This window comes from Physella acuta, unplaced genomic scaffold, assembly GCF_028476545.2.
Source record: "Physella acuta isolate Inbredline_101_S28 unplaced genomic scaffold, ASM2847654v3 ptg001055l, whole genome shotgun sequence".
In the NCBI taxonomy this organism is placed as follows: Eukaryota; Metazoa; Mollusca; class Gastropoda; family Physidae; genus Physella; species Physella acuta.
Genome location: NW_026732572.1, coordinates 325,685 through 397,773, shown reverse-complemented (window position 1 = coordinate 397,773; position 72,089 = coordinate 325,685). Strand labels below are relative to the sequence as shown.

At 37.4% G+C, this 72,089-nt stretch overlaps 5 protein-coding genes across 5 annotated transcripts; 4 read left to right on the top strand and 1 right to left on the bottom strand.

Moving 5' to 3' along the window:
• The first annotated feature begins 378 nt into the window (after positions 1–378).
• Positions 379–760, top strand: LOC131955121 (uncharacterized). Its single transcript, XM_059319096.1, has one exon. It carries the CDS (start codon positions 414–416, stop codon positions 747–749), a length of 336 nt encoding a protein of 111 aa, XP_059175079.1. The 5' UTR covers positions 379–413; the 3' UTR covers positions 750–760.
• An 18,551-nt stretch (positions 761–19,311) lies between these two features.
• LOC131955105 (uncharacterized) lies at positions 19,312–20,382 on the top strand. The gene has a single exon (XM_059319080.1). It carries the CDS (start codon positions 19,312–19,314, stop codon positions 20,380–20,382), a length of 1,071 nt encoding a protein of 356 aa, XP_059175063.1.
• A 17,693-nt stretch (positions 20,383–38,075) lies between these two features.
• On the top strand, positions 38,076–39,146 carry LOC131955104 (uncharacterized). The gene has a single exon (XM_059319079.1). The coding sequence runs from the start codon at positions 38,076–38,078 to the stop codon at positions 39,144–39,146; it is 1,071 nt and encodes a 356-aa protein (XP_059175062.1).
• A 1,355-nt stretch (positions 39,147–40,501) lies between these two features.
• On the bottom strand, positions 40,502–46,128 carry LOC131955103 (protein yellow-like). The gene is made up of 2 exons (XM_059319077.1): positions 45,904–46,128; positions 40,502–41,668 (listed from the first exon to the last, which is right to left on the bottom strand). The coding sequence occupies exons 1-2, from the start codon at positions 46,111–46,113 to the stop codon at positions 40,502–40,504; spliced, it is 1,377 nt and encodes a 458-aa protein (XP_059175060.1). The 5' UTR covers positions 46,114–46,128.
• A 5,331-nt stretch (positions 46,129–51,459) lies between these two features.
• LOC131955102 (uncharacterized) lies at positions 51,460–52,632 on the top strand. The gene has a single exon (XM_059319076.1). The coding sequence runs from the start codon at positions 51,460–51,462 to the stop codon at positions 52,630–52,632; it is 1,173 nt and encodes a 390-aa protein (XP_059175059.1).
• Positions 52,633–72,089: the final 19,457 nt, after the last annotated feature.

Here is a 72,089-nt window from a genome sequence, read left to right as displayed (position 1 = left end):
ATAAATATTTATACTTCATTTTTTTCCATACTAAAAAATCTTCAAAAAACATTCCGAAATTTAATATTTTGTATGGGAGGTAATCAATTATAAAATGTACTTTACTAATTTAAATAAAAAATATACTGATGTTAACGTAACAAAATGGATTGATTTGTAATTATAATGTACTGCAACATTAACTATCATTTCACTAATTTAGAAATATACTAAATTTTGCTATTATTAAAAACACTATAGCTAAAAAACTAAAAATAGAAACCTATATGTTTTTCTAATCCTAATATGTTTTTGTAATCCTAATAATTTCAACCAGCACTTTTTCTAACATGTAATGCTTTTGAAACTCTCGTTCTTTGTGAAGGAACAACAGCGTTTCTGTCGTCGTCCGCTGAAAACCACACAATTTCACAATGCCTGGAACAAAGGATGATGTTGCTGTTGAGTCAGAAACAAAAGAGACCACAGAGCCAATTGTAGCAAAGACAGTTGAAGATGTGAAAGGCAAAGCTGATGAGGCTGATGCTGAAGCAGAAGAACAAACAGAAGAAAACACAAAAACAGAAGATTCAGAAGAAAATACAAATGAAAATGCTAGCTCAGAAGAGACAGAATCAAAAACAGAAGAAACAACAGCAGAAAAGCGATCTGTAGATGAAAAAGAAAGTGAAGATGCAGAAGATGAAAGTCCGAAGAAAAAGGCAAATGAATCATCGAATGGCACCACAGAAACAACTGAATCTGCTTAGTTCTATTATATATATAATTTTTTTTTCCTTTTCATTCTGAACTCAATCACAAACTTGTAAAAATGTGTTTATCATCATGTTCAGGAGAAAACTGAGATATTTATAGTCAGGTTGTACACTTCATCATGGTTCTCATCATGTGTACTGTTCTTGTAATAAGCATCTTTATGTAAAACAAAAAGTATTGTTCTACTTAATTTTCCGGTAACATATAGTGCTGGGGTCGGCAACCTGCGGCTCGCGAGCCGCATGCGTCTCTTTTCGATGCCAAGATGCGGCTCTTCAGTTCCATGCGCAAATATTAATAATTATATTATTTTATTTTCAAAACTCATAAAAAATAGTATGCTGTAAATCAGGGGTCTCCAAACTACGGCCCGCGGGCCGGATGCGGCCCTCGAAGTCCTCTCATCCGGCCCGCGGTGATCTTTTTGTCCAAGGAAAAATCGTTTGTTGGTGATGGCTGAGGAACTTTGCCCAGTAAAATCAAAGACATGCCTGGAAGAAACTGGCCCCCGAACTGAAATTTGATAGTTAATGCGGCCCTCGGGCTGAAAAGTTTGGAGACCCCTGCTGTAAACAGTAAAACTGTAAAAAGTTAACTTAAACAGAATAAAAACACTCATCATTGAACAAAGTGAGTAGGTGAGTTGTAAAATATACGGACAGCTGATAGCCGTTGGGCACCAGGCCCAGCCCCACAGCCGTGTTGTAGGCAGCCCCATGACAACTATTCCATGTTTGCCACAGCACAAGAGCCAACTTTTTAAAATATCGTTAAATGGGGAATGTTATTTAATACACAATGCATTCATCTACAGTTCAGTATGCATTTATTTGATCTGAGTGACGTAGTATTGCAGTTATTAGCATCCTACGGTTGAGCCAGGTACTGGACGGTGGGGCACGAGTAGGGTGGAAGGTAAGTCAGGTGTGAACCGAAGGGCAGAAGTGACCGATAGGGTAATCAAACCGATATCCAAGCCAGTTAGTCGGAGTTGGTCGTGTTGAGGCCTGCTTGGTTATGGGAGAAACATTCCAGAGAAAGTAAAAAAAGTTATTGGCCTCTAAAGTGGATTGGGATTGTCCTATAGTTATATTATTTGATTGCTAACTTAATCATACCAGAGCTAGCTAAAACACTTTTTGTGCGAAACATCTCTGTTTATATATGTATGAATCAATATTACTTCATATTTAACGCTATTTATTTCAAATAAAAAATCTATTTTATTTATCTAATCGTTATCAAATACCAAAATATTGGAAAAATAATGCTAGTGGCTCTTAAAAAATTGGGAAATGTTGTAGATTGTAACTTTTGGCTCTTCCGTGTCAAAAAGTTGCCGACCCCTGATATAGTGAGAGGGTGGGGTTAGTCATTCCTAAGATTTCGTTCAGCTTGAAAAATCAATACATTTGTAAAAAAAATCCAAAAAAAAAGAAGAAAATTGAATGTAGATAAACTTAGTCCAATAAAGATAAACTTCTAGTGGAGCATTGCCGGGATGTTGAGCAAATGGTCAACAAATAGCAATGATAACCTAAGATCACCGTGGGGTTGTGCCCCCACATCTACTACCCTCAGTTCTAACTATTGAGAAGAGCAGCGGCTACTACACTAGTGGTAGCAGCAGCTACAATGGTGGAACTAGTCCAAGCCACAGCCCCCGTCTAAGGAGAGATGTCCAGCACTCATCATAAGCAACACCATGCAAATCAATATCGACAGCAAAATGCACCTTACACCCAGTGTTTTTTCCAGACTTTTTTCTCCGGGTGAGCATTTGAAATTTTACGGGGGGGGGGGGGGGGGATAGCGGACACTGTTAAAAGTATATATTTTCAATATAAATTTCATTACGTTCGGGGGGGGGGGTAGACTTTCTTCGAAGAGATGCCTGGAAGAAACTCTGCTTACACCTTTGGGGGACGTATATAGGCTAATCACCAATCGACAAGCCCACACTAGTTCTCGGTAGAGGAAAAAACTGGTACTAATGCTTGATGCTTGATGCATTTGACGTCATCGAACTTTACAACACCATCAAGGTCACATCATCATCATCCCCCCCCCCCAAGACACACGTGGCAGATGAAGTAGAGTTAATCTGTTTCGGATAAACTCGCCATTTGAAGAGATAGTGAGGTCAGAACTATGTCCTAAGTCAGGGGTTCCCAACCTTTTTTTACTCTAGAACTCATTCTAAAATATCGGTAGGGTGGCGGGCACCACCTATGTTAAATCGACAAACTCCTTTCATAACTTGTCATTTTCCCTAAATTTATTTTCTTATTTTTTTATTTTCTTATAGTCATAATGTATTCATAAATAATTAAAAATTTTTTTTCCAAATAATAAAATTATTTGGCATTTTTTTTCAAATTGCATACATACAGAGATATGTATTTACAAAAAGTAAAAGAAGTAAATAAAACACATAAATACAAAGAAAACATTTAATTAAAAAATATAATACAGTCAATGTGATCTTTGGCATTACATTTCATTGGCCAGAGCTTCATTATTAGGAGCGTATTAAAAATTAAAACTGTAACAAATGAATAAAAATAAATCATATTTTAAAATAATGTTTATGAAAAAAAAATTCTGTCTCAGTCGAATAGTGAGAGGCGGGCACATAAGAATCGTTCAGCGGGCGCCATGGCGCCCGCGGGCACAGGGTTGGGAACCCCTGTCCTAAGGTAAGTTAGGTACCCATCAGGGACGTTCCATTGAAATGAACCCGGATTCAAACTCGAGACTCTCAGGTTAGCAGTCTAGCTCTCTACCACCGTCCCATATCAAGGCCAAATGCTTATCCTTAATTTTCAGTTTAACCCTATTCTTTGTTATATCCTATCATTTCCTTTACCGTTGTCGTTACCTTTACCCTAAGTAAGGGGTCGGCAACCTTGACGGAAGAGCCTAAAGTTACAATTTACAAAATGTAATAGCTTTTAAAGAGCCACTAACATTTTTATTTCAACATTTTGTATTTGATTAGGATTAGGTAAATAAATTTGATTTGTTAATTAAAATAAATAGCTTTTAAATATGAAATAATATTAATTCATATAAAAACATACACATATTTCGCTAGAATAATAAAATTATTAATCAAATAATATACTATCCCAATCTACTTTAGAAGCTGTTAATTCTTTTTCTTTTTTTTTTGTACGGATAACACGGGCTCAGGAGTTCTCTCCCATTAGCCAGGTGGGCATCAGCACGGCAAACTTATATAACTGACTTGGATGTTGGTTTGGCTATCGCGTATCGGTCGCTTCTGTCATTTGGTTCTCACCCTACTGAACACAGGGTAAACTTTTATCCACCGCCCAGTGAAAATGAAATTGTATAATTATTAATAATTGTTCATGGAGCTGGAGAGCCGCATATTGACATCAAGGGAGCCGTAGGATGCCGACTCCTGACTTCGATTATTGCAATTGTATCTTGTCCCGGAACGGGGATCCAAAATTTAAAAAATAGTGTCATCCTCCACATATAAATTCTAAGAGCATGCGATCTTTTTTATACCAAAAAAATAATACGTATTCTTAATGTTGTTTGGTTTATAATAGAGATTTTTTAAAAAATATTAAAATTTGATAAATAATACATTTTTGTCAATATGTAAACTAAATAATATTGTTAGTTTTAAATAATTAATTTCTATTTTAAATGTATTTAAAGCTCTAATTAAACAATGTGTTTGCACAGTTTGTGTATGTTTTAATTTAAATTTTAAGTTATTTCCCTTTCCATGTGCTTTTTACTTTCTAGTTACTATTATAACGAAGTAGGCCTACAGAGGAAGTATTGTAATCGTGCAATAAATAAACAGGGAGTGATCTTCCCTAAACGTTCTCGAATTTATTTATATAAAACAACAGGGAACGGTAAATAGACATTTTAAATCCATTTTTAATTACTTAAACTTTTAAAAATAGAATAGAATCTCGGAGAAAAAAAAAAATTACGCACCAAGTGAACGCCAAACGATATGTATATAATATGCGAAATATTATTTGTACTTCATAAATTCATATTAGTTTTTTGAGAAATCAGTAATAGCGTAAACTACTACTTCCGGTCAACGGAAAATAACTAAAAATTCGAGAGAAGACAGACAATTAGATCTTTTACTTACATGTGAAATTCCATTTATCTATCACAAACAGTGGTCCAGTTAAATGCTTTTGAATAATTGAAGTAGAATAAGTTCCACTTCCGGTTTCCGGAAATCGATCAAAAGTTTATACAGAACTACAAAATTGATATTATGCTTATGTATGAAATTTCATCAAAATGCTGTAACGGTACTCAGGTTATCTTAACCACAGATACGCACGCGCAAACATACACACACACACACAACAAAAACACGGACAAAATTGCAAAACTATCTTTATCCTACTCAGTGAATCTCGATTTTTTTTTGCACATTTACAATGCTTCCTTTATAGTTCGTATACTAGAAAGTAAAAACAAGTTTTGTAACTCTGTATTTTGCTACACGAATGAGAGTGGTAGTCTATAGAAATGAGATATGAGAGTGGTAGTCTATAGAAATGAGATATGAGAGTGGTAGTCTATAGAAATGAGATATGAGAGTGGTAGTCTATAGAAATGTGATATGAGAGTGGTAGTCTATAGAAATGAGATTTGAGAGTGGTAGTCTATAGAAATGAGATTTGAGAGTGGTAGTCTATAGAAATGAGATTTGAGAGTGGTAGTCTATAGAAATGTGATATGAGAGTGGTAGTCTATAGAAATGTGATATGAGAGTGGTAGTCTATAGAAATGAGATTTGAGAGTGGTAGTCTATAGAAATGAGATTTGAGAGTGGTAGTCTATAGAAATGTGAGATAACAGTGGTAGTCTATAGAAATGTGATATGAGAGTGGTAGTCTATAGAAATGAGATTTGAGAGTGGTAGTCTATAGAAATGTGATATAAGAGTGGTAGTCTATAGAAATGAGATATGAGAGTGGTAGTCTATAGAAATGTGATATAAGAGGGGTAGTCTATAGAAATGTGATATGAGAGTGGTAGTCTATAGAAATGTGATATGAGAGTGGTAGTCTAGAGAAATTCGATGTGGTGACAGTGGCGTAGCCAGGATCGTCTCAAGGGGGGGGGGGGGGTATCCAATGTTTACCCGGGTACAAACTTTCGATTTGCACCCCCCCCCCCCCCCTCAAACTTTTGATTTGTTGATTTGCACCCCCCCCCACTCATACTTATTATATATACCGAGGGGTCTATGAGGGGGGGTTATGACCCCCCCCCCCCCCCCCCCCTGCCTACGCCACTGCGATGTGATATTAGAGTAGTGGTCTACATAAATGTGATGTGATAGTCTACAGAAATGTATCAGTGTAATAAATGTGATGCATGTTTTCACGTCTGAGAAGGGTAGCTTAATTTTTTGCTGTGGTTAAATTTAGCTAGTTTAGTAGTCTTTGTGGTATTCACCATAAAGTTGAATGTTTCAATTTGGAATAGACAAGTTAACAGAAAGTACATAGAAATAGGGAGTAGCTAAATATTCTAATAGAATAGCGAGTGTTTATTATTTATGTTTACTATTGTATTTTTCAATATCGAGAGCTGCAGAACATTTTCTAATGAGTTTTGAAAAATTAAATAATATAACTTTTAATATGTGTGCATGGAGCTGAAGAGCCGCATCTCGACACCAAAAGAGCCGCTTGCGACTCACGAGCCGCATGTTGCCGACCCTTGGACTATCCCAATTGACTGTTGAAGCTGTTCATTTTTTATTTTTTTTATGGACACCAATGGCTCAGAAGATGTCTCCCATTAGCCAGGCAGGCCTCAACAAGGCAATTCCGACTAATTGGCTTGGATATTTGTTTGATTACCGTGTATCGGTCGCTTCTGTCTTTTGGTTCTCACCATGCTTAATTTCCACCCCACTGAAAGCAGGCTAAATGAAATTCTATAACTATTACTATTTGTGCAAGGAGCTGGAGAGCCGCAGGTAGCCGACCCCAGGACTAAGCAGTCAGTAATAGACCAATGGGCAATATTTTGGCTACCCTCGACACTCATCATCATCTATCAATGTAAAATATGAAACCTGTGTTTTATAATTTTGTATTAGCATTCTTCAAGTGAAAACAAAATACATTAATTAAGAGTCGTTATTTGTTTTAATATTTAATGTTAGCAGGCATACATCATCGGGTAAGGCTTGTAGTTAGATGGCCTATTATTTCCTTAAGTCGCAAATTAAGTATATCATAGCGACTACAACAATGATGTATTCCAGGGGTCTCCAAACTTTTCAGCCCGAGGGCCGCATTAACTATCAAATTTCAGTTCGGGGGCCAATTTCTTCCAGGCATGTCTTTAATTTTTTCTGGGCAAATTCCTCAGCCATCACCAACAAACGTTTTTTCCGTTGACAAAAGGATCGCCGCGGGCCGGATGAGAGGACCTCGCGGGCGGCCCGCGGGCCGTAGTTTGGAGACCCCTGATCTATTCAATGAAACCTGGAATAATATGTTTTTTTCGGGCGGACATACATTATTCAATTTATCCCTTTATTATTTGGGATCCAAAAATAGCTCAAAAATATTGTTTAAAGCAGTAACATTTAATAATAGAAATCTAAATTGTCTCAACGAATATAATAATTGAGCTAATGTGTTTATACTTTTAATAAACTTACGTTGTTTAGAAGTAAATATGTTAAATTTATTTTTTTAACAACACTACATATAGAAATATATATTTAACTTTATGTTTAATGTAAAATGAAATTTATAACGTTGTGTTGTGTGTTTTATTCATTTTAGTTCTGTATGATTATGATAGCTATTTGTTTGTAAGTTGTATCCCTTGAATTAAATATTCCTTAATTTATTATTAAACGGGAGATAATGCGTTGCCTAATTTGATATCAAATTCCTTCAACTTCGAATAACGGCAAACTTGTTTTCGAAGTTACGAAGTATCGAAGTATTGCGATGTTAAAGTATCGTATTTTTTTACTTGGCTGTTGTCGTGTAGTGGAATCGGGTTGCTAGCAGAGAAATGTTAAAATAGGCGATGACGTATAGATCTAGTTCTGGAGTTCTGGAGTATCATCCAGTCATGTGGTATTAATGTATTGAAGTGTGTTGGCTTTTAAAATGTAGCAGTAGGTCAAGTTAATCATTGTGGATTGGGAATAACGTTTATAGAGCTTTGTGAAATTAGGTAAGGTGGTGTCGTAGTTCTGGAGTATCGATTCTAGTTATTTCTAAGTATCGAAATTCGATATTCGGTGTGAAAATAGTAAAGATTTTAGTCATTTCAGTAATCGTGATCAGTGTTTATTAAGTAGTCAATTGTATCGTCAGTTCAATTTTTTTCTACACGAACGTGCTACCTAAGATTGTTCCTATACAAGCGTCGTCTAGCTAAAAAAAATCGGAAATAGGTTTTAGCCGCTCGTGATTATTTAGAATCTATAAGTGTTGTAATATTTAATTAAATCGTCTGTTCTTTTTATTTTCTTTAAAGCACTATTTAGTCATAAAAGAAAAGTTGAGGTTGTTAGCCCCATCCCCTCATCTACCACCCCCCCCCCACTGAAATACAATTTATACAGAAAATATATACTTTTTACCGGATAATTTAACCCCCCCTCCCCCCAAAAAAGCGCCTTCTTCCAGCCCCACCCCCCCCCCCCCCCAGGACAAAAAAAAGTCTGAAAGAAACACTATCTGCATGGCTTTTATTTAGCGTCCTGCCGAAGAGTAGCCTGAAAGGAAATGCGACTCAACGGGCCATTTATCTAGTGTATAATGATCATTTACAACATACAACAATATATTGGTGCCATGCCCTGTTGTGTTTACTTTCATTAACGTTTGACGTGGGATGATATGGGCTTGTAAGTTTTTAAAAGTAGGTTACCAAGTTCTCGCTCCGGTAGTTGCCAGCTAGTGTTTTTTTTTTGTTTTTTTAAACCAAATGTGAATATTTTTTTTTAAGTTATGAAATCTACTTTCGCTTTTGGAATCAAAACAAACTCCGACGATGAGTTGTTTTAAGTTAATTAAGTTTAAAATAACCTACACACACACAAATATATTATATTTTATATAGATAGATCTAGAATACACATGTTTTTTGCTATCAATGGGAATCCCGTTTACAACAATTGATTTAGTTCGAAAACTTTTATCTCTTCCTCGCTAACCAGTCATGAATTAACGCGAGAGAGAACGATAACTTAGGCTGAACTTACCAGCCCAATAGAGTTGTGGATCGAGGGCTTTCTAGTGACTCGTAACACGATAATTGTTTTTGAAAAGATGTCCCATAATCTTAGGGATCCAGAAATATAAATGTGTGTACATGAAGAACTGCTGTTGAAAGAAATATTTCAAAATTGTCTGAAAGAGTTTTAAATAAAGCTAATGTGTTTATAGTTTCAAGTATTATACGATGTTAATAATTATTTATTTATTTTTGTTATTACAGAATACATAATTAATATTTATCGTTAATTTGTGTTATGATGTAATAAAATTGCCAACTTGTAGTTTGTTTATAAAGTTGATTTTTTTTTGCTAGGTTTTTTAGCGTTACATTTTTAATATTATCTCCCTTTAAGAAAATTTTCCTTTAATCGACACCAAACGGTGATAATTTATTGCCGAATTCTAAGTAGTTATTTAATTCCTTCAACTTAGATGACTTGCTTACTTACAGATTAAACTCTAATATTGGAGATAGGCCTACACCAGATATTTATGTTAGTAAAATAAGAGCAGTAGCATCACAGCTGGGGTTGAAAGTGTTTCGTGGGAAAATGTGGCTTCTACTCGCACACATCCTCGTTCACCGTTAAAAAATATTATTAAAAATGTGTTCTAGTAGTATTATCTAGATAAAAATCAAAGACATTAGTAGCTGTTGTATATTTCAATTTCTAATTTTAGTAGACAAAGTATCAGATATTGCCAATAACGGGTCTAGAGTCGCATTTGACACAAAACAATAAGATTAATTTACCCAACAGCTACTCAATTTAAAATAATTGTATACCTCTCACAATGTATTAATACGTGTAGTCTGCAGTCTATAATATTCGCAAACTATTTTTTGCTAAGAAAATTGTTACATGATTGAACAATATTTACATCGGAATAATTAAGAGTGCTTTACATTTTAAACATAATTGGAAAATCTTTATTACCATATCGATCGTACGTACGTACATCAGTCGCTGTTTACTATAATTGTGGATTAAAGCCGAAGCATTGAAGACATCACTGAAAGTCTTAAATATACGGATTAATCAAACTGGACTTATTACTTATATCAGTAAAATACCATGAGAAAATGTTTAAGAAGTAACTATGATTATGTGAACGTATTTTAAAAATGAAAACATTTAAATTAAGTAGAATTTAAGGTAGCTTTTTAAATAATATTTATATTTAAAAATACCCTTTTACGGTTGCTTTCAAATGCATGATTGCAAAATTATTATTACATTCTTTGAAACTTTCTAAATGTAACGCTTTTGTTCATGTTATATCAACCATAAACATGAAAGACATGAAGTTAAATGCTGTAAGGGTTGGGTGGGTGGTGGCTTGGTGCTCGGCAAGTCAGTCAAATAATGCAGTCTGGGAAATTCTCTCTATCAGAATATTTTAAAATGTTTAAATTCTAATTTTAAGTGGATGTAATTTTTTTTTCTATGGCTCAATTTTACTTCCGGAGACAATCAATGCACACAAGGAGTTCGACATCTCTGAGAACTAACGAGGTGTCTTGTATCTTATTTAGCTTGTCGTTGTTAATGGGGAGGGGGGTGGCTAGGGTTGCATCTATTCTGTGTTGTGGAAGTTCAAAGTGTATTCTTTGGTGTGGAGTAACATCAAGGGATCCTGAGGTAAGGAACCAGATATTGGCTCTTCCATAGTTTAGAGCAGGGGTTCCAAACCCTGTGCCCGCGGGCGCCATGGCGCCCGCTAAACGATTCGTAGGTGCCCGCCTCTCACTATTCGACAGAGACAGAATTTTTTTCATGAACATTATTTTAAAATATGATTTATTTTTATTCATTTGTTAGTTTTAAATTTTTTTTGACTGCCTAGGTTTATTAAATATGTTCGATACGTGTCCCAACTTGTCTAGCGGCGAGCCAGACTGCACTATTTACGTTTTGTAAATACATTTTTCTGTGTGTATGCAATTTGAAAAAAAAATGCCAAATAATTTAATTATTTTGAAACATTTTTGTTTATTATTTATTAATATATTATGACTATAAGAAAATAAGAAAATAAATTATGGGAAAATGACAAGTTATGGAAGGAGTTTGTCGATTTAAAATAGGTGGTGCCCGCCACCCTACCGATATTTTAGAATGTGCTCTAGACAGAGGCGTATCCAGGTTTTCGTTGTAGGGGGAGCGAAAAGAGCAAAAAAAGGCGCCGAATTTTTAACACGTTCTATATACGTGTATAATATATCTTTATATATATATATATAATATATATATATATATATATATATATATATATATATATATATATATATAGCTGTATGTCATTACTTCGCTGTGATGTAAAATTAATTGAAAGTAGCACTCTGAAGAAATAAGAACAAACACACAATGTAGGCCGACAAAACAAACATTGTATCAATCTAGACAAAAAAAAATATACACACACTACAACCAAAAACAACGAACGTAACACAATCTGTTTTGTAATTCTTGTAAAAAAAATTTCTTACATAATAATTCCTGGGAAATTATTTAAGACAAGTGAAATAGGGGACATAATCACTCTCTTAATATAAATATGTACATATCTACACATTTAATTATAAATGTCAAAACAAATAAATAATTACTTTAGAATATAATGAAATTGTTTAACACTATTCGTGTTTACAAAATGTTTTTGTCTATAATCAGAATTTAATATATAGTCATCATAAATGCTATAGTATTACAGCATAATGAAAGTATTTAAAATCAGAGTTGGTATAAAACCGCGCTTTTCGTTATAACAGAAAAACATTCGGAATAACAGCCTACATTTAACTAAATGTTGTTCTTTTAGTTCAGATCATATGCTTTTTTAAATTAACTACTGCTTCTTTGTGTTCTTTAAAGATCATTTTTTAACATAGTGATAGGTATGGGTTAGATCTCTGTATTGCTCACACACCTTTTTACTGTCCGGTCAATTTAGGTCAATTATCCAACCCAGTGTATACCTAGGTGTGACATTAATGTAGCTCTACACAATTGTGGTGGTGAGAAGGGGGGGGGGGGAGATAACCAACTCAGAGTGAACATAGCGTCAGTTTTTAGATGACTGGTCTAAACATACATATATATTACACAAATATATATTACACAAATATATGTTACAGAAATAGATTTAAATAAGTAGCAGTGGTATTATGACCATATTTTTTTTACAGAGGGGTCCATGGGGGAGGGGGGTTGTAACTGTTTCATATAATTTGTAATCGTAATTACTATCGCCCAAACTGTCATAATACTACTACTTCATCGTGATGACATTGTTGCCCTTGTCAAAATTTCCCCACCACTACGCAGTTTGCTCATAAGTAAATTTAAATAGAGGTGCCACATCAGTTGTATTTGTTTCTGTATTGCATTTTTAAAAATTAATCACAAGATTCAAACTGTATGTATAAAGTAATTATGTGTGAAGTTTTATGTGTAACATTTTCTAATTCAATTATTCGTAAGCAAATACATTATATAGTTGCCTTAAACTTAAAACTCCTCTTGCCAAGTGGTACTACCCGTAGAGGTTTTTTAAAAATTGCAATGCATCGTAATGGTTATTTTTAGAATGGCAAACTGATGCAGCTGTTAATACGTATTGTAAACGTAGACACTACTAGACTAGTACAATAATGCTTTAGCCTAATTGCTGCATGAAAAGAAATCTTGTGATTTACATAGATGTGCCGACAAAAAATAATTTTTTAACAAATATCATTGTTTAAAACTTTGAGTTTAAAAAGTTTCCAAAAAGGCGCCACTTTGCTGAAAATGGCCAGAGGGGGAGCGGCCGCTCCCCCTGCTCCCCCCCTGCGTACGCTACTGGCTCTAGAGTAAAAAAAGGTTGGGAACCCCTGGCTTAGAGGAATGATGGGCTTGATAATGATTTGTTTATAATGATGTGTACCGCTAAGGCTGGGGAGCCCTGTGCTGTTGATGCTAACTTTCATAATGTTATTGTAGAATAGTTAAACATAATACACTTGACTTTTAAAAATGGTCCTATGGAGACTTTACAATGATTGGTGTGTTGTTTATGCATTGAAGTGAGAATATTTTTTATTGATTTAATCAGTGATAATTTTTTCTCTATTATCATATTTGCAATACTTGGTTTGATTAAAATTGTAAATCACTGAATGGGCGTTGAATGATGCTTTTTTTTTAAAAAATGTGTCCCTTTTTTATTTATTTTGTAATACCTTTATTTGTAATTTAATACAAATAGGCCTACGCCAACATCAACACATTTTACATAATTTAAACTATACATATACAAAATAAATAGAAAAGAAGAAAACAGAGTGATTAATCAGATGATGACGTGGGTTTTGGACTGTTTGACTAACTTTGCTAATTGAACTTGTGATAAAAATAAAAGTACTAAAAAAACAATTTGGTATAAACATGAGTTTATGGTATTGAGTTAACGGTGTCGAATTACTATTCTCAAATGAGAAAACGTGAGATACTCTTGCGTTGTACATTTTTATTTCTTCAGATTTTGTGAGGTGTAAACAATATTTAAAGAAGACAGCCTGAAATATTTCTTTTGTGTCTATTTAAACTGTTGCATTCCTCAACGTTATTTATTCTTTCTGTGCCTTTATATATTTTTTATATATATTTTTTTGTTGGTTTGTTTGACACTTTTCAGCTCGTTAGGAAATACAGTAGCCGCAGTGCTTGCAAAAGTTTGGTTTGACAGGACACCTCAACACAAATAGGTAGCAGACACACTTAATCATTCAATTAAATACACAAGATCGCAATCTAATAAGGTAGCATGACCTAGGTCCTAGACTCTGTGCGGACTCGTCCCTTCATGAGACACATACACCGCATCTAGTTTTTAAAAAATCATATTAGGATTCAGGAAAATTACAAACGTTAATAAGACCACAAAATATCGAACAGTAGAAGAGCCTATTTCCATCGTTTAGGAACAGTAGCGTTTTTTTAAGTCGAAGTATTATGCCGACTTTGGTTAGGATTAATAAACTGCTTATGAATTATGTCGATTTGGACCATGGGAGACACCACCAAGACGTAAGTTCAACAGACCATATCGATATCACCCCCACCCCCACCAGTCTGGTCAGCTGTTTACTATCGGGTCGAATTAGTGACGGCTATTAGGGGCAGATAATTTAGTTTTTAAACGATTTGAAACGAAGGGGAGGTAATAACACGTTATGCTTGATCTTTTCATTGCCGTCTGTAAACTGTCGTCATGGGTGGCTGTTTTCACGGGGGAGGTGGGAGAGGGAAAGGAGTGGAAAGTAAGGGTGAGAATAATCGTCCTTCACGAGCCTACTGATAGTGTTTTAAAGCAAAATATTTTCAGTCGCAGCATTGGTAGTGTCGAGTACACAAAATATGAAAAATCTCTCTCTCTCTCTCTCTCTCTCTCTCTCTCTCTCTCTCTCTCTCTATATATATATATATATATATATATATATATATATATATATATATATATATATATATATATATATATATATATATATATATATATATATATATATATATATAATTCTCTTCTTGAAGACGCTAGAAAACAAGCTGTAAGCGCGCTCCCTACCACACCATTCCTACATGGTCTGGTGAGCTGTGGTTCACGCTAAATGTTTACAATCATAGAGAAGGGTTTAGTGACGGCTATTAGGGGCAGATAATTTAGTTTGAAACCATTTTAAACTTAGGGAAGGTAACTAAGAGGAGGCTGCTTTCACGGGGGGGGGGGGGTGTAGGGTAGGGGTTTGGGGAAAGGAGGGGGAGGGTAGTATCGTCCTTAACGACCTACTGATAGTGTTTTAAAGCAAATATTTTCAGTAGCAGCATTGGTACTCTCGAATTCACAAATTATGAATCACTGTAAAGTAGCAAATTAAACAACTAAATATGATATGCCGCGGGTCGGCTCGTAGCAAATAAAACAACTAAATAGCGGTGTATGTTACGTTGCGGGTCAGCGCGTTCAGAATAATCTGTTTCATTTGAAATGTTATCTGAGCGTCTTTTATTCCAGCTCAAATTGTTTAATAGCAAACCGCAGCCAACAATTAGGTACAAGACATGCAATGAAAAGGCGATGAAGTCAAGGTTTTTAAACCAAGTACAATTTAAATTACTTATTTGTGAAATTTTTATCAACGGTTTCATAATGAATATCTACTGATTTGCCTTCCTCGTAGAAATGTCATAGATTAATCCAAATTTTTGGGGTATAGAACTTGACATAAAATATATATTGAGTAAACTAATATAAATTTAAGCCAATACTCATAAACCATTTTCTCACTACAACCGATAAAGAAGAACTTAGTAACAGCCTTCACAAAATATACCAATTAAAAATACACAGCATGGGAGGTAATCAAATTTAAAATGTAAATAATTGACTAAAATATGATTATACTGTTATTATGGTTACAAACTCAAATCAATTTTATCATCTAATTTATTATAAAATAATTGTACATAATATTAATTTAGAAAGGAATTACATATTTTACGAAAGAAAATATAGCTATGTAACTGGGATTGAAAACCTTTTCTTTTTTAAATATACGCAATTTATTAAAATTCATCCATTATTTAAATTTTGTTATGTTTGCTCTATAACCGGCTTGCAATTATTTCTTTAAACACTTGACTTGGTGATCATAACATATAATCTGTATTAAATGCCTGGAAGTTAAATCCTACTGACTGTACCAGTTACTGAATTGATCAGATGGAATTGAATTCTTTAACACTTACGTCAGCTATCATGTCAGTGGCGTAGCTAGGATCTTTAGGCCCCTAAGCAAAAATTATAATTGGGCCCCTACCTTAATCTGGAAATTGTGTATTTTATACGTCCATAGTTGTGTATACGGTATTATCATGTAGTACCCCGTAGCGTAAAATACCTTTGATTTTATATCAATTTAATGATAAAACAAACTAAAAAAATAACTGTAATCCTGTAACATTTAAGTAACCTAACACAGTAGCTTCACGAGGCGGGGGCCTCACAATTTAGGCGTGACACCATGACGAAAACTCGTAAAATTTACTGTCAAAACTATATTTTATTGAGTTAAAATAATAAAATATTAAGGAGAGGGGGTAACACTCCACCGGAAATGCAAAATTGTTAGACGAGGTGGGAGTGACACTCACTCAACGCACCGGGCGAATCTTGTGACGCCTCTAACTAAATACACATTTTTAAAAGTTGCTTATGATTTATTTAGATTTTTTTTTTCTTTCTAATAAGTTTACAAAGTGATTAATATGTTCCTTGAAGTCCACGTTAGCTGCTTATATATGTTCGATACTTTGGATGGCCAAGCTACTGACCCAAAGGGCATATCTACAACTTGTTTCATAACGTCACCATAATCGAGAGACTCGAGGCGTCCGACTCTATTACTGTAGAGGCGCTGGAGGACACCCCTTATTTTCTTTAGCCATTGATTAATTAAAGTATCCCTCCGAATCCCTAGGGCATGGCGCTCATTAAAACAAGTGTATGCGCCGTAGTGCTCACGGGGGAGCCCGGGGTTCCGGTTGATGCACCTGTGCAGTTTGACCGTTGAATTAAGCAGCAACCCTGACCCCTTGTGCAGGACACCCAATTAACTGACCCCAGGTGCTAAACAAGCCGCTGGAAAACTCTAGATGGCCAAGCGAACCGCATTACCGACTGTCAAGGGGCCGCTCTCCGAACGAAAAAAAATGTAATGGTAGAAAACTTTACAGTAGTCAGAGTTTGATTCTGGCTTCTCTTTGAGGGGAGAGGCACTGCACCTCTTGTGTGGGGTTGTGGTAGGAAATTTCACGGTAAGTAGAGGTTTGTCTGAATTATTCTAAACGACTTCCCAATGTTTCTTGGCGATTGGGTAATTTTTGTATTAATGCATAAAGGACAAGGAGACAAACAAAAATATTTAAGTAGCGGCATATTGATTAGAGATAAATTAGATCAACAAACACATTGTGACTAAGGTTAAAACTAGAAAAAACATTGACACATTTTCGACTTAGCTTGTTGTGAAAACACTGTCCACGGCTGTTATTAAAAAAGAAATGGCTATATCATGGATTGATGGAATTTCGATGAGGACAGAGAGGGGAGGGGTGCAGGTTTGTGGCGGTGGGGTGGAGAGTTTTTAGCGATGCGTAGGCATATACATTTGCGGGTGCCGGATGCCAATCTCACAACAGAGTCAATTTTCAAGTTTATTTATAGGTTAATTCTCTCTACGGCTTTCCCGACAATGCAACAATGCCTATTGTGTTATTAATACCGATGGGCCTTGTACACCCCCCCCCCTCCCCAGTAAGAAAGGTTTGGGGGCCTTTTTTATTTTTTTTTTATTACTTCTACATTAGAAAAGAAACTGGATTTCTGTTTTCTTTTTAAAATTATTTTTATAATACAAATATTAAAAGTCCAATGTAAAAGTTCATGCAAATTTAAAGAGGGAAAAGGGCCCTTATTTGCCTTGGGCCCCTATGTCTTGCTTACGCTAGCTTTACGGTAGCTATGCCACTGAATCATGTGCACAATCACTCAGTTAAAATGTAACTTCCTACATTGTTTATATATGTCTCATACAATCAAAAATCTTTTTTTTTTTATTACAGATTTTTATTTAACTCACCCTCTCTGTCGTCAGTCTGTCTAGATCGAAACGCCCGAGCGAAAATTCAGGCACTTCTAACTGACAGATTCGTTTCATTGTTGTTACGTAGTCAAGACATGAAGACTATGCAACATGACATTAAAATTGACTTAATTTGTTGCCTAATTATATTTTATGAATTAATTCAAATTAGTAGGTAGTCTTACACAACTATTCCGCACCATTATACACAAGTCATCACGTTCATTAGGCGCGCAATGGTTTTTAGTCATGCAACTCTATTGTAAATTCAAAAAAATTAAAGTACTGAAAAAATAATTCATAAAAAACGTTTTAATAACATGCATTTATGTAATAATGCCCTAAAAAGTAGAAAATAAAATATTCCCTACTGTTTAAATAACTATAAAGAAAAGCGTGGGTCACTTTAGTAACTATTGGATACCTTTACTTTAGGAAGAGACCAACGCTTTTCTTTATAGTTATATAAATAGAAGTGTATAATTTATTTTCTAATTTTTAGAGCATTATTACATAAAAGCATGATATTAAAACGTTTTTTTATGAATTTTTTAAAATACATTTTTTCCTCATCCTAATAATGAGACACTAACTAAGCAAGAAGATTGACAAATTTTATTTTTAAAATTCCCGTAAGGATTAATGGAAAATTTCAAACGTTAATTAAGCCACAAAATATCGTCGTCTTCCGCTTTGATTGTGAGACAAAGTTCTCCACAGATTTAAACTGTCAAATGGCTGGATACTGAATGACAATATTCATGTCAAGTCGATCGATTACTTTACAAAAAAAATTATAGTTTAATTAGATCTTTGTAACAGTATCGTAAACCGGGCCATAAAAGATCCACATCACGTAGAACAAATAATTGTTCTGTCGATGTAAGACACAAAGCTAACAGGATGTAATAAATATCACTATGGTGATTCCATTGTTAGTGTATGCAGCCACAATTTCACCTCAAATATTTTTACGAGACTTTTCTGTTTTAATTAAATGGCAGGCATTGTTGTTCTATAATTAGTAATCATAACAAGAAATATGTAGCAGGTAGTCAATAAGCACGTTTTTTTTTTATTTGAAGTAGGAAATTTCTATTTTGAAGGAGGTTATATTTTTTCCATAAATATTACTACAAAATTTCACTGTTTGTATTAAATGTCTGGCATTCTTATTCTATACATAATTATCATAACAAGAAATATGGAGTCATTAACCTATAATCACGTTTTCAATTACATTAGTTTGATTTGAATTAGGAAATTTCTATTTCTTTTTAGTATGACTTATTTAAAAGCAAGAATAATTTTCTAAATCTAAATAATTGCATATAAAAATTAAAATTCTTGATTTTAAATTATTTATAGGACGATAACAACTCATGAACACGTTTACATATTTTAATTCGAAATAATTATTAAAACTTGAAATATTTAAACGTCGCTACAACGTTCGACACAGCTTTAAAAAAAAAGGAAAATGAGCATTGTATATTTTAGTGTTGTAAATAACATTTTATTCCTACCGTTTATTGTTAGCAACGTATCAGACAGTAGCTAGACCAGATGGAGTCAATGACCAACAACATGACGACAACTTCAGACACAGACGATGGTCTGGTTACAGATGAGCAGTACTTGTTGTATGAAGGGCTACTGAGTTCAACACGAGCGCTGATTGCCGCCCTTGGTTGTATGGGGAACGTTATCAACATCTACATATTTCTGAAGCTGGGATTCAACGAAGGCATGAACTTGTCTTTAACTTTACTCTCGTGTTTTGACCTCATGTATTTAGTAACGGTCATCTCCAGGTCGGTGTCTTTCGTGTTTTTAGCTTACGAGCGGACCCACCATAGGACTATGTGGTTTCCTGTCCAGCCTTACGCTGTTTACATTTTCTGTGGGCATGCTGGAAGAATCCCACACGCCTCATCCAACCTGATGACGACCTTCGTGGCCTTGGCCAGGTGCGCCAGTGTGGCCAAACCGCTACATTTTAAACAAACATTCAGCCAACAACTCACTGTAATATGGGCGACAGTTTTTGTAGTATTTGCAGTAGTGAGTTACCTCCCTATACTAGTGTTTATGGGAGTTATCCCACAATTCGACAAGGACGTGAACTTGACAAGACCGGCGCTGTGGATTTCACCACGAAGAGAAGAAGTTAAAGATGCAATTTGGGGGTTACGTGACGCATTCCTTCCGCTTTCCACTCAACTCTTAATCGCAGTCTGTGTAGTTCTAATGACAAGGTACCTAAAAGCATCTTTAAAGTTCAAAGCCGTTCATTCAAAATACAGCTTTACGCAAGGGGTTGTCAATGAAATCTCTCAAAATATTGGTATCACCACCGCTACAAAATCGAACGGAAGCTCAACTACAAAACCAGGTAAAGAACTACAGGTGATTCAACAGGTGGTGCTGATCTGTGTGGTGTACATCACCTGCAACACGCCCACCATCCTCATCAACTTCACCGGTCTGTTTGTGCCAGAGTTCTCTATTGAAACAAAGTTCCGCAACTTGTACCTGCTGGTGACGGGTGTCAAACACTTTTTCCAGACCATCAACGCCAGCATCAACATACTTGTGTACCACCGCTACAACAGCAAATACAGGCGTAGATTTCCTGTTTGTAGACACCGTGTCTGAGTAATAGAACATAATTATGTCACACACGCGTGCGTGTCAGTCGTTTCTTATAAATCTATATTGACAACAGAGTTTCTTACTTGCATTTCTTCGGGGGAGGGGGGGGGGCGGTAGGGGCAAAAGAAGTCTACTGTAGCCCCCCCCCCCCTTCCCCCCCCCCAACGAAATGAAATATATATAGAAAACATATACCCTAAAATATTTAGTCCGCCCCCCCCCCCCGAAAATATCAAGTGACCTCCACCCCCCCCCCCCCCCCCCTGGAAGAAACACTGATTGACGAATACTGTAACTTCAACGCAAGGGTCGAAAAATATATATAAAAACATGGTTTAAGTCTTTAGTTTGTATACCTGGTTCTACCTTATGCGTTCAAATAACACTATTTGTTGATATTACTATTTTAGTAAGGACGCCTGTTTCCAACCCTTCTAAAGTCGTCTGTCAGTTATTTCTTCCACGCGCTTGTCAGTAGCTCAGAATTTCTTTTACCCACTTGTAAAATCTCGAGTTCGAATCCCTGGCTCGAATCGATGAGACGTCCATGAGTCCAGTTATCTCTGATGAGTACGTGACTCACGTTGGGGAACGTAAAGTCGGTCAGTGTTTCTTTCAGTCATTTTTCTCCGAGGGGAGAATTGAAAATTTCGGTAAAAGTGTGGAACGCACTGAATTTTTTTTGGAAGGGAAAGTGCGGGGGAGGGGACACTTGTTAAAGTATATATTTTCTATAAAAATTGTATTTTCTGTATAAATTATATAATGTTCTATTTCGTTGCGCGTGAGGAATTGACACCCCACTCGCCCCCGCCCCCCAACCCAAATACATGCCTCCCTGAATCCTGAATGCAGCTGCACATAGTGGCTGCCAAAATTAAGAATGCATTAACTTGATTGTGTATTTTGTTTTATAACGTTTCGTAATATGCCGACCCCTAGGGCCTGGTCAGCGTGTTATTTGTATCAAATGTCTACGTTCGGTCGAGGAATTTCACCAGACACACCAGATTCAACTGACGACCGTTATAATTAAAAGTTAATACATACAAATACACACATACACACACACACACACACACATATATATATATATATATATATATATATATATATATATATATATATATATATATATATATATATATATATATATATATGGTTGTGTGTGTAATATGAATTCAATTGTGGTTGGTTAGCTATACTTCATTTTTAACTTTATAAGAATAAAGGGAAAGAACAAAACAATTAATATCCAAAAAGACAAAAACTCTACATAGAAATTTAATGCAGACGGTTAGTAAATTATGATTCATTATTTAGTATATTTTTTGTAGAACATTTAAAGTTTAAAATACAAATTTTAAGTTGCTATTTATTTCTTGTATACTTTATTTTAAATTCACTCTAAGCTTAAGAGTGTAACCCTTATAAACTATTATACTTTGTTTTATTAAATACAAAGAAGATGAGTATTAACAATGTTGTGAATTCTGCTTATATTCTCATTATTATTGAATCTGTGAATTTCTGTGAAGACAACTTGTATTTCAACTTGAATTTACAAGATGATTTATGGTATTATGCATGAAAACGGCTGGTCAATAAAAGCACAAATAAAACAATCTAAATAATCTTTATAACATCAAGTGTTGAAACGCACGGAAAGTTAGAACAAAACTTTTCAGCATTTTTGCTTAAAAGCTTTGGTCGCTAAAATATCTCATCAGCGACCAAAAAAGTCTTCTTTCTGAATATCGGCTGTGTGTAATTCAAGTATACAGCTCGAAAAAGCTTTTAGGTTTTTTTTCTACCCTTTTTTTTAAATAACTAACACAAAGGTAAAGGTCTATATTTGAACCAGCCCGAACTAACTAGGTAAGAAATTGGACATACAGCCTAACCTAACTGGCGAACATGCCACCTTGTCAAATGCCCAGACCGAAATAACAAAATACGTCTGACATTAAGTTTGTATTATGACATCACTTTTGAAATCCGGTACCCTACTCCTAGGCACTAGCGTGGCTTTTCGTGATACTGGTTAGCAGAGGCGTCGCGAGGCGGGAGTGCAGAACGCACTGAGTGACACTATTTAGGAGGTGACACCAAGACAAGAGCATTGTAAGACATGTAGAATAAATATGTTTTTGTCAGTCCAATGAATGGTTAATTAGAGTTAAAGTTCAAAAGTATTTTGAATACATAATGACGATCCCAGGGGGTGTGCAGGGGGGAGGGGGGGGGGGGGGAGGGTGGTGACACCATGACGTAAACATGCAAACTATAGAGAAAAACAATGCGACACCCACCTGTATTAACAACTGACTATTGATAAACATCATTAGCATTAAATGTGAACATTGTAAAGCTATAACCGTGGGGGAGGGGGGAAGAGATCGACACCAACTACAAAATTTACAGAGAAAAAATAATTAGGAGGTGACACCGTGACTTGCCGCACCGGGTGACACCCGACCTAACGACGCCACTGCTGCTTAGTCCTCGAGAAACAAGCCCGACCATTCACAAACCCAGCTAGATTTTGTCAAGATACTTACGCGTAACCATATAACACAACTACAACAACAATAAAATAGCAAATACAACCAGCTTGTAGCTGCGTTTTATTTGTTATTAAAACCTTGTATTAGAGGTATGGGTGTTAAAATGTTGTATTATGCCTTAGTGACGTTCATAAATAACGTCCCGCTTTGTTTGACAATGTTGTACCATCCTACCATCTCATTAACGTCCCGCTTGACAATATTGTACCATCCTACCATCTCCTTAACGTCCCGTTTCACAATGTTGTACCATCCTACCATCTCCTTAACGTCCCGCTTGACAATGTTGTACCATCCTACCATCTCCTTAACGTCCCGCGTTGTACCATCCTACCATCTCCTTAACGTCCCGCTTGACAATGTTGTACCATCCTACCATCTCCAAAACGTCCAGCTTGACAATGTTGTACCATCCTACCATCTCCTTAACGTCACGCTTGACAATGTTGTACCATCCTACCATCTCCTTAACGTCCCGCGTTGTACCATCCTACCATCTCCTTAACGTCCCGCTTGACAATGTTGTACCATCCTACCATCTCCAAAACGTCCAGCTTGACAATGTTGTACCATCCTACCATCTCCTTAACGTCCCGCTTGACAATGTTGTACCATCCTACCATCTCCTTAACGTCCCGCTTGACAATGTTGTACCATCCTACCATCTCCTTAACGTCACGCTTGACAATGTTGTACCATCCTACAATCTCCTTAACGTCACGCTTGACAATGTTGTACCATCCTACCATCTCCTTAACGTCCCGCGTTGTACCATCCTACCATCTCCTTAACGTCCCGCTTGACAATGTTGTACCATCCTACCATCTCCTTAACGTCACGCTTGACAATGTTGTACCATCCTACCATCTCCTTAACGTCACGCTTGACAATGTTGTACCATCCTACCATCTCCTTAACGTCCCGCTTGACAATGTTGTACCATCCTACCATCTCCTTAACGTCCCGCTTGACAATGTTGTACCATCCTACAATCTCCTTAACGTCCCGCTTGACAATGTTGTACCATCCTACCACCTCCTAATGCTACGCTTTTTTACAAAAAGTTAAGCCTCCACTAAAATGACTCAACATAACAGCCTTTTCTTCCCACTTTCAAGATTACATTTAACTACAGAGATTTTGATGTCAATTTTCAAAAACTCTCTCAGTTTTCAGAACTTTCAAAAAAGCAATATAGTAAAAATTGAAATAACTGCGAATATTTATTTAACAATCATTGCTAATGATTACTGTACCGTCTCTTTTATTTATAGCCCCCCCCCCCCTCTCATCACACATTGTTACAGAAGTTTATACACCCCTCCCCAACCCACCCCTTGGAGTGCAATGTTATTTTTAGATGATACCATAATAATGCTTCTGTTACTTAATTTCAACACACACACAAAAACTCACTATCTTAAGAAAGGTAGGGACGTTATACACATACATATACATCTTGTTTATTTCTAAAACTTTAAATTTTGTGAAAAAAAAAATTTTTGTAAACCTTTTAAATTATCGCATGACAGTTTTATCAAGAAATAACTAAACTTAAATTATTTTAAAATTATATTTCAAGACTCAACTTTGTGACACATTTCACAATAAATTCTTTTCATATTCTTCGCTTGATATGCAGTGCCGGCGCCAGGTTATTTAGCGCCCTAGCCAAAACTTATCAAAACGCCACCTTTCACACACATCAGTTACCATAACATGTGTATAAGAAAACAATTGGGAGTGATAAGGGGTCGGCGTGGTCGAGTCTCCAGTTCGAACACTCGGGCAGATGAGGCTCGTTAGATGGGGGACAGCCACTCTTCTAGGAGAGACAACTCCAAAATCAAACTACCGCCTTGTAGTTTGTTCTTGGTTGGACAAACTATGGAAGCAAAATCCAAAAAGAAAAGCAAGCTGAAATCGGAGTCAATGGCCTCAATGGCGCATAACCAGTTGACACGTAATCCTTAATTGTGATGGAAGCGTAGTCGAGTCGGCAAAAGCTCGAAAAAAGTCTAGAGTTCAAACCCTCTAGCAGATAAGGCTCGATCCCTTCCACTACTAAAAATTAAGAACGTAGAAGAAGAGTGATATGTTCATTTATTATCAGTTGCATAAACGTTATAAGTAGACATCAAAATCAAATTTTATTTGCCTCTTTCGTCGTTAACGTTTGTACTAATTCGTGAAGCCTAATCCCATTCTACTATTGAAATTGTTGCCAAGTCCACGAGTCTACTTTACGACCTAGTCTCCCCTTCCCCTCTCCCCGGGAGAAAAAGTCAGGGGGGGGGGGGGAATGGAAAAAAAAACCCACAGTTCTTGTGGTGTTGGACTCTCTGCAGACCTCCCAAGGTAAGTTCCATAACGGAACTTACCTATTTTAAGCTTGACTGTCTTTAGCTGTAATTGTAAAATGTCTATATTTTGTGATTATGTAACGATTTTTTTGTTTTTGAAAAATAAAAGTTTACAAAGTTACAGATTCCAGGCTAGGATTGTTATATACAGAGGCGTAGCGACCCTTCCAGGCGCCCGGGGACAAACTTTTCGATTTGCACCCCCCCCCCTCGACATTTCGATTTGCATCCCCCCCCCTCAAACTTTCGATTTGCATTCCCCCCCCCCTCAAACTTTCGATTCGCACCCCCCCCCTCGAGATTTCGATTTGCATCCCCCCATCAAACTTTCTTTTTGCACTTCCTCAACCTTACAATTTATTTTTCCAACCCATTTTGGCGCCCCCTAAGGTCGGCACCCGGGGACATATGTCGTCCCCCCACCCCCCTCCCCCCTTCGCTACGCTACTGGTTATATATGAATCCTTTAGATGAGGGTGAAAAATATGAAAAAGATACTCAATTAATTAGATGATTAATATAAGACTAAGACGATTTTTAGACGCATAATACTGTACGTATACTAATATTATTAAGTAATCTACAACGGCTACTGATGTATTTGTTTTTCAATTTAATAATGCTAAAAATAAAACCTACTAAACTATTTTGTTTAGAACTTCTACTTTATATTTTTTACAATAGCAAATAATAACTTACAGTTGTATTTATATTTAGTGGTTAACCTAAATGTAGAGTTAGGCAGCGGATTATCTCCCATTTGGAAATCCAAATACCAAAATTTTATTCAAGGGAGATAGCTTTCACATTAATAACTAAATTAACCAAGTGTAACTAAGACATACTTAAAAAAGACAATAAAAATATTTAACATATTCATAATGACTAATATTTTGTATTAATTATGTAACTTTGTCAAAAAATAATACTTTATTAATTTACTGTAGGTGTTTTTTGAAAATATAAAAACAGTAGCTTTATGATAACATACTTCTACTCAATTTAGATTATACGCTATTCAACATTGCTAAATTATTGTTGATGTCATTCAATCTACCCACTTCCACTATTATAAAAAATAAAAAGAAAAAAAAAAATTAATGAGACTAGCAGCGAAAAAAAAAAATTTTTATATGCGATTGATGTTCATGTCTTTGATGCTGTGTAAAATCTATCAAATAAATAATTATTACTGATTTAAAGGTTTAAAACAATTGAATTAATAAAACAAAAAAAAATAAATAACTAAAAAGGAAAAAAAACTAATTGAGGACTGTATAGATATAGATGTTTGAAAGGGAAGAGTGTTTGCTTTTACGTGTCTCACTGTAATAACATAACTTTTCCGATTGCTTAAAATTTGTATCATTTTAATTCTCTGTAATCCCAAATTCATTTCAGCTCTACTTTAAAAAAAAACAAATTCCCCCTCTCCCCCCCCCCCCCCCCTCGTCCCCTCAGCCCACCACGCCGAGAAAAAAAATCCCTTGAATCATCAATTAATTTTAATTACACATTTGCATTTTCAGTTTCAGGTTGGTTTTTAATTTTTAATTTTTCTTTATATTTAGACGATTTGTATTACATCTATGTATATGTAAACCATCTTAAATGAATGAAAGCAGACAACAAGTAAGAAAGAAATATTACTATTGTAATATATTGTAATATATTGTATTACTATTTCGTTTTCATTTGATGTTCGAAATTATGTAAGAATTTGATGTTGATGTACTTGTTTTAAATTGCAAATAAAAGTATTTAAAAAAAAATAAAAAAATTCAACTACTAGAACGAAAACCCCAAATAATTCATGCTAACTCTGGCAACATTGAACATCAGGGGGGCTAGGGACAAAACACATTATATAAACAACATAATAAATAAACACAATATTGACATCTTACTTTTACAGGAAACTAGCATTGGAACTACAGAAGAGGCAAATAAACTAGATGCATATATTGGTATTAAAAACTCACTGCACAGTACTGGTTCCAACTGCAGAGGAACCAGTATACTTTGTACATCAGACAAACACAAAATTAAAAGTACATACACGGATAAACAGGGCAGGATAGCATGCATCACATTGGATATTGACAAAACAGAAATAACAACTAGATCTACTAGAAAAAGCTCAAATCCTCGACTCAGCAAAACCACGAAAACTAATCATTCCTCTACGTCATCTCGCCCACTTCAAGTTCCTCTCCATTAACGACATCCAGAACCAAGTCATCTCGTCATCCCTCAACGATCAAGTACTCAAAACATCTCACTTGTAATCATCCATAAACTCTCGTCAACCTTTTCCAAGTTCTACAACACTCGATCAACTCTACCATAAACAACAAAACACAAGCTCGCCCTTTCAATAACAGATTATCTCCCATTGACATTCTCAAACTACAACTACCAACTCAGAATCTACCACTACCCAACCAAGACTGTATTAATCACAAGAAGCACGGCCAAAAACAGAGAAGCGATCATGTTGTATTGTCCTGTACTTTATGTCATAGAAAACCGGAAACAAAATCAAGAAATCAAAAGAAACAAATGGAACCAAGAAATCGGAACAAAGAAATCAAAGAAACATGGAACAAAGAAATCAGAAGGGATATTAAGATATTGTAAATCTTTTTAATGTTATACTATGTATTACATTGTAATTTTTTAACATGCAATGGAAGGAGTTCTATTAAAAAAAAAGTATTCCCAACAAGGAAAAAAAAAATATATATATATATAGATTTTATATATATAAAAAAATCCCTAACAAAGGACGCCTTTAAAAAATATCAAGTACAGGAAATAAACTCAGGGGTCGGCAACATTCGGCTCGCGATCCTCATGCGGCTCTTTTGATGTCAACATGCGGCTCTTCAGCTCCATGCACAAATATTAATAAATATTATTTTATTTATTTTTAAAACTCATAAAAATATTAGTCTGCAAGACACGGTAATGAATGATATAATAATAAATATAAGCAATAAACACTCATTATTCTATTAAAATATTTAGTTACTCCATATTTCAATATACCTCCTTGTTTTATAAAATTGAGTTATTTAAATGTAAACAATGCCTGTTCTTATATCATATTTATCGGTTTAAATACACTACCGCCCAGCACGCGATTGGGCGTGCTATTTAAAAGCCTTTAGTGTACATTAATCACCCACCGTAATATCACCGTTAATCACTCTCCGCTTATGCGTCAGAGACGGAAAGTCGAATGTCGTAAGCCGCAATATCAATATTGTAAGGTGATCCTTAAAACTAACGTAGGCATATAGCGCTCGCGGGATAGCCCTCGGTGCCAAATTGCACCCTGCAGAGACGCCGGAGGACGCTCCTCATTCAATTAAATGAGCGACTATAGCAACCCATTGTATCCATATTCTATCGCGCTGTTTAAAACGAACGTAGCCGCCAATCGATTTTTATTTTTATATACCGTATATAGAGAATAATCGCCCTGCCGGTGGAGCAATCCTGCGAATTTACCTTCTTTCGCAGATACCTCTCAACAACTTCCTAGTTTCATGGCGATCGGATGAAAGGTATGGTAATGAATATAAGACAGACAGATACACACATACACGCGCATACATTTCTTTATATACATATATATATATATATATATATATATATATATATATATATATATATATATATATATATATATATATATATATAACCTAATCCTAATCAGAGAGCATAATATTGAAAAAAATGTTAGTGGCTCTTTGAAAATTGGGAAATTTTGTAAATTGTTAATTTTGGCTCTTCCATCTCAAAAGGTTGCTGACCCCTGAACTATCAGGATAAAAATATTGCTATCAAGGTTGTTTACATATTAAAAATAATAATTTGAAAAAAAAAGTTTACGGTTAGTTATAAATTCTAGCCTAAATACTATTATATATTAATACTTTAAGAATGGTATTGTCGATTCGTAAAAAACTCAAATATTTTCAGTTAGAGAACGCCTACCTTTCTTCGTAGTGTGTTCTGTCCTGAATTGAAATTATCTAGCTTACGATAAATTCGACTACTCGATATACTCAAACTCTACTACATTCACAACACATATCAAACTTCGATACCTAAACATAACTAGAATCGATTCTCCAGAACTACTACACCACCTCAACTAACTTCACCAAGTTCTACAAACGATACTCCCAATCAACAACGATTTAACAGGACCTACTACTATACTATAACAGCCATCACACATCGATACCTTAATACCTCAAGACTCGATACTCCCGAACTCCTGAACAACGATACTTCTTCACCTACATTCTCATTTCTCAACTACCAATCAGATTTCAATAGACCTACAACTACACGTCAACAGCCAATTAAAAAATACGACACTTAAACACTTCCAAACGGTATTTCAAACCTACTTAACCATATCAGCAACAGCTTTCTATCGTTACTCCCAAATCTAAACGATTCATCAAAACTTACCAAACAAGTACAATACTTTGAACAACCCGTCATAACAAAACTCTATACACCAGAACAGATTTCCAATTCAAAGCCAGAGAAAACCGACTTACAGGCCCTATTAAAAACCAAAATTGCACGTGATTTAGAACGTCCCGCCATGCTCTGGAGCGATCACTAAATCAACATTAAAATTAGACAACCGTTTGAAATGTTCGAAGTTTAAATTACGGATTTATTTAATCGTTTCTACATTAATTATGTGACACCAAAATAAAAAAGGCAAAGTGACTGGCAAAAAGCGCCCCGACCTTTCCAAATTAGTGAGGTGGGGTTGCATTTTCACCAACGCGAAAAAATATAGGCCTATATAGGCCTAATTTGGCATGCGAAAAATTGATAGTTCGACCTGGGGACCGAAATAGATGAGAGACGTAGCAACCTTTCCCGGCGCCCGGGACAAACTTTCAATTTGGCGCCACCTCGGGAGAAACCTTTCACTTTTCGATTTGCACCCCTCCCCCCCCCCTTCCTTCAACTTTCAATTTACACCCCCACCCATATATTTTTTTATATTATAATGCAAAACTGATGCTAAAATGTGATTTTAAATTGTTTTGCCAACCCATTTTGGCGCAACCTAACGTAGGCGCCCGGGGACATATGTACCCTCCCCCCCTCGCTACGCCTCTGAAATAGAACGCTACGCCTTTGTATATAACCATCTAAAGTTTTTAAAAGATAATCAGTTATTAATTATTAGGTGCTTTTTGATAAGAGCGATTACATATTTTTGCCCTTCCCCCCAGGGATGGCGCCCTAGGCGACCGCCTAGTTCGCCTTATAGGTAGCGCTGGCCCTGTTGATATGACAATTTTAAATTAACAAAGCCGTTTCGAAAGTCTGAGTTGTGTTGTGTTTAAAATTGGAAATTAATATGAATGTACAAACCAAAAGATATGAATATACAAGGTTTACATCAACAAGGTCTAAGATCGTAAGTTATTTTGTTGGTTTATGCAGCTCATCAATGATCTCACCATGCATCTTAACTACTGGCTTTACCTCTACTGCTGCGCGTGTATATTTATAAATATGGATTATTTACTTAGTTACACGTCACGCTAGATTTTTTTTTAAATAACACGTCAGGATCGAACCACTTATAGCAATATGAAAGTACAGAGTTCCCTTTGTATGAGCAAGAATCGGCTATTCACAACCAATTTGAAGCAAGCACCGGCTAGTCAGGACTAATCGCAGCAAGCATCGGCTAGTCATAACCAATTCCGTTTCCAATGAACTCTTTCCACCTAGCTCTACATTAACAAGTTCAGTGAGTCGTCAGTCAAGGTCATGGTCATGGTCACACGAGCACTGTGAGTTAAATTCATAATTGAGCCTCAAATTTCACACCATGATACTCACGCGAGCACAATTTAGCTATGACAGTCATAGTGTTGAGCTATCAACTAGACAAACAAACCCCGCCCACTACTATTATGTGTTGTTCACTGAGCAGATTTTAAATTCTCTTCGCATCATCACGTAATCTCTTTGATGAACTCAATCACAGACAGCGTATGTCTTAAATCTAGCGTCTTTGTTTTATCATCGTTTTCTTATGTCTCGCCGTGTCTCACAAAGACTTGTCTCACAAAGACATGCATAATTAACAAACAACAAAAGCTTTTGTATCATTATTGTCGTTATTTTTAAAATCAACTTGTCAACTTTTGATTACCACAAATAAAAGAAACATAATTATGTATGTAATAACAAGATACACGAATCTCAAACATTCTCCAAACTGTTGCTGTAAATAACAGTAGTTTTACCAAGTATCGAAAATAATTTTTAACGACGCCTGCGCCGCGAAGAAAACAATCTTCGATCCGGTTTTAATAATTGGACTTTCTTTGCCTTTGTCGTCTTTCTACTATACAAAAACACCTGCCAACCTGACTTAGGTGAGTGAAACAGGTGCTAGTATATCGATCTATGGTGGGGTGGAGTAGCAGGAGCACAACGGTCATGTATGATAGCAACATATTACAACATTTACAAGAAATTATACAACATTCAGGAAGCTTTTAGTGTCAACAATCTTCACATTCAGAAAGTTATCTTCCCCGCCAAGTTTAAAGTTGTTTCACGCACGCCAACAAGGTAAAATAGTTGTATATTATTTAATTTAATTTAAATATTAAATTACCAATAATACAAAAATGATCCTGGTATTTTTTAAATTATCGTTGATCATTGGGGGAGTCATATTTTTGGTTTTAAAACTGGGAAGACGACGTGTGAAGGCTATCAGCACAATGGCAAACCGCCTTCAAGAAATGTTGAACAATCTGACCTTAAGAGTGACACTAAAACAAAGATACTTAGACGACGATCAGCTTCTTGCTGCCGAGGGCGTGTTGTCTCTGCTCAGTTGTCTAGTCTCAGTTCTCGGTTGCCTAGGCAACCTCGTCAACGTTCGCGTCTTCGCGTGCATGGGGCTTAAAGATGGCGTCGTGATATCGTTGCTAGGACTTTCCTGTTTCGATCTTTTGTATCTCACCACGGTCATATCACGTGACGTTTCGTTTCTATTTTTAGCCATCGAGAGGTTGAACGGCTACTCTGTCTGGTTCCCCATACAGCCGTACAGTGTTTATATTTTCTCGTCCAACCTGGCACGAATCCCCTACGTCATGTCTTTTCTCACGACCACTTTCCTGGCCATGGCGAGGTGCGCAGTCGTCGCGTTCCCCCTGCGCTGTCGACACTTTTTAAGCACGAAACTGTCAGCCGTTTCTATTTTACTCATTTTTCTAACCTCAGTCTTGACTTACGTCCCCGTGCTTCTCTTCATGGGGATTGTGCCCCAGTATGACGAAACGATCCACTCCGTTCGACCGTCGTTGTGGATCTCTCCAATGAGAAATGTCGTGAAGGACATCGTGTGGGGGTTGAGAGACGCCTTCCTCCCCAACGTCACCCAGCTAATTGTGTTCGTTTGTGTTGTCGTCATGGCTAAACACCTGCATCGGGCCGTTCAATTTCGCACGCAGAACACGCTATCCCACAGAAAACATGGCAAAACTAACCCACTAGTCAGTGTGCTGAGTCTACAGAACACGTTAAGGAAAGCGCAGGATACACACAACCCGCAAGTCAAACCGTCCGACATACAGTTCAGGCTAGGTAACATGTCGATGCAGCATGAAAGACAAGGCGGCATGCTTAATGTAGAGACCACGCTTAGCAATATGCACGAACAACAGAACACGCTTAGCAACAAGTCCGAACAACAGAACACGCTTAGCAGCATGTCCGAACAACAGACCACGCTTAGCAACATGTCCGAAAAACAGACCACGCTTAGCAACATTCCGGACCAACAGGCTATGTTAAGAAATATGCCGGGCCAGCAGAACACGCTAGACAAACCAGACATACGGAAACCACAAGGCAACAAACCAGACATACGGAAATCACAAGGCAACAAATCAGACATACGGAAATCACAAGGCAACAAATCAGACATACGGAAACCACAAGACAACAAACCGGACCTACGGAAACCACAAGGCGACAAACAAGACATACGGAAACAGCAAGGTAACAAATCCGACATACGGAAACCGCAAGACAACAAACAAGACATACGGAAAACGCCGAGCAGCAAAATGAACCTACAGGACACAAGACCTAGACCTAACAATGAGGAAAACGAGACCTTAACTGGCAGGGAACTGAAGGTCATTCAACAGGTGGTGCTTATCTCTGTTGTGTACATCATCTGCAACACGCCAACCATCCTCATCAACTTCACAGGCTTACTTGTGCCAGATTTTTACATCGAGACGGATTACCGGAATCTATACTTGACGGTAACCGGAAGTAAGCATTTACTGCAAGCTTTCCACTGCAGCATCAACGTGTTTATCTACTTCCACTACAATTCAAAGTTCAGACAAATACTTCTTCATTAAAGCATAGACAAATACTTCTTCATTAAAGTTCAGACAAATACTTCTTCATTAAAGTTCAGACAAATACTTCTTCATTAAAGTTCAGACAAATACTTCTTCATTAAAGTTCAGACAAATACTTCTTCATTAAAGTTCAGACAAATACTTCTTCATTAAAGTTCAGACAAATACTTCTTCATTAAACTTCAGACAAATACTTCTTCATTAAAGTTCAGACAAATACTTCTTCATTAAAGTTCAGACAAATACTTCTTCGTTAAAGTTCAGACAAATACTTCTTCATAAAAGACAGCAAGATATTGTATTAAAGCTGGCTAATACTTCATTGAAACCATCAACATACTGCATTAAAGCCAGCTGGATACTACATTAAAGTCAGCAAGATACTTCATTCAAGGCAGTATGATAGTATATTGAAACTATCAAGATACTTCATTAAAGACAGCAAGATACTTAGGTCAACAACATACTTCATTAAAGAATAGCAAAATACTTATTTAAAACCAGCAAGATACTTCAATAACTGCCAGCAAAAGACTTTAATCAAATAAGCAAGATATGCCTTTTAATAATGCAATGAATTTTTCTATTTTTTATTACACCATTAATTTTATTAGCTTTAATTTAAATGTATAGAAATGTAAAATATTTTATACACGTTTTAATAAATGTCAGCTTTATTTGATTTGTTTGGAATCTTTGTGCGACAGATGAATAGATTAAGTGAATGTCAATGAGAATGTCCTGGTATAAAAAAGGTACCTGAAGAGATTAAGGGAATGTGTTGTTTAAAACTACTGTTGTTGTACAAGCCCCCTAGATTAAGGGAATATGTTGTTAAAGCTACGGTTGTTGTACAAGCCCCTAGATTAAGGAAAAGTGTTGTTAAAGCTACTGTTGTTGTACAAGCCCCTAGATTAACAGAATGTGTTGCTAAAGCTACTGTTGTTGTACAAGCCCCTAGATTAAGGGAATGTGTTGTTAAAGCTACGGTTGTTGTACAAGCCCCTAGATTAAGGAAAAGTGTTGTTAAAGCTACGGTTGTTGTACAAGCCCCTAGATTAAGGAAATATGTTGTTAAAGCTACTGTTGTTGTACACATCCCTGGATTAAGGGAATGTATTGTTAAAGCTACGGTTGTTGTACAAGCCCCTAGATTAAGGGAACATGTTGTTAAAGCTACTGTTGTTGTACAAGTCCCTGGATTAAGGGAATGTGTTGTTAAAGCTACGGTTGTTGTACAAGCCCCTAGATTAAGGGAATATGTTGTTAAAGCTACTGTTGTTGTACAAGTCCCTGGATTAAGGGAATGTGTTGTTAAAGCTACGGTTGTTGTACAAGCCCCTAGATTAAGGGAATATGTTGTTAAAGCTACGGTTGTTGTACAAGCCCCTAGATTAAGGGAATGTGTTGTTAAAGCTACAGTTGTTGTACAAGCCCCTAGATTAACATAATGTGTTGTTAAAGCTACAGTTGTTGTACAAGCCCCTAGATTAAGGGAATGTGTTGTAAACGCTACGGTTGTTGTACAAGCCCCTAGATTAAGGAAAAGTGTTGTTAAAGCTACGGTTGTTGTACAAGCCCCTAGATTAAGGAAATATGTTGTTAAAGCTACTGTTGTTGTACACATCCCTGGATTAAGGGAATGTATTGTTAAAGCTACGGTTGTTGTACAAGCCCCTAGATTAAGGGAATATGTTGTTAAAGCTACTGTTGTTGTACAAGTCCCTGGATTAAGGGAATGTGTTGTTAAAGCTACGGTTGTTGTACAAGCCCCTAGATTAAGGGAATGTGTTGTTAAAGCTACTGTTGTTGTACAAGTCCCTGGATTAAGGGAATGTGTTGTTAAAGCTACGGTTGTTGTACAAGCCCCTAGATTAAGGGAATATGTTGTTAAAGCTACGGTTGTTGTACAAGCCCCTAGATTAAGGGAATGTGTTGTTAAATCTACAGTTATTGTACAAGCCCCTAGATTAACAGAATGTGTTGTTAAAGCTACAGTTGTTGTACAAGCCCCTAGATTAAGGGAATGTGTTGTTAAAGCTACGGTTGTTGTACAAGCCCCTAGATTAAGGAAAAGTGTTGTTAAAGCTACGGTTGTTGTACAAGCCCCTAGATTAAGGAAATATGTTGTTAAAGCTACTGTTGTTGTACACATCCCTGGATTAAGGGAATGTATTGTTAAAGCTACGGTTGTTGTACAAGCCCCTAGATTAAGGGAATATGTTGTTAAAGCTACTGTTGTTGTACAAGTCCCTGGATTAAGGGAATGTGTTGTTAAAGCTACGGTTGTTGTACAAGCCCCTAGATTAAGGGAATATGTTGTTAAAGCTACTGTTGTTGTACAAGTCCCTGGATTAAGGGAATGTGTTGTTAAAGCTACGGTTGTTGTACAAGCCCCTAGATTAAGGGAATATGTTGTTAAAGCTACGGTTGTTGTACAAGCCCCTAGATTAAGGGAATGTGTTGTTAAAGCTACAGTTGTTGTACAAGCCCCTAGATTAACAGAATGTGTTGTTAAAGCTACAGTTGTTGTACAAGCCCCTAGATTAAGGGAATGTGTTGTTAAAGCTACGGTTGTTGTACAAGCCCCTAGATTAAGGAAAAGTGTTGTTAAAGCTACGGTTGTTGTACAAGCCCCTAGATTAAGGAAATATGTTGTTAAAGCTACTGTTGTTGTACACATCCCTGGATTAAGGGAATGTATTGTTAAAGCTACGGTTGTTGTACAAGCCCCTAGATTAAGGGAATATGTTGTTAAAGCTACTGTTGTTGTACAAGTCCCTGGATTAAGGGAATGTGTTGTTAAAGCTACGGTTGTTGTACAAGCCCCTAGATTAAGGGAATATGTTGTTAAAGCTACTGTTGTTGTACAAGTCCCTGGATTAAGGGAATGTGTTGTTAAAGCTACGGTTGTTGTACAAGCCCCTAGATTAAGGGAATGTGTTGTTAAAGCTACGGTTGTTGTACAAGCCCCATGACCTGTTTCCATTATTAGGTTGAAAGGTTAATTGTGATGACGCAAGTTTAGGTTATAGAGGTCAAGTAGTAAGATAGATAGTGTGTTGGTGTAATAGATTAGTAGCAGACGCTAAAAATATACTTTTGTCAGCTACAGAAAGGGAGGTAGATATGTGATGACGCAAGTTTAGGTTATACGGGTGAAGTAGAAGATAACAGAAACAGAGCATAGCGTAGTTAGGTAGACCAATAGAAATACAGGAGCTGACCGGTCACGTGAGACGGTCAGATGACCAGTGAAGCGTGGGTCAGCAGTTAGGTAGGAGTTGGACAGAGATAGCGCTAGGGGAAAGACGTAGAAGTTGAAATTAAATGTAGTGTTGGAGTTGGTCATGGAAGTGCTAGTTGTACTTAGATAGTGTTAGTAGACAGATCTTACGACGTAGTTTGGGTAGGAGTAGGAGATTTATGTTGAATAAAGAAACATTAAAGAATATCTTGAATTAGACTTGTGTTAATTTCAATAAACTGTACATACGTAATAATTGGCGATCCCCGTAGAGAGTATACATATATAGAATAGAAACTTTCAACACCACCCTTACAACTGGTGGTTCATCTTTACCCCGCCCTCACAGTAATGCAATACCGACTTGATGTTTTATTTCTGCCGATTTCGGCTCAGTTTTATAATTTGTTTTTATTCTAAGGGTTAATGTTAGAGACTTCTTGTCAGGGTTAGGGTTTTGGCTAACGGATAAAACTCGGGTTAGAGTCTGGGTCCGTTTTAGAAAAGGGTTTATGATGAGGCTATGAACATGAATGAGTTTTAAAAGTCTTTGTAAGAGGTTTTTGTAGTCTGTAAACCAGAGGTGTGTGTCGCTTCAGATTTGGGTGGCTAAAGCGTGTCTTGGCTTAAAAATTATTCTAGGCTCAACAGATTTTTACTACGATGTAGTAAATGCATTACTCCGACTTCTTGTTATTTGGTTAGGCCATGAGTTATCGAGACCTGTTACGTGAAGTTATGCAAGAATTGATCAGCTGATCTTGTCTCATGTCACGCTTACATTTACGTTCTGTACATTCTTATAATGAGGGTAAAATGAAGAAGCAGAAAAACCATTGACATCGATCGTCTTATTCAACTATCTAAAGTCTCATACTTTTTTTTAAGTTCTTATGATTTCACATAAAATAAACCTACCATTTTCTCCGTAATTCAAAGGTAAATAGGATTTAGAAAATCAGGAACGTTCCGAGTTATGTCTTTGATAAAGTTGCTGTTTTAATTATCCATCTTTTTGCAGATTGACTGACTAACCCATATCTAAGAACCGTTCTTAGCCATGGCATCACTGCTACAGAACTGCACGGACATCGAGATGCATCAAGAACTCCTCTCAGGCCAAGATTACTTACTCTCTGAAGGTGTCTGTTGCATCTTCACCATCTTCGCCTCAACTTTAGGCATCCTAGGCAATGCCGTCAACATTCATGTGTTCCTCTCTATAGGTCTCAAAGACGGTCTCATGTTCTGTCTGTTGCTTTTGTCCTGTTTCGACCTGGCCTATCTTGTGACTGTCGCTTGGCGTTATGTTTCTTTTGTTATGTTCGCCGTTGAAAAAGTATCAAAGTACGGCTTTTGGTTTCCTGTGGAGCCGTATGGAATGTACGTCTTCGCTGGTCACGTCTCGAGAATTCCTTACACCGCTTCCATCTTAACCACGACGCTTCTCGCCGTCTTAAGATGCGCCAGTGTTTCAATGCCGATACGATTCAAATATTCCTTCAACGCTAATTTCTTCAAAGCGTGTGTTTTAACGTCGGCGATTTTCGCTTTTGCGAGTTGTCTTCCCGTGCTGGTTTTGATGGGGATGGTGATGGAGTACGACAGCAATGTAAACAGTTCCAGACCGGTCTTGTGGATATCTCCACATCGCGAGGAAGTCGCTAATATAGTCTGGAGTCTCAGAGACGCGTTTATCCCCCTTGCTACCCAAGCTGTTGTCGTTGTTTGCGTCGTAGTCATGTCACGCTATCTCCGAGCTTCTGCAACATTTCGCCATATCAACGCTGGTCATCCCAACATTAAAACAACGACAACAGCAAACTCTCAACCCGGAGACCAACACACCTCAACAAAATTAGGTGGTAAAGAGCTGCAGGTTCTAAAACAGGTGGTGCTCATCTGTGTGGTGTACATCGCCTGCAACACGCCGACCATCTTCTTCAACTTCACCGGACTCTTTGTGTCCGGCTTCACCGTTCAGACGTCGTTCAACAACGTCTTTCTGCTGACGATGGGAGTTAAGCACGTCTATCAGTCCTTTCACGCCAGTGTTAACTTTTTCATCTACTATCATTACAACTCTAAGTTTAGACACGTTTTTCTTAAGAAATACCCAATCAAAATATAATTATTCTTAAAAAAATACTATTGCAATATTTCAAAGGCCAAATGTTTAGCGAAAAGTAAGATTGCAACAGTGGCGTCGCTAGGTCGGGTGTCACCCAATGCAGTACGTACTCCCCCCCAAGGAAACAAAGTATATGTGTGTGTGTGTGTGTGTTTGTATTTCGGCATTTCATTTAAACATATAGCGCACGCGCGCACATGTATGTGTAAGCTTTAATCATTACAGACTTAATACAAACGATGTTTATCTATAGTTTGCACGTTTAAGTCATGGTTTCACCCTCCCCCCCCCCCCTTGTAATAATTGTCGATTTGTAATTAAAGTTTAACGTCAATAAATCATTAATGGAACTGAAAAAAGTATTTGATAATTTTTTTTTGCCAAGTATCGTTTACAAATTAAGTGTCACACTTCCTTTATATTTGTACTATCATGCATTGGAACATTTTCTTTCGTAAATCAAAGTTGCATTGAAAACTCAGGTGAGTCGAGTGAACCACGTCAACTGACGCTATACAGTAAATAATTAGCCAGCCGCTATGCCACTGTGGAATACACAACTCCAAACCAAAAACATGTTGATACAAATCTGTTTTATTATACGCAAAATTTAATGGTCATTTATTAAACAATGAATATCTTTTTTGAAATATACATTGTTAAAAGAAGATCAAAACATCTAGGCCTATAGCAAAGTAAGAAAAAATTCTACATCCAATTATTGTAAATTTGTATTTGAAGATAAAAATATTAAGATATCACCGTTATTCGTGAGTTTTTTTATGAAAATGAATTAATCGCATCAATGAATCGTAATCAAATTAAGTTTATAATTAATTTCGTTAATTATACTGTTGATTTAAACAGTATAGGGAGTATAGTTTTTTTAGCACAAAAATATTTTTAAAAAGAAGCCAAGCACAAAAACTGTAATTAATGCCACAATGCTGACTAGCAGTTTTTTTTTATCTACTCGTTACAACAAATAATGTAATGGAATAGGGTGGGGGAGTATGATTACATTATTTTTATCTATTGGTTACCAATAATTATGAAAGAAATATTTCTAAAATGTGTTACTTGACTACGTAAAAAGGCAATTCTCTTGATGACCTGTAACATTACAATGAGACAGATCCCGAGACTTATATTTTAAAGTTACGGAATCGCCTATGCAGTGAAAACAAAACGTACTTACAAAGACACTATTTTTTCCTTTAAAAAATATTTTTGACTTTTTAAGGTGTTGAAATAACACTAAAATTAAATATTGTATCTCCCCTGTTTTAAATTTTTCATTTTTTTCTACTAAAAATTCAAACATTTTGCCAAAATTGTATCTTTAAAGAAAAAAATTACTTCAAGCCTAGAATAATTATTAAAGCAAAGCAAATGCTAAGTATATACAAGTATGAAGATCTCAAGTATGAAGATCTGTTGAACTTTGTTCCCACTGATCCATTGTTTGCTCGTGTTCGAGCGTCTGCCTGGTGGAGGTATCCTGTCTCATTGACGAACACCTTCCACACCCGAACATTCGCGCCATGTTTGCCAGTAAAATCCATGGTACGACTGCTGAACAGATGCAGGCGATTGGACACGAACCACAACCATCCGTCGTCGTCAAAAGCGAAAGTATCCGGCCACTGCATTCTCTCGACGTCCTCCACGACCTTGACCTGAGTCTTCATCATGACCTTGTCGATGGATGAGTTCTGATCCCGGATGTCGGTGAGAGAGTCCCAGAAGTAGACGGCGCTGAGTCCCAGCATGCCGAAGTACAAGCGCCTGTTTCCGTGGGCGAGCCCGTCGGTTTGGGTCAGTTTGCGACCTACGAGCCGGGGTCCAGTGGTGGGACCAAACGTCCCAGCTCTGAGACTTGAAGTCGGGACCTGGTACAGGTTGTATCCACCTAGCGGGCAGTAGTAGACGTACTCAAAGTCCGGACACATAGCAATCCCATCCAGACCACCGTTGAATGTATAATCCGTGTTGTTGATACGGATGACAGTGCCGTTGGTGGAAAATTCAGGTTTCATGGATGGATCTTCTAAATTGTAACCCTTTCGCGATTTAAAATCGTATACGTGTAATCTACTTTCGATGACGTCAGTGATATATGCGTACCTCACAACACCATCGACGTAATCTAGAACGATGTCGTTCAAAAAACTGTTATTTCTACTCACGACTTCCTCGTCTAGTTCATAGCTGTCGATTTTCGTATCGCTGTTCAAATCGTACACGACGATCTTCGCCGGGCATACATTTAAAACCGGTTCCTGACCGGACAGGCCGACCCGACCGGCATCGATGACGTACATGCGACCCGTGTTCGGGTCAATCTCCATGCTCTGGACGTACTGCAGTGCCCGGCAGTCCCCTTGTTTTTGGGATGCCCAGTCCGGGTACGGCCTCAGTTTGGGTTCGCCGTTGACCTTAACAACTTTCAGCAATGTGGCCGGCTGTCCGGAAGTGTACCTCCATCTTGGAATCGTTAGATAAACTTCACCTTTGTACAGCTGAAATAGAAATTATTTTTAAAAGTATTTATGAAAAACACCGAAAAGCCTTCTTGCTTATGTACTAATTTCAAACATTTAAAATATTTTTTACTCTTTTTTTTACATTGATTTTTACTTCATGATTAATTTCCCCTAGGCTATTTATTACGATACTTACTCTACTTAAAAACTTGATACAATTGATAAAACGTCAAGTTAAGCTTCTAAAACTTAAACTTTTAGATCTGTTTGTTAATAAAACAAACAAGAAACGGCAAATGACGTTTTACTGACACAAGACAGGGGTTTACTAACAAAATACCCTTAATTATTTGTAAGCGGTGCGCTGATTCAAATGGCAGATCATGTTAACGAAATACTAAAGTGTATTTTTCATAGAAGTTATGGAGACAAAGTATAAACGTTTCTTTAGTAACTCACAGTTTTGCTACTTATGGTAATTGTAATCAACTCAAACCTTGAACCATTGTGAAGGTTGATAGGTAGGCCTATCTCCTATTAATGTGAGCATAACGATTGCAGATTATTTTCTTTAATTGATATTAAAAATTTAATTTAATAAGATCGCCTTGATTGTTGAACTGGTTTATTTGATAAAGATTTCCTTTCAAAATTGTATTCAATATATGGTCTGCTAAATTGTGTAAAAAAAAGTAACTGCGAATAGCACCCTCTTACTTTCACAAATATTTTATAAATTGTATGCAAATATACAAAGCATTGCATTACACTGCACCATTTGTTTTAAATATACATTATAGGAATAATTTTATGTACATATCATAATCTTGTGTATTTAAAATTTATAATTTTGATATTCAATTATTAATTTAATATTGTTTAGTAATCTTCTAATTTTGAAAAATAATTAAAATTACTTTACAACAAATATTTATTGGTGTTTACCACAAAGATTTTAAAACCTCATAATAACCAAGGTAGGTAACCAAGAAATATGTTAACAAAATAACTAAGGTAGGTAACCACTAAATATGTTCACAAAAGTAGTAATTATTCCAAATTGTTAAATAGTAGCTAGAAAAAAAATGCGATTATAATTATTTTAATACTGTTTAGTATAATTATGGTATTATTTAATGACTAAATGTCCAATAGTTTGTGTTATAGAATTTTAAAATTATTCTATGCCTGTAGTATAATCTAATAAATATTACCTGTATTAGATTCTCAATTTATAGACATTTGAAAACAGAAAACATAATTATGCTATATAATCCTTAAATTGGATCTAGAGTAGTTCTAGAACAGGCCTAGATCTTTAATGATTCTCTAAATTCTAGATTTTTTAAAAAAGTGTTTCTGTTACTGATGTTCTACATGACTGGCGCAGAATATAGATTTTATACTTTTAAAAAAATCTGATCCAGAAGAGAAGCCAAGTTTATCAACACATCCAGCAAGGCTCTCCCCTGAGGATAAATACTCGAGACACAGAATCTTTACTAAGTGGCGATTTGGGCTTCTTCCCACACATCAGCCAAAAACGGTTTTATAAAAGTAGAAGAGCTCTGGTATTCAACTTGTTTAGACATTCAAGAATGTACATATCTTTAGATGTAATATAAATATTCAGCATTTCAGCGTGTGGTATTCCATGACAGTAGATTAAATGTTCTGTAAAAGCATTTTAATTTTTTTTTAAATAAATATGACATGTCGAAAAATAATTATCAGGTTTGTATTAAATTTAATAAGACGCTCTGCATTATGTATATGTAAATGTCAGAAAGAAGTATTACTATCTTAAATCTGTATTAGTCATCACAGGCCAATGATGAAAACTCTAATAAAAGCGAACATAGAAAGGTATTAAACTGACGCTGTAAATTTTTTCCCCCACTTAGTTCACCCTTTTGTTCTTGTTATGAAATTTTTTAATGTTTGAATTATGTTACAGACTAACGAACACATACATATATATGTTGATGTACGTGTTTATATTTGATAATAAAAGTAAACAATAAAAATAAAAAAAATAAAAAATTATTAATTGATTTTTTAAAAAGACATGTCGGAAAGAAGCATTAATTGTAAATCTGTTGGGTCGGCTGGTCGAGTCGGTAAAGCTCATGGTTGCTAAACCGAAAAGTCTCGAGTTCGAACCCTAGGGCAGATGAGGCTCGTTAGCTGGGGACAGCCACTCTTCTAGGACAGACAATTCCAAAATCAAACAACTGCTGCCTTGTAGTTTGTTCTTGCTTGGACAAAGGCTATGGAATCAAATCCAAAAAAAAAAAGCAGGCTGAAATCTGAGTCAATGGCCTCAATGGCGCATAACCAGTTGACACGTATCCTTAATTGTGTTGGATGCGTGGTCGAGGCCGCAAAAAGATCATGGTTGATAAATTCGAAAAAGTCTCCAGTTCAAAACCCACTGGCAGATAAATCTCGATCCCTTTCAATACTAAAAATTAAGAACGAAGAAGAAGAAGTAAACCTGTACTCACAAACTGATTTTGAAAACTATAATACTAAAGGGAACACGGCAAGGCGAACGTGCGGTGTAAATTACACGTCTGAGCCGGGCCGGCGATACCTATAAGGCGATCTAGGCAGTCGCCTAGGGCGCCATCCCTAAGGGGGCGCAAAAATGTTTAATAGCTACTATCAAAAGTATCTATTAATTAATAGCTTTGATTATCCTTTATAAACTATAGACGGTACTATAGAAAGGAGTAGCGATCTATTTCGGCGCCCAAGACGAACTATAAATTTTGCATCCCCACCTCAAAATTAGGTCTATATAGACCTATATTTATTCGCGATTTAGTGATTGCTCCAGCGCATCACGGGGCGTTCCAAAACACGTGCAATTTTGGTTTTTAATATGGCGTGTAAGTCTCGTTTTCTCTGACTTTGAATTAGAAATCTGTTCTGGTGAAAAGGGTTTTGTAATGACGGGGTGTTCAAAATATTGTACTTGTTTGGTAAGTTTTGATGAATCGTTTAAATTTGGGAGTAACGGCGGAAGGCTGTTGCTGATATAGTTTCGTAGGTACAAAGTATCTAAGTGTTAAAGTGTCGTATTTTTTATTCTGCTGTTGTGTATTTGTAGATCCAGTGGAGTCTGATTGGTAGTAGAGAATGTAGGTCATGAAGTATCGTTTTTTTTTTGGAGTTCGGGAGTATCGAGTCTTGTGGTATTCAGGTATCGAATTGAGTTGACTGTTAACGTGTAGTAATAGGTCCAGTGAACTCGTTGTTGATTTGGAGTATCGTTTGTAGAGCTTGGTAAAGTTAAGCGAGTTGGTGTCGTAGTTCTGGAGCATCGAGTCTAGTTATGTTTAGGCATCGTGTTGTGAATGCAGTAGAGTATATCAAGTAGTCGAGCTTATTGTAAGATAGATTATTTCAATTCAGGATGAACACACTACACAGAAAGGTCGGCGTTCTCTAGGTAAAAATCTTTAGTTTGGAATGAATGAATATTACCACTCCTAAAGTATTAACATATAATATTATAAAGGCTAGAATTTATAACTAACCGTAAACTTTGTTCTTTTCAAATAATATTTTTGTTTATATTTAATCAATAAATTATTGCAATATCTTAAGTGGCTTGCCTATTTGATTATGTGAAAGCGTCCCTTTATTTAGGGGATCCAAAATTAATATGCTAAAAATGAATTAGTTTATGCAAGAAGATGTATGTCATCAAAATTGACTAGAAGTATGTTATAATAAAGCTACCGTCTTTAGACTTTCAAACAAAAACCTACAGTTAAGTATTAAAGGAGTAAAACATATTCTTTTGACACGATTACATAGGTAATACAAAAGATATTTTAAATTATTACCAAATGAAATTTAGAGCGTGTTATTGTGTTTTTCAAGAATGTCTTAGTTACATTTGGTTTACTTAGTTATTCTCGTGAAAGTTATTTCCCTTATATAAAATGTTGGTATTTGGATTTCAAAATGGGAGATAATTCATCGCTTAACTTTAACTTTACATTCATTTCAAATTCATGCACCTTAGGTTGATATATATATATCCATATATCCATATATCCATATATCCATATATCCATATATTCATATATCCATATATCCATATATCCATATATCCATATATCCATATATATTAAGTGAAGATTTGGAATTTAAAAGGCCTCAAAATTTTCAAGGATAGTATTTTCAAATCGAACGACAATGACTAAAAGTCTGGAAACCGCCGCCTTAGTTAATCCCATCTACATTTCAGCCGTTACCTTAATGCCGGCCACCAGGTTCCGTTCTGCGACAAAGGAACCGTTGTTGACAGCCTCCTGTTTCTCGGCCTCAGAGGCCCAGTCCAAGTCCAGCGATGTCCACTCATACACTAGCCTAGACTCGCCAAAGGTCAAGGCTTGTGGGTCACTGTGTGAGATTAACCCGGTGAAGGCGAGATAAAACCACGCCACGCTCCAAATCAGATACATTTTCTTGTATTGGTCGATGGTATCCTGTGGATATAATGACAGAATGAGAAGAATGGTACAATAGCAATTTAAACGACATTCTATCAACCTGCCGGCACGACATTCTATCAACGTGCCGGCAGGACATTCTATCAACCTTACGGCACGACATTCTATCAACCTGCCGAGGCGTAGCGACCCATTCCGGGGCCCGGGGCAAACTATCAAATTTCCGCCCCTACCTGGTATAAAAAATATAGTTATTCTCGTTGGCGAAAATGGGCCACCCCACTTTTGGGCGCCTTAATAATTTTATCACACAATTGATTTAGATAACGTTTAATTAAAAAAGAGAACAAAGTATAGTCTATTTCCTGAACTTTGTGAATAATGCAGTAATGCAGCTTAAAATTAGCTTTTTGATTTTTGATCCTACCCAGTTTGGCGCCCCCTCAGGGTCGGCGCCCGGGGCGGCCGCCCCACCCGCCCCCTTAGCTACGCCGCTGTCTACCTGACGGCACGACATCGTATGAAACAGCCGGCACGAAAAGATATCGACTTCCCGGCACGTTATTCTATCAATCTGCCGGCACGACATTTTTCAAACTACCGGCACGACATTTAACCTGCCGGCACGTCATCTTATTAATCTGCCGGCACGACATATTATCAACCTACCGGCGCGACATTCTATCAACCTGCGACATTATATCAACCTGCCGCACGACATTCTCTTACATCTTGTCTGCAGATCAACCTGTTATCCTGCCGTACGACAATAACTCGCCGACACGACATTCTCTCAATCTGCCGGCGCGACATTCCATGAAACTGCCTTCGACGTTTAATTAAGAACCAAAGTATAAACACGCTTGTTAAAGAAAATATTTCTTCCGGAATAAAAGTTTAACTTACCGCGTGTTTAGATCCACCTGGTATTAACGTAAGGGTTAAGTGAACTAACTTTAACAAACTCCAAACATTCACAATACGTACAGCAGTACCTGTTATGATGAATGACATGGCGTTATCGTTATCGGTCAGCATAGCGTCAGGCCTGTCTGGATACTCAAACGGTTATCTGCCCTTGTTAGGGTTAGTGGGGGGGGGGGGGGGGGGAATGTTGTGTGTTTCTGTAGACAAGACTTGTTTTTTTTTAATGACGTCGCTAGTGAGGATACTGAAGGGGGGGGGGGGGGTGATAACGTTTATATTGCATGATTTGTTATACCCGATAACGGCTTGGGTCATACGCGCTGTCACAATATGGGTCATATAGGGTTTCTCGTGTTTCCCTCTTTGAGTTTTAAAAATAACTTTTTTTTTTAAATCTGATATGAAACATACCGAAACATACGTCTATCGTTAATTCAAAATACCTGGTTCAATAACAACTGTTATACTACAACAATTTGTGAATGTGCCTTGGGTTTCACGGGGGGGGGGGGGGGGGGGGGGCTCTGAAAAATTAACTCAGTCAAGTTTAAAAGGCCTGTCCCAGTTGATCTTCTATAAAATGATTAGTTATCTTTTGGGAGAGGGGGGGGGGAGACGGGGTTTTTTTTTTTTTTAAAAACGTGATATGGCGTTTAATGTATATGTTATGGATGCTAAAGTCAAAAGTAACTTTCAATATCGTTTACAATTACAATCGTTCCTAGATATAAAAATACTCTTCGAGTAAGATGGCTACTAATTGCAGTAGAATACATTAACTACTTGCAGTAGAATTGATTACATTAACTAAATGCAGTAAAATTATATATATATTATAAATTATTATAATAACTAGGAAAAAAGTACAATATAATATAGATCAGAGCTATCAAAATAGACACTTACCTCTAAAACTGATAGAGAACACCTTCAACAAATCTTACGAGTAAAAAAAAAGAATGAACTTACCAGTACAAACACATCTAATTTCTACAACGAAGTTTCAAAACGGCCCAGACCATGTTGTCGAGTTAGTGTCGCCATGACATGGATCTACTGGATCTACTTACAATGTTAGCGGTAGGAAAAATTTTGGTCTCACACTGTCGCCGGCGTACTAGGTCAAGGTCAAGTCAATGCGCACGTGTTTCGACTGTTGTAAACATGTTGCAGACGTTTAGCAGCAACTCTGTTGAATTGCTAAAAGATGTAATTTCGCCCCCCCCCCCCCCCCCCGAACGAAATAAAATTTATATAATTTATATAGAAAATATATACTTTTAACAGTGTCCGCCCCCCCCCCCCCCCGAAGATTTCAAGTGCCCCAGAAAAAAGTCTGGAAGAAACACTGGCTTGAACACCCCCCTCTCTCCTACTAATCCGCTTGTGACACTCAGACACGCTTCAAATTTTGTAACCGTGTTGAGATCAAATTTGTGTATACGTTTAAATAATGGTGGATTGCGTGTGCCCGGACGCTTGATTTTACGTTCTGTTGTTGTGATTTAAATAGAGTAGGGAGATGGGGATGTAGTGGGGGTGGTGTGGGGAGGATTGAGGGTAGGAATGCTGGTTATAACTGAACGAACAATTGTGACTAAATCCCGGAGAATTTCGTTCAGGGATTAGTCGGGGTCATCAACATTAATACAATTCCTAATGGGTTAAGCAATGAGTGGTATCTGGTCTGAGGTAAGTTACCCGTAGAGGGGTTCCTACAGGGTTGGAGGGGACAGTAGTAGATGAAGGCTATCATGAAGGATAGTGAATGGTGGTGTGGGACTGTGAGTAGTGGTCGGAGAGAGTGGTGGAAAGTGGAGGAATAAAGGTGAGTACGTTCTACCCCCCCCCCCCCTTGCGACGTCCATATCAGCGCCATTGTTGTAACTTCACCTGGTCTCATCTTTAACATATGCCCCAATTAGCGCCATCTTAGCACAGTGAGTGGTTTGTTGTCATACACACATGTGTTACCGAGTAGATACTAGATGTGTTTTTACCTCACAGTGATAGTTCATCTACAAGTTGTGTACAACTGCATTTACACCTTTTAGACACCTGGTACGTGTCACGCAACTTCTACACATGTTGGTGCGTATAACAATCCATCCACACATGTAATCCCTAAATACGCCAAGCCCTGAAATGTAATGCACAATATATGTGATTCATATTGATTCATATTGATTGCTTAGTAACACAGCTTTAAAGTAGGGCAGATTAGTGTGTATCGCATCAATACGATAGGTGCTGAAGAATTCATGTTTTATCGGCTACGACTTATGATTGGATTATGTAGCTAGTGCATTATTGTTTTAGATGTTTTTTCATCAAAGCTACCTGATAGATACCTTATGGCTTTATGAAGGCTACAGATTGCTATTTAATGGTTTATACGAATGCTACATGAACGCTAAAGAAGTAATTAGAATCAACAATAGCCAGAAGGCCCCAGTAACAATAGACGGAAGACATGTAAATGATGTGGAAGAGTTTGTTTACCTTGGCAGCAAGATCAGCAAATCGGGAGGCACAGAGGAGGACATACGTGCTAGAATTAATAGCGCCCGCTAAGCTTTCACAGCTCTGCGACCCATATGGACAAATTCTGCCCACTCCAACATAAACATTTTTAGGATACTTAACTCAAATGTCAAGGCATTAATGCTATATGGAGCAAAGACATGGAGAGTCTCTAAGGCAACCACAGAGAAGATACAGACCTTCATGAACACACGCCTTAGACAGATTTTGAAATGATGGTGGCAGGACAAAGTACAGACTTAAGGAGAATGGTTAGGCAGGAGCTTATGACAGTGCAAATAAGAAGAAAGAAGTGGCTCTGGGTGGGACACGAGTTTCTTCAAGGCATCTACCCCCCCCCCCCCTAACGAAATGGAATTTATATAAAAAAATATACTTTTAACAGTGTCCGCTTCCCCCCCCCCCTCCCCCGGAGAAAAAAGTCTGGAAGAAACACTGGTGGGACACACCACACTGCGAAATGCTCACTCTAACCTGACACGCCAGGCGCTTGAATGGAACCCCCAGGGAAAGCGGAAGAGAGGACGCCCAAGACAAACCTGGAGAAGGAGTCTTCTCGAGACGGCAAAATTAATAGCCGGGGATCGGACAAAATGGAAGGTCATGGTTGAGGCCCTATGTTTCACAAGGAGTAAATAGAACTAAGTCAAGTCACATGAACGATACCTAATAGTGTGTTTGAAGTGTTTGAAGGCTTAATTATGGCTCCCTAAAATCGATATCCTATTATTTAATTAAAGTGTAATTAACTTATTCATCTATCATGAATATTTCTAATTTCATAGAAATATATAAATAAACGTTTTAAGGATAGCCTCCTTGTTTAAGTCCTAAATTGTATCTACCCATCAATGGGATCTGTTACACTATGGGATTCCCCAACCATTTCTAACTACGTATAGGTTTATTAACCTAACGTATCTACAAGAAGCCTTCACTCGATATAGAAGTAGAGTACATATAACAGCTGCATTTAAATACGTGAAGAGAAATCTGTTAAGCAATTGAAAACATTATTAATGTATTCAGAACTTATCAGTAATTAAATATTCATGAAGTTCGATGCTGAATTCTTAATTGTATTTGCATTGCAATCTATATGCATGCACTTTCTGTTTTAAAATAACGGCTCACGTATGGGATGACAGCTGACACATATTTCTAGACTCGATCATTATCTTCTTCTATAGAATCGATACCTAGAAATCTACGTGATATAAAAGAGAACGGTACCGAATACGACGATCACGCGGTAATGGTCGATACTCGTGACGATCTTCACGGGTATAGCAAACAATAAATATTGTTTTATCTCGGTAAAAATTGCTGCTCCTACTTTTGTAGAAACACAACATGATCACGTGATAGGTGAGCCATATGTGTACATAGTTAATTGGGTGGGTGTGCATAAATTAAGACAGTTATTAACTCTAATGAGTAATCAATGTGTTTGTTTAATTTTTCATAAAGGATTTGAAGAATGATGAAATTTTTCAAATTATTACAACAGATAGATGTCTTCTCCTATATAAAATGTATTTTTCTGAATTTTCCAGAGCTAAATTACAGCCTTTCAAAGATGAAACTAAAGACAAGGGATGATATTAAGTATAATCTTCTTTAATCTCGATATCTTATTTTCAGGTAACAACCGATTTCTTTACGAGGTTCTATGGTGGCGTTTTGTTTTTTTAGTTGTTTTGTGGCAAATTATTAAGGAATTTTTTATCATGATCGTTTTTAAAACTGTACCTGTAATTTAAATTTAAAATATATATTTTATATTTATGATTTTTATTTTATTTTATTTTATTTTTATTTTTATTTTATTTTTTTATTTATTTATTTATTTTTAATTTTTTTTTTGTTGCTATCACAGAATGAGTCATGGAGAATACAAGCTGGACAACGCTTTCCTACCAGAATACGACACTTTCCTACGAGACTACGACACTTTCCTACGAGACCACGACACTTTCCTACGAGACCACGACAATTTCAGTCAGAACGTCTCTAATAGAATCGGATTACCTAGTCGTAGTGGGAGTTATCTGCCTTATCCGAGGAGTTCTCTCACTGCTGGGATGTGTTGGAAACGTCATCAATTTGGTGACCTTCGTCTCTATGGGTCTGGGGGACGGCGTCACCGTTTCCTTCCTGTTCCTGTCGGTCTCCGACCTTGCCTACCTCGTCACCGTCACGGCAAGCTCCGTGGCTTTCGATTTCGTCATCGCGGAATCCGTGGAGAGTTTCGCCGTGTCGTTTCCGGTCGATCCTTTCGGGGTGTACGCGATTTTCGTCAACGTCGGCAGCGCACTGTACACGATAACCTTGCTGACCACGACCTTGTTGTCCGTGGCCCGATGTTTGAGTATTTCCAGGCCGCTGCAGTTTAGGCACAGTTTCACGAGGCTTAGAATCATCGTCACGTTAAGCCTAGCATCCGCTGCTTCCATAGCAACGGTGGTGCCGCTTTTAACTTACATGGAGATAAAGACTCAGTTCGATTCTCGAATCAACGCCACAAGACCGTCTTTAGCCATTTCGCCTCGACGGAAACAAGACTACCTGTACGCTTTTCGGGACGCTATTCTCCCCTTAATCGCTGAATTTATTCTAATCATCTGCGTTTTCGTTATGCGGAAGTGTCTACAACAGTCGATAAAGTTTCGCCAAACAAACTCGGCCGGAATTGAACCTGAAAACACGTCCAAAAACACGACAGATAAAAGTAACAATGACCCCCACGTCAAGGAGAACAGAGATAAGACAAAATTCAGCGGGAAAGAGTTGCAAGTCATCCAGCAGATGATTCTCATCTCATCGATTTTCATCGTCTGCAACTTGCCCAAAATCCTGGTCAACGCCGTCGAGATTTTCTTACCTGGGTTCACGTTGGGCGGGATGTACCGTAGTTTTTATTTAATCTTCAACATCTTCAGGGACCTGTTCCAGATATGTATCTCCGGCACCAACGTTTTCATCTACTTCCGGTACAGTTCAAAGTTCAGAAAGTGCTGCCTCATTACAAGACTCAGAAACGGCAGTACCGATACGTGACGAAAACTTCACTGATAAAAAAATGAAACGGATGGTCTAGGGGTAGCGCGTGTGAATATCAACCAGAATCTTGTGTCTTCGGCACCTGCATTTAGTGTCGGCGCCAGGTTATTTAGCGCCCTAGGCGAAACTTATTAAAATGCCCCCTTTTACACAAATTAATTACTAAAACATATGTATAAGAAAACAATAATTTAAAAGTGACATATTAATTTATTATCAATTGCATACACGTTATCAAATTTTACTTGCCTCCTTCCTCTCAAGATTTGTACTAATTGCTTCAATTCCAGTTTGCAAGCGTAAGTCCACGAGTCTAATTTGTAATTAAAGACATTGTCCCGTCCCCCCTTAGAAAATTTTAAGTGCTCCCCCCCCCCCCCTCCGGGAGAAAAAAGTCTAGAAAAAAAAACACTGAAAAAAAAAAGTTCTCGTAGTGTTGGGCTCTCTGCAATCCTCCCAAGGTGAGTTCCAAAACGGCATTTACCTGTCAAATTCGCAGGGGTGGGGCCCGACAAAGAGCGATTCGGTTTATAAAATTAAAAGTCGATTGCTGATTGACACCGTTCAACTGATCGCCATGAAACTTTTGGGAATTGATTAGAACACTCCAGGGGAGGTTTAATAGAAAATGTGTTTTTAACTTCGCAAGTGCGGCGCCCCGGGATTGTGCGGTATATAAAAAAATAAAAGTCTGATGTGGCTCGACACCGTTCATCCGAGTGTGATAAAATTTTGGAGAGTAAATGAGAATACCCCCGAAAAGATTTCTGCGAAAAAATTCTTATGGACAGCGCCCGGATGGTGCGGTTTTTGTCGGCACCGGCACCTCGTCGATTTCGCGACCTGAAGAGCTCCAGGCTCACCTGCGAGCACTATGAAGCCTACGTTCTTTTTTTTCAAAAAGGCTATACACTAAAGACACGATGGGCAAAAATAATCGTTGACTTAATCGAATCAGGCTCGCCCTCCGGTGCCCCGATAATAATGATCCAAGAACAGGCATTGCTTACATTTAAATAACTCCGTTTTAGAAAACAAGGAAGTACATTGAATAAACCGGGAGTGATTTCCCCTAAACTTTCTCTAATATTCTTATACGAGAAAAATGGCCCGTTGAGGAAGGATACACCGGGCGCTAGGCTGATAGTGCTGTCTCTTTTCTCTAAACTAAAACCACCCCCCCCCCACACACACCCCCCACCCACCCCACACCCCCACACACACCACCCCCCACCCACACACACACCACTCCCACCCCCCCCCCCCCCCCCCACACCCCCCACACCCCAAAAAAAATTGTCTACCGTCCCGTTCAACGAAATATAATTATATACTTTTTCCAGTGTCCGCCCCCTCCCCGAAAATTCTACCCCCGCCACCGAAAATTTCAAGTACCCCCCACCCCTCTCCGGGGAGGAAAAAGTCTAAATTAAAACCACCCCACCCCCCCCCCCCACCCCCCACACCCCACCCACACCCCACCCACCCCTCTAAAAAAACATGTCTACCGTCCCATTCAACGAAATATAATTATATACTTTTTTCCAGTGTCCGCCCCCTCCCGAAAATTCTACCCCCGCCCCCGAAAATTTCAAGTACCCTCACCCCTCTCCGTGGAGGAAAAAGTCTGAAAGAAACACTGGTGTCGCGCATAGCCACTACGCGAAGAATTGCATTAAAGAAATTGCAAGAAAACCACTGTTTAGATTAGACACATTAATTAGGCGGTAATTTTATTATAGAGTATCGATGAGGAAATTTCTTTTGAGTTGGGGAGGGGGGGGGGGGGGCTCAGACGTTCTTACGCGGGGGTGGGGCTTCGCCCCTACCCGAAGAATTGTATGAAAGAAACTCTTCACGCAAACCACTTAGATTAGACCAAATTGCCTTTGTATTGAATGTTTACTCGATAATCAATGACGTCATATTAATGTGTGCACTATCCGGCTTGAGATTATTTTCTACTCTGTGCTAAATGTGTCGACGTCATACTTCGTTTTTCGAATTACTGTGCATGTTTTTATTTTTCTTGTGTTTTCTCTAGAGCGTTCTTGTCAGATAGATACATAGACAGACAGCGAAACTATTAGTATTAATAACTTAGAATATAGACATGATTTTTAATTACATTTAAAAATAGAATAGAATCTCATAGAAAAAAGAATTGCGCACCAAGCGAACTCCAAAACAAAATGTGCATAATAGTGCGCAATATTATTAGTACTTTATAAATTTACATGCGTTTTTTGAGAAATCGGAAATAGCGTAAATTAGTACTTCTGGTCAACGGATATTACTCAAAATTTGACAGAAGGTATAGATATAGATCTTTTACTTACATGTGAAATTTCATCTATCTATCTAAAATAGTACTCAAGTTATAGGTTTTTGAAAAAAATTTCAAAGTAGAAAAAGTACCACTTCCGGTTATCGGAAATCGCTCAAAAGTTGATTCGGATCTACGATTTGATAAAATACTTATAATTGAAATTTCATCAACCTAGCTGTAAGGGTACTCAAGTTATCGTGTTTACAAACAGACAGACAGACACACACACACACACACATACGGACAAGATTGCAAAATTATGTTTTTCCGTATCAGTGAGGTGTAAAACGTCGAGATTTGTAAAAATCTTGATTTTTTTTTTTTAAATTTTTTTGCACGATTGCAAGACTTTCTCTATACTTTGTATATACGAGAAAGTAAAAATGGAGTACTTAAATATTCTAATAGAATAGCGAGTGTTTATTGTTTTTATTTATTATTATATCGTTCATTACAGAGTGTTGCAGACTAATATTTTTATGAGTTAAAAAAGAAAAAATTTAATATTTATGCATGGAGCTGAAGAGCCGCACCTTGACATCAAAAGAACCGCATGCGGCTCGCGAGCCGCTGGTTGCCGACCTCTGAACAAGGTAATTGTTTTAGACATTGCTAGAATTATTGATTAAATATTAAAAACAAGTATAATTTGAGAAAACAAAGTTTACGCTTAGTTATAAATTCCATTTTTTTAAATATTATATATTAATACTTTAAGAGTGCTAATATAGATTTCTACAAAACTAAAGATTTTTCAACTAGAGAACGCCCACCTTTCTTTGTATTGTGTTCCGTACTGCATTGAAATCATCTAACTTACGATAAACTCGACTACACGATACAACATTCACAACACATATCAAACTTCGATGCCTAAACATAACTAGACTCGATGCTCCAGAACTACGACACCAACTCGTTTAACTTCACCAAGCTCTACAAACGGTACTCCCAATCAACAACGATTACACTGGACCTACTACTACACTTTAACAGTCAATATAATTTGATACTTTAATACCACAAGAACCAATACTCCCGAACTCAAGAACTACGATAATTCATCCCCTGCATTCTCATCTCTATATTACCAATCAAATTCCATTAGACCTTCAACTACAAAACAGCCGAATAAAAATTATGACACTTAAACACTTCGATACTTTATACCTATGAAACTATATCAGCAACAGCCTTCCGCCGATACTCCCAAATCTAAATCAGCGACCGCCTGGTTCGCCTTATAGGTAGCGCCGTCCCTGCCTGCATTGGGCCTGTACACGCCCACTATACTCCAAGCCTATAAGTTAGGAGATGTGATGACCAAGGCGATGAGTTCTGTCGGCGATGAGTTCAGTCGGCCATGAGTTCAGTCGGCGATGAGTTCAGTCGGCGATGAGTTCAGTCGGCGATGAGTTCAGTCGGCGATGAGTTCAGTCGGCGATGAGTTCAGTCGGCCATGAGTTCAGTCGGCCATGAGTTCAGTCTGCGATGAGTTCTGTCGGCGATGAGTTCTATCGGCGATGATTTCAGTTGGCCATGAGTTCAGTCGGCCATGAGCTCAGTCGGCCATGAGCTCAGTCGGCCATGAGCTCAGTCGGCCATTAGTTCAGTCGGCCATGAGCTCAGTCGGCCATTAGTTCAGTCGGCCATGAGCTCAGTCGGCCATTAGTTCAGTCGGCCATGAGCTCAGTCGGCCATTAGTTCAGTCGGCCATGAGCTCAGTCGGCCATTAGTTCAGTCGGCCATGAGCTCAGTCGGCCATTAGTTCAGTCGGCCATGAGCTCAGTCGGCCATTAGTTCAGTCGGCGATTAAAAATATTACTCGAGCCGATTACTATCACACAAGGAAGAACAGAAGTTCAAAAGTATAAAACTGCCTACATAATACTTTTCAGTTACATGATATTACAATGATGTTGCCTTGTCCGGCACATTAATTTATAAACTTGGTCTGGCTTAATAACTTAACCAAGTGATAACTTAATCAAAATCTATTAATATTTTTAACTATATTGTAAAGTGTAACAACACATGAATTTTAAATCGCCTTCCGTGCGTTAGTTGTGTAGCACACAGAGTGTTGACACACCCTAGTTTACCAAACGCCAAATGGCATTTTTTTTTCTTTGTCCCGAGCATGATGTTTCCATGGAAACGGATATCATGCCATCGCCTAGCGCATCAAAGAGAATTTCTTATCCTTCAAAGTGTCCATGACAATAGTCGTAATAGGTAGACGGTTACTTTTCTGCGTGCATTAAAATTAAAAGACTGTGGGAAATGTACGTGCCATAAATCACGTGTATGATCCACAGGACGTTCAGAACTATGAGCTGGTGGACACGTCCAGAGTAAAAGACTGAGAAAATAATGTTACATCTGTGTATTGCATTTTAAACGGCAATATTTCTTTTTTTTTTTCAAAGTGACCGGTGCAGTAGAGTTTGTCCAATGTCTTGGCATCACAACAATACATCAGACTGAATAGTGTTATTTAGTGATATATATATATATATATATATATATATATATATATATATATATATATATATATATATATATATATATATATATTCATTTTGTGTTTCATTTTAAATTTGTTCTCAACATATTTTTTTAAATGAATAAACAAACCATATCCAACTTAATATGAGAATGCCTGCAAGAGTTAATATTATAAAAAAATCAACTTTTTTTTTTAAAACTAATTATTTTCTTTAAAATATCTTGTTTAACTTTGCAATATAGATCATATTATGATGCAGTCTCGTACAGTCGTTCTTAACTTTTTTGGAAGTACTGGACCCCACCATCTTCATATGCGCATTCATCGAACACTTCTTAATAGATATATATCGTCCACACTGACAAAATCTGATGGTGAATCATGAGTTGGGTGTTGTCTTGACATTCGTCGAACCTTTGAGACTGACGCACTGAAAATCTGGGGTTCTATCGAACCCAGGTTAAGAACCACTGGTCTAGCTTGTGTTGGACATATATCAATAAACGGCTGTAATACTCGGAGAAGTTTTTAAATTTTAAAAGTGTGTTAACTGTCGTTTAAGATCTGGGTACTCTATGATGATGACGTAGGGAGATCGGCTCGATTTGTGTTTGGTTCTCTACAAGATTGGAGACATCTGGACGATGATCTGGGCAATTCTCGATAACGTGTCACATAGTTTGCTGTTCTCGGTTTGCAACTGAAGTAGAAGAGACTAAAGGTGGGGGTGAAATGGTTACATTAATGTTACTTCTGTGCGGTAAAGTGGCAGGTGATTGTATAAGTAGTTTCCTAGAGACAGTTCATGTTTTTTTCTTTTGTTTTTTTTTGTTTTTTTTGAGACAGTTTATGTTGAAATAGTGGCGAACTCGGTTCAAGTAACAGTTTTATCATCTGCTAAAGGAGTAACCTGTAAGATAAGATTGTAATGTAGCGAATGTTTTACTGTTTAAGCAAGAGACTAACATTAATTATTTTGTTGAAGAAATATAAAAATGAGCTAATATTTATATTTTTGTTTTAACTTTAATACTTTAAAATTAAAAGCAATAAAATAATTTATTTTCTTATTGTTATTAATTGGTTCTTTATATTTTAAGCATTTTGGATCTAGAGTTAAAAATTGTATCCCTTGGTTCTTCTAATTTTTTTTAATAGGGGAAGTAACTAAAAAGAATTGGTCGCTACATATGTAACATTTATTATCTCAAGTCGGTATAAAACTTTTGTAAATGGGTAAATCACATTTCTAAGATGCATTAATCACATCTCTCGTCTCTGCACCGAGTAAATCACATCATCGATAGTCTCATATTCGCTTGATGAAACTTCTGTAGACAGTAAAAGCATTTAAAAATAAAACAATGTACCTTTGTTGAGATAATAAAGATGGTGATCAGAAAGCAATGGAGTCAAGTGCTTACATTCTAAACAACAGGGAATATACATATATATATATATATATATATATATATATATATATATATATATATATATATATATATATATATACATATATATATATATATACATTAATATATACATTAATGATTTGTAGATTAGTTAGGAAACCTTGTGTGATTACACCTCACACATGGAGGAACCTGGTGTACTACTAGAGAACTAGACTTGCTCACACTACACACACTGTCAACTAGATCTGTCTATACTTATCACAGTCCTAGCCTTAACCCCCTTGAACGTACAACTTGTCAATTAAAAAGCATTGGTGTGGTCCTACACACAAAAAATATAAACAAATTACCGTTGACATAAACCTGATTGATGCTGGTCATGGATTTAACTGAATCGGCTCGCTCTTTGTAGTTTAGATGATGATTTCTGAATAATAGACGTGAAAAAATATATATATATATATATATATATATATATATATATATATATATATATATATATATATATATATATATATATATATATATATATATATATATACTACTAAAAGTCAAGTTTGTTTACGTGTTTGAATATTTATTTGTTTGTTTGTTTGTTTGCCTGATTAACTATTGCTCATGGTTGCACTCATCGTGGAAAGCTGTAAAATAGTATGTAGGTAGAGAAAAAATTTTGTTTTAAGACAGACTGTTAATCACAAATTTATTTAAAGACGTTAATTAATTTATTGATTTATTCATAGTTAAATTAACCGTATTTTTTTTAAAAATGTTAATACTTTGAATAAACTTTGTGGGGATAGTGACGTCCCTTGATGTGTTTACTTTTTGGTACAATAAAAATGGCGGACTCCATCATAGACTTTGTGGCCCATTCAAAAGTTTAACGCGTTACAAAGCTAATTTTCTGCCGGCTATAACTTAAACAATACGTCCGTTTGCTGTATTTATTACGTTCCAACACATATATCAATTTTCAACTGTCTTTTTCATTTAGTTTTACGATAAATTTCTCTAGATCTAAAGATCAGCTGTCGAAGGAAAGTTATGAATCTAGCCTAGATCTAGATCTAGCCTAGATCTAGATCTAGGTCACTAGACTCAATGTAAATTCTAGATCTAGAATTAATGTAAATTCTACATCTAGAATCTATTTCAGGCCTTAATTATTTTATATAAATCTTTGTTTGGCTAATTTAAGATAAAATTTAATTTGAAAGTTACTACTACTAGACTTAGATCTAGATCTATGCGCGCAGACTCAAAAGTAGAGTATAAAAATTCACTTGTGACGTCACGAGTAAATAGCTAAGCTGGTAGCGTAGTCGGCTCTCATGCAGGTGACACGGGTTCTAGACCAATATGTCGATGAAATTTTTTTTTCAATTTTTTTTTTTAGATGTGAATGATAAAGTTGCCTATCTGAACTTGGCAAGATACAGGGCAGGTGAAGTAGAGTTCATCTGTTTCTTTGTCCTAAGCATATGAAAGGATAGTGTGGTCAGAGACATGCTCGGCTGGAATCGTTTTTTAAACGATAAATACATGTTGTCTGAGACTTGGCGGGACACTGGGCAGGTGAAGTAGAGTTGAGTAGGTCACATGTGACGTCAGTATATGAAGGGATAGTCCGAAATCGGTGTTTTCGGTGTTTTTAAAAGATAAAAAACATATTTTTGAATGTGGGGTCTGTTTTTTGTGACGATAAGTGACACTGCAGTAGCGTAGCGAGGAGGGGGGGACGGTAGGGGAGGGGAGGCGGGGGGGGGGGGGAAGGGGAGGCGGGGGGATGTGGATGGGGGAAGGGGGGGGCGGGGGGGACATATGTTGGGGCGCCAAAATGGTTTGGAAAAATAAATTGAAAGGTTGAGGTGGGTTCAAATCGAAAGTTTGAGTGGGGGGTGCACATCAAAATTTTGAGGGGGGGGGGGTTCAAATCGAAATCTTGCGGGGGGGGGGGGGGGTTCAAATCGAAAACTTTGTCCCCGGGCGCCGGGAAGGGTCGCTCTGCCTCTGAGTGACAGACGTGATGTTTTTTGATTGATGACCCCCGAAACCCACAGTTATCCAACGGATGACGGGTATTCTAGTATATATTAAAAACCACTTAAATGCCAAAATATTTTATCCACTCATCTTTATCATATACTTAGGCCCACTCTTCAAAAGAGATTAATTAACATTATTGAGTAATAAAGAGTATTTCTTCATTAAACCTCTGAAATGGTTCAACCCGTTTGATGGTCGGCTCCTCAAAAACTGTGGGTTGTTCTATGGAAAAATGATTAATGTTTAAAATTAAATAATAAGCTAATAAAAAATTGACTTTGAATGGCACAGACACACTTATACACTTACGCACACACACACACACACACACACACACACACACACACACACACACACACACACACACACACACACACACACATATATATATATATATATATATATATATATATATATATATATATATATATATATATATATATATATATATATATATATATATATATATATATATATATACAAGTGTTTCTGACGTTTATGGAGCTACTGAACCCCACCAGTTTCATATGCGCACTTATGGAACTCTTTGTAACACATACTATGGGTACCAGTCGGGGGGGGGGTAATTTTACAATGTATTTGGTTGCGAACCCTGTGGGACCGCAACTGTTGACGTATTTTTTATATTCTTCGGTGAGCGATGTTTCCACGTGTTCCCATGTCATGTGACCTCTGGGTAGCTGTACCTGTGTCCGCGGCATTCAAACCCCCAGGCTGCGGATGACAAGGACCGTTCAGTTGCTGACATGGGCATAGGTTAACTTGGTTGTATGTCGACTTAATGAAGATTTAATGAAGGAAGTAAATTATTGATAATACTTGTTTTTACGATCGTACTAGTGCCGCATGTTGCGGACTAGACAGGTGAAGTATTTATATTTATAATACTTGTTGGCAGTATTGTATGCCGGCCGTAACTTTCTATTTTATGATTCCCGTGTATTTATTGAATAGCCTATGGACACGGGCTAGTGTCTTTCGGAAAAACGTCCGGCTCCTATTGAGATTATTGAAAGCTGCTAAGCCATGTATACTAGAATGAGAATGAACTCAGAAGTTACATGATCATGTTGCCGCTCTCTTTAAAAAACAGGGCCAATGCAACAGGAAAGGTAAAAAAACACAATTCAGCACCTGTCCTCAGTATAATCACCAAACGATAGAATGGCACAGAAGTAACTCGAAGGAATCCAGAGCTCATTTCTTTAAACAGTTCATTGAGAATGCGGTGCCTCAGAGAACTATATCGTACTTAGTTCGCAACTGTTAATACATCTGCCAGTTTTGGATGCAATGTATTTATTACCAACGCATGGTTAAAATACAATGTGTAGCTAGACTTTCTCCTCATCATATCTGGAGCTCCGTCCTAAATATACAACAAAAATCATATCCCACGAAAGATTGTTGACTTTGAAGAGTCATCCAACAGTTTCTTTACATCGGCCAGCTTAGTTGTTGTAAGAGACATATAAATTTAATAAAAAAATCAAACTCAGTCACGTCGTGTTTTACATAGCACGAACGAAATGGAATTTATATAGAAAATATATACCCTCCCCCTCCCCCGGAGAAAAAAGTCTGGAAGAAACACTGATCCTAGAAGAGGCAGAGCAGCCTTTTCGTCGAATCTGACTCTCTTCACTTTGAATTCAGATAGCGATGTGTTCTTGTATTTTCCATCTCCATTATGTAGTTTAAGAAAGTGTTTTCTTATTTTAGCCGGTATACCCATATTATATAATTTGTACAACCATTTTCTTTTTTCTGCTTGACATAGTTTGAAAGGTATTAAAATATCAAGAAATAAATCATACGATGTAGCATCACGACACTCACAAGTTTACTACCAGGCTATGATATAGACATAAAAGGTATGCTAAGTCACGATCAAAGCCTGCCTGTATAGGTGGACTTTGCCATGATTTGTGATGTATGTGAGTCGAGACTTCAATATTACACGAAATAGCAATAACACGATACCGATAAATCTGATTTAGCAAGAGCGTACTGTATTATTATGTTGTGCTGGCGCGCTCGAGTTGTCCTTATACGATTTGTCATCGGCCGCTTATTATATCGTCCACAGCTAACAAAACCGACCGCGAATCTTATGAGTTGGGGTTGTGTCTTGACCTCAGTAAACCCCTGAGATTGACTCACTGAACCCCTGAGGTTCGATTAAACCCAAGTTAATAACCATATATATATATATATATATATATATATATATATATATATATATATATATATATATATATATATATACAGAAAACTCTAAATGTATCTTTAAGGTTGATTATTGCTGATCTGCTACATCATTACCGTAAGTATAATCTGTTATAGACCTTTCCACGCCAGGTTGTATGTTATTATGGGCTGTCTCCATATCACCACTAGCTTGTCTTCTGGGGACCAATATGTACTGGGTGAGATGTACATCATATAATAAGGTAATGCAAAGTTTCTCTTTAGGTCATTGGGCAGATAAAGTAGAGTTCAGATTCTCGGCCTCGACAAATAAAAGGATACTGTGGTCAGTACCATGCCCAGCCGCCTTGAGAGCTGTGAGTACTCAGGGACGTCCTGCAGTCAAACGTCCTAACCAAGATCCGAACTCGAGACCCTTCGTCTCTAAGTTTAGAACAAGTGTGTCTCTATAGCACAGTCACAAACCACTAAACATAACTTTTAAACTATTGCGTACAGTAAACCTTATTACACGAAATCTATTTATTTTACGTGTATATTTTGTACACGTTTTGACAATTACTGCTATTCAGACTGTAATATAGTAGACGAGCCGACCCGCGGTGTATCATACGCCGCTAATTAGTTGTTGTTTTTTCTACTTTTCAGTAATTCATAATTGGTGAATTCGACAGTACCAATGCTGCCACTGAAAATATTTGCTTTAAAACACTACCCCCCCCCTCCCTCCCCCCCCCCCCCTCCAGTGAAAGCAGCCTCCTCTTAGTTACCTCCTGTAAGTTTAAAATCGTTTCAAACTAAATTATCTGCCCCTAATAGCCGTCACCAAACCCAGCTCTATGATTGTATTATGTAACGTGAACACAGCTCACCAGACAATGTGAGGGGTGGGCGATGGGGGGGGTGAGGGGTGGGCGATGGGGGGGGGGGAGGGGGTCGCGATAGAGAGGAAGAGAGGGGATTGCAAGGCGCGCTTGCAGCTTGTTTTCTAACGGCTCCCAGAAGAGAATTATATATATAGATAAGTACTCGTTACTTGGTACTTATATGGTCTAATAAATATTTCGTTGTATTGTTATTTGTAAAGCTCAACTTTTATAGTTTACGACTATACAGTTTGTTTTGAAAAAAAAAGTTTTTAGCATTAATTTTATAGTTTAGTTTAACTCTTATTTTCTGTAAGTATATATTTGTTTTTACTTTTTTTTTATCTAGACTGAACAATTGTTTACATTATGTATATAAAAAAACGAGGGAAAAGACGGTTAAATCCTCTACCCCAAAGTATAATTTTACTCTGTACAACACACAATCTACACAACATCAACACGCGAATTTGTAGTACAACACACAAACTACACAACATCACCACACGCCTCTGTTGTACAACACACAATTTACACAACATCAACAGACGCCGCTGTAGTACAACACACAATCCACACAACATCAACAGACGCCACTGTTATACAACACACAATCTACACATCAAAACGCCTCAGTTGTACAATACATCTCACAACATCAACACGCGCCTCTGTTGTACAACACAAAAACTACACAACATCAATACACGCCTCAGTCGTACAACACACAATCTACACAACATCAACACACGCCTATGATGTACAACACACAAACTACACAACATCTACACACGCCTATGATGTACAACACACAAACTACACAACATCAACACACGCCTCTGTTGTACAACACACAATATTCACAACATCAACACGTGAATCTGTAGTACAACACACAAACTACACAACATCACCACACGCCTCTGTTGTACAACACACAATTTACACAACATCAACAGACGCCGCTGTAGTACAACACACAATCCACACAACATCTACACACGCCTATGATATACAACACACAAACTACACAACATCTACACACGCCTATGATGTACAACACACAAACTACACAACATCTACACAGGCCTATGATGTACAACACACAATCTACACAACATCAACAGACGCCTCTGTTGTACAACACACAATCTACACAACATCAACAGACGCCTCTGTTGTACAACACACAATCTCACAACAATAAGAGAGGCCTGTATCGTTCAACACAGAATCCTCACAACATCAAGACACGCCTCAGTTGTACAACACACAATTTACATATCAACACACATCCGTTGTACAACACAGAATTCTCACAACATCAACACACGTCGCTGTTGTAGCCATCTGTAGATCACAACCACCATCACGATGAGAACGACGAAGAACACCACGCCAAGAACAGAGGCTCCAGCAATGAGACCTGTTTGTATGTCGTAGCTGCCCGTGCTGGGTTCTGTGAAGAGATGGTCAAGTTAGTTAGAGAACATGTTCGTCTGTGTGTTTCTCTTAATACATTCGTCATGTTCGTGGTATTGGTTAGGGGGATTACTGATAGATGACAAACAGTGGCGGAACTAGGAAAAATACCCCCCCCCCCGCCCCCATACCATCAACAAAATTTGACGGGTCTAGTGGTAGAGAGCTGGACTGCTGACCCGTAAGTCTCGAGTTTAAATCCAGGTTCAAGTCAGTAGACCGTCACTGAGTCCACCTAGCTCTTACGTTAGGGCATAGTGCAGACCACACTATACCTTCATATGCCGAGGTCACAGTAACAAGTGTACTCTATTTCACTTGCCCCGTAGAGCAGGGGTTCCCAACACTGTGCCCGCGGGCGCCATGGCGCCCGCCTAACGATTCGTATGTGCCCGCCTCTCACTATTCGACAGAGACAGAATTTTTTCATAAACATTATTGAAAGGTTGAAGGGGATGGAAATCGAAAGTTTGAGGGGGGGGGTGCAAATCGAAAGTTTGAGGGGGGGGGGGGGTGTGCAAATCGAAAATTGAAAGGGGGGGGTGCAAATCGAAAATTGAGGGGGGGGTGCAAATCGAAAGTTTGAGAGGGGGGGTGCAAATCGAAAGTTTTGTCCCCGGGTGACGGGAAGGGTCGCTACGCATCTGGAAGGAGTTTGTCGATTTAAAATAGGTGGTGCCCGCCACCCTACCGATATTTTAGAATGTGCTCTAGACTCTAGAGTATTAAAAGGTTGGGAACCCCTGCCGTAGAGCGTCAGGTTTGAAAGGGAACTTTACTATTATATATATATATATATATATATATATATATATATATATATATATATATATATATATATATATATGCATGTGTGTGAGTGTATTAGTAGACATTCTCACTTATAGTTAGGAGTAGATAATGCTTTCTGATGTGCTTAGTACTAAACTATTTAATTGAGCTTTATGGGCACTGTTATTAGACTATTTAAAGAGGAAGAACACGTCGTCGTGATCTAACCTGACTATGGCCTAACCAACGATTTCTCGTGGTCTAACCACACTATGGTCTAACCCAGGGGTCGGCAACCTTTTGAAGCGGAAGAGCCAAAAGTAACAATTTTCAAAATTTCCCTGATTTCAAAGAGCCACTAACATTTTTTTTATTTCCAATATTTTATTTTTTATTAAGATTATTAGTATTTGTTCAAGGAGCTGGAGAGCCGCATCTTGATATCAAAAGAGCCGCATGCGGCTCGCGAGCCGCAGGTTGCCGACCCCTGGTCTAACCACACTACGTCGTGGTCTAACCACACTAACGCCTAACCACAGTATGGTCTAACCACACTATGGTCTAACCACACTATGGTCTAACCACACTATGGTCAAACCACACTATGTCGTGGTCTAACCACAGTACGTCGTGGTCTAACCACACTATGGTCTAACCACACTACGTCGTGGTCTAACCACACTATGGTCTAACCACACTACGTCGTGGTCTAACCACACTATGGTCTAACCACACTACGTCGTGGTCTAACCACACTATGGTCCAACCACACTATGTCGTAGTCTAACCACATTATGGTCAAACCACACTATGGTCTAACCACACTACGTCGTAGTCTAACCACATTATGGTCAAACCACACTATGGTCTAACCACACTACGTCGTGGTCTAACCACACTACGTCGTGGTCTAACCACACTATGGTCCAACCACACTATGTCGTAGTCTAACCACATTATGGTCAAACCAAACTATGGTCTAACCACACTACGTCGTAGTCTAACCACATTATGGTCAAACCACACTATGGTCTAACCACACTACGTCGTGGTCTAACCACACTACGTCGTGGTCTAACCACACTATGGTCTAACCACACTACGTCGTGGTCTAACCACACTACGTCGTGGTCTAACCACACTATGGTCTAACCACACTACGTCGTAGTCTAACCACATTATGGTCTAACCACACTATGGTCTAACCACACTACGTCGTGGTCTAACCACACTACGTCGTGGTCTAACCACACTATGGTCTAAACACACTATGGTCTAACCACACTATGGTCTAACCACACTATGTCGTAGTCTAACCACACTACGTCGTGGTCTAACCACACTATGGTCTAACCACACTATGGTCTAACCACACTACGTCGTAGTCTAACCACACTATGGTCTAACCACACTATGGTCTAACCACACTACGTCGTGGTCTAACCACACTATGGTCAAACCACACTATGGTATAACCACACTATGTCGTAGTCTAACCACACTACGTCGTGGTCTAACCACACTATGGTCTAACCACACTATGGTCTAACCACACTACGTCGTAGTCTAACCACACTATGGTCTAACCACACTATGGTCTAACCACACTATGTCATGGTCAACTGTTGACACACTCGAATAAAGTTCAGTTCCATGACTCAATTATGTAGGTCGTAACCTGACCTGGCAATCAGAATCAAACCAGGAAGCAACACACTGAACTGGCACCTTATATAGCGAGTTAGACATGTCCTATTTTCCAGCCTATTGCTATTTGTCTGGCTTATTAACAGTACTGAACCGAGCATATATGTTAATGAGTTAGTTAGAGTGTAGGCCTGCACGAAAGATTGCGAGAGAAAAAACAATGTATTAAGTCATTTTAGTTTGTGTAATAAAATCGATCTATTGATTTATTGATTACAGAGTTTTATGGTGATCTCCAGCAAGCTAAAAGTTTAAAAGAAGTTGGAACTTAACCTGCAACAATCGATTTATCTACATATATTTTACTTTACACATATGTATTATATGTATTATAATATATATATATATATATATATATATATATATATATATATATATATATATATATATATATATATATTATATATATATATATATATATATATATATATATATATATATATATATATATATATATGTATGTATTATAATAAATAAATAAATAAATAAATATGTATATATATATATATATATATATATATATATATATATATATATATATATTTATTATAATACATTCATACATATATATATATATATATATATATATATATATATATATATATATATATATATATATATATATATATATATATATATATATATGTATACATAAGAGAGCTTATATATAATCGGCCTACCTGTCATGGCTATTTATTGATTACTAATATATTCACGGTCAACGTTCTCTTTTTACAGTACACGTATTTCATGCCAACTTCATATCCGCACCATAAAGAAGATTCTCTGTGTTTGAAAATTGCTTAAATCATTCCTTTGTCAGATTACAGGTATTCATGTTACCCATAAACCGGGATTGTGTGTGCTATTGTTATAGCCTGCTTACATGCGTTGTGTGGCCTTGTTGTGTTTTGTGAATGTTGCTTCCGGAATCTAATGCCGTGTAGCTTGTGTTGTGGCCTAACTAAATGTATTGAAAACGTTTCGACCAACTTATCGTCAAGCTATAAAACAGAAAGAAAGCTTGTGTTTAGTGTATGTAGTGTTTGTTTCGTTTGATCAGAGAATTGTGCAGTGTTTCTTCCAGACTTTTTTCTCGTGAGGGGGGGGGGGGAACTAAAATTGGGGGGGGGTGGACACTATTAAAAGTATATATTTCCTATATAAATTCCAATTTGTTCGCGAGTAGGGGAGGCGGTAGACTCTCTTCAGGAGGTGGGGGGGGGGGGGGGGGTGGAGGGCACTTGTATTATGGGTCCCGTATTTTATTTATTGTTATATTTGTAACCATAACCGTAGGTTTAGAGTGGCGTACCTTCTGTTTATATTTATGATACCCTGAACGTTACTATGTTTCTGTTGAACTTTTATAAAGCTTAAAACAATGTAGATACAATTATGTTATGTAATACAGCAAGGAGAGTTATATATTTGATATTTAGGGTATAAATGTTTCGGAAAGTGTAGTTGTCGGGTCCTTTGCTACTTATCCCGACTGGTGAATGAATCGAGCGATGAACTAGTAAAAAGCATGTCAAGAAACAAGAACTTGTGTACGGATTTTGTTCCTGGATGCAGTTACAAGTTGCAGTGTATATGATCGATATTCGAGTTGATCTTCACCGATTGATTTCTCCAACCCGCCACTAATCTATTACTCAATGCACTTTTGTGTAGGTGTTGTCGTTTTGTTGTGTGTGTGTTGTGTGCTGTGGCATAATTATTGTACACGCGGAGAATGAGCTTCAGTCTAGTCAGGGGAGTGAACTGGGTGTGTGTAACGCTGGCCAACTAAAATCGTCTTCTTGATCAGAGTTTCTTTCAGGCATCTCTTCCAGCCCCCCCCCCCCCACCCGAACGAAATGAAATTTGTATAATTTATATAGAAAATATATACGTTTAACAGTGTCCGCCCCCCGAAGAAAGTCTACCGCCCCCCACCCCCCGAAAATTTCAAGTGCCCCTCCCCCACGGAGCAAAAAAGTCTGGAAGAAACACGGTTCTTGGTTGTGCTGTCTTTTTACTTTCTCGTATAGAGGAAGTATTGTAATCTCGCACAAAATCATATAAAATTTAGACAGTTTTCACCGATTTGTTTTTCTTAGTAAACATTTTTTTTTAATTCAGCATTATGCAAATACAAATAGAATTAAAATGAACAAAGTTAAACAAGGGAGATAAATCAGGGGAGACTTGTCCTGTCGCACTCTCTTGAATCAGTTACTTCCCTTTTTCTAGAGACGGAAGGCTCGGTTCTGCTACTTCTCGTGTTGAACTGAATGAGACGTTGCGTCTACTGTTATTTATTTTGAGGAGGACAGGGTGGGGAGGGGGGCGTTGTAGTTAGACTTAGTGTAAATGTGTTTGCTTTAGTTATTTCTCTTTGACCGGTCTCGGCTCTATCGCCTCATAGTTCCTAAGGTCGTGTCCTCTGTAGTGGTTGTAGGGGGGTGGGGGTTCGGAATAAAATCCCGGGGGGGGGGGGGATGGCACTGTTAAAAAGTATATATATTTTCTATATAATTTCCATTTCGTTCGGATGGGGGGGGGGCGAAGAGATGCCTGAAAGAAACTCTGGTCCTCTGTGCGTTGTTAGTGTGGGTCGGTCACAGTAGCTCAAACATTCCACGAGTTTATCTGACCTATCATTTGAGATTGTCACGTCATATGCTCTAATGTCCGTCATTTACCCTTAGCTACTGTATCGTCTTCGTCGTCTCCTGCATAGTGCCGGCGCCAGGTTATTCGGCGCCCTAGGCAAAACTTATTAAAAGCACCCCACCCCATGCAATATTTTTCGATTTGCACCCCCCCCCCCCCCTCAAACTTTCAATTTGTTTTTCCAACCCATTTTGGCGCCCCCCTACGGCTGGCGCCCTAGGCGACCGCCTAGTTCGCCTTACAGGCTCTGCTCCTACCCTGTTGTGTTGTGTGTTCGTTACGTTTCGTTGTCGTCTGCAGATTTTATTACAGACGGGACAGGTGCTGGCAGGGGGAGGGGGTCTCGTGAAGGTAGGTGTCAATATTGGTTAAGCCCCCTAGATCAGGGTAGGGTGGGGGTCGTAGGGTTTTGCTACCCTTCCCCAGCCGTCAAACTGTCAATCACCTTCGTGCGGTAAATCGGCGATTTAAACAGCGTTGTTGTTTAGGATTGAAGAGAGTGAGAAATGTGTTAATGAAGAGAGTGAGAAATGTGTTAATGAAGAGAGTGAGAAATGTGTTAATGAAGAGAGTGAGAAATGTGTTAATGAAGAGAGTGAGAAATGTGTTAATCAAGAGAGTGAGAAATGTATTAATGAAGAGAGTGAGAAATGTATTAATGAAGAGAGTGAGAAATGTATTAATGAAGAGAGTTATCGAGTGGTCTCCCCTGCACGTGTGTCTACATAACTAGATCTAGAGTTTTAAAATGTTTTTGTACCCTTTCTGGGGAATGGATCACCTGTGATGCCGAAATTTTCATAGTCGTTGAGGATTTTAAAATTATTATTTTTCCCCAATATAGGCCTACTATTCTTTGTATTTACTTATGTTTGAATTTTTTCTGTGACTTCGGCATATGAAGGTAAAGTGTGTTCAGCACTATGCCAAGCCGCTTTTACTAACCAGGGACAGTCTATTGTAACGGACACCTATCTACCAGCCAGATAGATGGTGAACGCCCCCGGATTCTTTCTTGGGGTTATATGCAAATGACCTAAAGCCTAAATGAATGAACACTAACTCAACAACACACTAGGGCTCGATTTCGATGTCTAGGGAAAACTAGTGATACTATTGAAGTTAACAACTCATTCAATCTGCATACAACCTTTAATAAGCGAACACAGTTGTGGCAGAACACAAGTTTAAACAAGATAAAATATTTAGTTTAGAAAATAACAAAACCCAACTTACAAAGCGTAAGAAAAAATACTATCACAGATTCTAACACTGTATAAAAAATAGCCACAGGTCACACAACACTGCTATAGCATCAAGAATCACTTGGCGACAAGTAATATAATACTAGAATACTAAAACAACTTAAGAATGCATAGCACACTCAGGACTTAAGCTCTCTCACGTTCAAATGGTCAGAATGGATTGCCGGA

Bases quoted from the DNA above. Each gene is read 5' to 3' on its own strand.
- LOC131955121 (XM_059319096.1), top strand. From the start codon at position 414: ATGCCTGGAACAAAGGATGATGTTGCTGTTGAGTCAGAAACAAAAGAG.
- LOC131955105 (XM_059319080.1), top strand. From the start codon at position 19,312: ATGACGACAACTTCAGACACAGACGATGGTCTGGTTACAGATGAGCAG.
- LOC131955104 (XM_059319079.1), top strand. From the start codon at position 38,076: ATGGCATCACTGCTACAGAACTGCACGGACATCGAGATGCATCAAGAA.
- LOC131955103 (XM_059319077.1), bottom strand. From the start codon at position 46,113: ATGTATCTGATTTGGAGCGTGGCGTGGTTTTATCTCGCCTTCACCGGG. The intron at 41,669-45,903 runs GTAACGGCTGAA...TTTCTATTTCAG, and splicing joins ACCTGGTGGCCGGCATTAAG to CTGTACAAAGGTGAAGTTTA.
- LOC131955102 (XM_059319076.1), top strand. From the start codon at position 51,460: ATGGAGAATACAAGCTGGACAACGCTTTCCTACCAGAATACGACACTT.